Source organism: Nuphar pumila, chromosome 7 (genome assembly GCF_984573655.1).
Source record: "Nuphar pumila chromosome 7, dmNupPumi1.hap1.1, whole genome shotgun sequence".
Classification (NCBI taxonomy): Eukaryota; Viridiplantae; Streptophyta; class Magnoliopsida; order Nymphaeales; family Nymphaeaceae; genus Nuphar; species Nuphar pumila.
The window spans coordinates 58057010-58129098 of NC_143255.1; the positions used below are offsets into that span (position 1 = coordinate 58057010).

A 72089-nucleotide genomic window follows, 5' to 3' on the forward strand; every position below is an offset into this window, starting at 1 on the left:
ATTACCTTATACTACCTTCAGTATTCCTGCCAAAAGGACAAGGCTTTTGCGAAGAAAGAAGAAAATCCAAGTTCTTTTTTGTTGGTCAACCAAAAGGATAAAGAAAAATTCTCAATATGACCGGTAAGGGAAAAATTCAACGATATTGAAAAGCCATAAGTGAACTGATATTGATCATAGCTATGACACATTTCTAAAGACTATTCTTCTAGCAATAAGGCAGTGGAAATATCCTGAGCGATAAAAAAGAATTCACTCAATCTCAATTTCAATATCTCTCTAATCAATTAAGCTACAATCAACTATCTGCAAAAGGGATCTCTTAATCATCGTCAAGTTGAAGATTGATGGATGAGTTAGACCCCCGGGGACAAAGGAGACTCGGATTATCTCCAAGTTGAAGGAGTATGTGATGTGTCTTTCCAGAAAAAGTTTAAATCATCACTAAGTTGAAAGCTGATGCGATGAACCTCCCGACAATCCCTAAAAGATATTTGATCACTGTTATCACAAAGATATTTTCAATCCAATGAGACAATTTTATCAATATAATCCTTGGGACTAAAGAAGACTCGAATCATCTCTGAGTTGAAGAAGTATGTGATGTGCTCTTCCAGGGAAAATCAAAACATTGCCAAGATGAAGGCTGATGTGATGAAATTCTTGCCAAATCTTAAGAGAACTTACTTTTCATGTCTCAAAAGAGCGCAAAAGATTATCAAGAGACTTCAATCAAAGAGACAATATCATTAATATAATTATTGAGACTAAAGAAAATTTGAATCATCTCTGAGTTTGAAGGAGCATGTGACGTGTCCTTCTAGGAAAAATCAGAACATAGCCGAGTTGAAGGCTGATGTTATGAAATTCTCACCAAATCTCAGGAAAACTTATTCTCTATGTCTCAAAAGAGTGTAAAAAGATCATCATGGGTAAGTCTCAAATATCAAACTGCCAGATTTGCCAAGAATCTTCTTTACTTATGTGAAATTCTTTTATCAATGTCTTTATATCCATTGTTTTCATGATACTGAGAACAAATTCATTTCTCTTCATATTAAGGAAATGATGGATTCCTTGAAGAAACTCAACAACAATAATTTGAATTTGATTTTGGATTCTACGGAGTTAGCCCAGTTGGAGGTAATACTCTTGGTAGAAGAAGGAATATCTTTCAAACAAATGTGCTTATTTTCAATTATCTTGAATCAACTATAATTTTTATCTTATTGACAATCTTTTTAAGTTATCCCAACATGAAACGAGAGCTTGATGCCTATTTTGATATATCTTGGCATTGTTATTATCCCTTTTTAGGACTTTGTGATCATTGCAAAATTTTTTCTCTTGATTCTCTTTTTTCCTTCTCTTTGCCTTTCTAGCCTCTATTCCCTTTTTGAAGGGGAATAGAAGATAGAAAAGAAGAGAGAATAGAAAAGAAAGAAGAGAGAGGAACTCTTTTGCGAAGGTCTCACTTGACCTTAATTTTTGAAAATATTTTGAAATTTACTCGCCTTCGTTTTTGAAATTTGTGAGAAAATAGAGAGACGGGATTCGCTCGTCGGTACGAGGTTCGACTGTTCCTGGCGCTTTTACCAGGGGTAATTGAACCAAGGATCAAACTTATGCCTTTTGCTTTTTCCTAAATATTACCTAAGAATTTATTCTAAGTCTAAAATGCACAAATAATCATGTTTGTGTAGTGCAAAATGCAAAGATGTATGCTTTTGAGAAAAAGAATTCAGAATTTTTTGGGATTTTTCCAAGTGATTTTGAAATAAATTTGAAAATATTGTGAAGAGATGGTTTTTGAAAGTTGAGTTTGACTTAAAAAAGTTGAATTTTTGGATATAAACTCAAAGTTTAGAATCAACTTGGGTTTTGAGAATGACAACTCAAAATTCTGAAGTTGGAATCATATCTGAGATTAAAAAGACTTGAAATGACTTTAAGTTTGTTTTTGAAGAAGAAAGATTCAATATTGAAGATAAAGAATTGAAATAGAATTTTAAAGATGAGAATGGAATTTGAAATGGAGATTGAATCTAGAATTTTGGAATCAAATTTACACTTTGAAATTTTGAAAGGTGAAATTGGAAATCTAGATGAATTTTGAAAATGGAACTGAGTCCTGGATTTAAGGTTTTGAGATCAGAGGAATTTGGAAATAAAATGGATTTAAGAAGTCCAAAATAGAATTTTGGATTTTAAGAAATCCAGATGAGATTTAAAAATAGAATTGGTTTTGAAATATGGAATTCAAGGTAGAATTTAGATTGAAAATCCGGATCTAGGAATGATTTTTCGAAAATGGGATTGGATTTGAGAAATCCAAATGGACTTTGAAAATAGAATTGGATTTTGGAAATCCGGATGGAACTTGGAATTGGATCTGAGAGATCCTAGATCGATTTTTGAAATTGGAAAGAAGGATAGAGAATAAAACTTGATTTTTAAACTTGAATTTTGAAATCAGGAGATGAATCTGGAAATTTCAAAGTTGAATTGAACTTTGAAATTTGATTTTGAATATTAAATCGAATTTGAAATTGAATCTTGATCCTGAAAATGAATTTGGAATTTCAAAGTTGAATTGAAAAAAAAAATTGATTTAAATTGAAAATTGAATTTTGAATCTAGAAATGAATTTGAATTTTCAAAGTTGAATTGGACTTTGAAATTGAATTTCGAAATAAGATAGAATTGAGAATAGAAAGATGAATTTGAATTTACACATAAGAATTGGTGATTTGATTTGAGAAATGAGAAACATTTTTTGAAAATGTATCTCAAAATCACTTGGATTTTGAAGATGAATTGAAATAATTTGAAAGAATGATGCAATTTCATCCTAAATGATGAATGAATTAAAAAGAATTTGAAATTGTTTTTTTTTTTAAAAGCATATTTCATTCTTTAGGTGAATTGAAATAAGATTGAAGATATAATACATTCCTGACTATGGTCATAAAATATATTATAAAATAATCTGTATTTAAATTCAGATGAAGAATAAAACGCATTTTGGTGCCTTTATAGAGTTTAAAATAAAATTAACTCTCAATATATCCTAACTATGGCCATTGATATATATTTTAAGTTAATTTGAAGTTAAACTCTGATAAAGGAAGAAAATTTAAAAAAATATGATGATTTTTGAAGGAGACCTAGTGTGGATCTAATGTTATTCCATAAAAGATAAAAACCCTAAGCATTGTCTACATTTTGACTATGGCCATCAATGTGGGTCATTTGCTTAGGATTAAATACCTCTTGTTAGAATGGTGCTCGTGCCATTCGTGTTCCCATTCATGAATTTTTGGAATAAAATAAAGAATTGATATGAAAATAAGCATTTCTAGAGAATATGCATACTTATACATTCTAATCTAATACAGGAAATATAAATTCTCATTATAATCTAGCTATTACATCAGTTAATGGAATTGGAATTACATTAATCTCAAAAGGGAAAATAACACTCTTTATACATTTCCTGCAAAAATCAGAGTTAGTGCAAAACAAGGTTGCAAATATGAGGCAAAATCTAGATACATGCTCATGTTTAATAGAAAATGCATAAACATATTCATCTAAATGTATACAGGGACACATTTATCTAACTGAAGATGAAGGTGAACCAAAAAATAGAGATGAGGGTGTAGAAGCAATAAGGGATGAAGGTTAGGTGGGAAAGGAGGTGTTGTGAGCTATAACAACCGTGAGCTACTGTGAAGAGCTCACAACAAGGTGAAGGCTGGTGCGTGAGAGCAGCAAGGTGATGCTGGGGCTGGACAGCAAAGGTGGAACATGGTAAGATGGATGTTGTGAGATGAATACAATACAACAAGGAGCATAGACGTAGATGCCTGTGTGTATTAGGAGATGTAGGGGAAGGAAGGGAGTGCTATATGACAGGTGATTGAATAACTATTGCAGCCTAATAAGGTTTGGTGGTTTACAGATGACAATGCAAGGGTGTAAACAGGTACAGGAATGCCTGCGGCAAGGAGCTTTTAGCGGGTGTTTGATAAAGTGCATTTGCAGCGAAAGCTTACAGTGGGTATTATGCTGTGGTGGTGAAGATGGTATGACAGTGCAGTGGGGTCTATATAGGAAATATCATGGGTGTGATGCAGTGAAGAAGGGTGTAACAGGGTGCAGGTGGTTGAATGAAGTGGATATAGCTGGAAGCCTATAGGAAAGGTGTGACAAATGATAGCAGAGACTGAGTGTTTGGAGCTGGTAGTGAAGGAAGGTGAGGAAGGGTAGGTTTTGAGGGAGTTGCAGAATATTAAGTGCAGAAACATGTAGGTGAGGTTGTGGTAAGGTGGGATGAAGGGAAAATGAAGATGGTGCTGGGGTATATGTAACAATGGAGGGTTGGATATGATTTCCAGAATCAAGCCATCTGAAAATTTCCTGAAGACATTGATCTGGGTTTAATAGGCAATATTCTGCAACAAATGAGACAACAACTCTTGCAGCAACATCTCTTTCATCCCAAAGATTTAGTAACAACGGTAGGGATCCTTCTGATGGTTGATTTGTCAACAGCCCTATTAGGATACTGGGAAATATGTGATTGGATGACATTGACCAGGTTGGAAATTCTTGAATCATCAAGAATAGATCCTGCTGCAGATTAAGAAAGCAAATTCTGTGTCACAACCTTCTAAATTATGAAAAGTCTATCACTTTTATGGCATTTGCTGGTCCTTTATGGCAAAAGGTATGATAGTACATATCAGGAACTAGAGGAATTGATAAGAGTAACCACATAGCCCAATGCTTTCTTTCATATGCATACTCAAAGGACCCTCTAATGTAATTCTGACACACCTTATTTAACTAGAAGCTTGACTAACAGATACAAATTTTGAGGTGTGAACAACTTGACTCGTACATCCTGTACAGGGGAGCTGAAATTAAAAGGCAACAGCTAGTGACTTATGTTGTTATCCATAACAAACCTAGATGAAATAGACGAGCTTGTAAAAAAAAAACTAGTTCCAGCATGTGGGTATGGTGGGCATGTGCTGGGTGCCGTGACAGGGGATAGGATAGGTGTAGCAGCTGTAGGGGCTGCTACGTGTGTTGACAGTGGTGTAATGGGCTGTGGAATGATGCAGCTGTGTGGATTAGATAACTGTAGTGGTTACAACAAAGTGCGTGAGAAGGTGGAGGAACAGTGCAGTTTACAGGAAGGGACTATCAGGTAGCAGGGGGGTTGTGCATTGTATAGTAGGTGTATGCTGTGAGATGAAAGGGTTTGGGAATGAGATGTGAACACAACAAGTAATGGATGATGGGGTGGTGCAGAGGTGAATATGTGCAGACAATGTGTTAACAAGTGCACAAGTAACAGGAGATGAAGGATTGTGAAAGATATTACGAGTATTAGGTGCAGAGTGGGTGTATGCTTGACAAAGGAAGATGAAGTGGTGGCTGTGTGTGTTGACAAATGTTACGGATGTGCAAGACATAAGATGCACAAGTGATTCTAACAAATATTTATCATGACCACCACTGGTTAGTGCATGAAATAAAACAATAGCATTGAGCAGTACAATAAAGTGGTAATATAACTTAAAAGAATTACCAAATGGGAAGAATACCTGACAACATTTTGATGGCCTCTAGGATTAATCCAGTGAAGGATCGTGATGATATCATCACATCCAAATTCTAAAGTTATCTCCAGCAGATCATTCCGATTTTCTTTGTTCAAAAGCAAGAATATGGTAGTTCTCCATTAATTCCAGAATGCTTTACCAGCAAAATCAGACTTTGCAAAGAATTGCTAACTTTTACCTCCTTCAAAGGAGAAGCATTCTTGATTCAACATTATCTCCAAAACAAAATGACAATCAAAAGCAACATCAAAACAACATCTAACCCCTAGGCTCTTGCGAAATTTTCTTGAAATTATCTCTGATCTGTCTTACTGAAACAATAAAATACCTTTAGGGATATGTTTGACAGATATGCTCTTTTGGTTTATTTAACAAAGACCACCCACTTTAAGCCCAATTTTGGCTTTTCAATTATTCACAGACAACCCTTTACAACCTGATGATAGTTTGCGAATTCTGACATGATTCCCATAGAATCGGAGTTCTGGGGTTTTTGTGTATTAACAAGCCAACATCACCGGATCTACATGAACTTAAAATGCATGCAGGCATATAAAGCAAAACGTAATATACAACTGATTCAAAATAATCGAGAATGGGGATACTCGACTTGTTTCCCACAATATTTGGCATGAGGGCTACAGTAAATACAGAGAATGCAATGGGAATGACTAATGACATGGTAAAGGTGCAAAACAGGAAATCAGACAGGGTAATGGGACATATGCTTATAAGGAACCCAACGACTTCCTCTGCTATCAGGAAAAGGAAAGCAAATTGGGATAAACTACAAATGAACTTGAAAAAGTCCTCAATAGGAAGATTATTATAAACCTTTGATTGGATGGGTAAAGTCTGAAGCCAAACCGACTCCCCCAGAAGGAACTCAATGTAAAGCCCAGATCGTTTATAGTCATAAAGAGAATGAAAATGTGCCTGCAATGCTAGATCGTTATTGAAGATGCAGACATGAGCATGATACAAGCAAATCATGCGAATGTACATGAAGAAAATAGATGCCACAAATTTAACGGAAGTTAAAATGAAATAAAAATAAAAGGAGAAGGGTAGATCAGTGCCAATAGACTCCTGTTGTATTTAATAAAACGATTACAGTAATGAAGATTAAAAGGGATGGGGAAATACAGGGCTTATCGAACATCAAAGTTCATTGACAAGGTAAAAAAAAACTAGACATGCAGAATTCCAGAGATTTCTCGGTAACGCTAGGTCTTCAACATAGAGATTCCTGATACATTATACAAACGGGACCCGATGCTGCTAAAATTGAACTAATGGGATTGAGTAAAACAGTAATAACATTAAATCTCATAACGGAGGGCATAAACAGAGATCAACTAAGGGTTCAGATAAGCTACAGAAGATCATCGGATTCAAAATAGCATAAACACACATTTAGATTTATGTGAACTGAAGAAAATCAAGATAAATCACAAACAAAAGAAAATGAAAGAAAAGAAAGACAGAAAAAAGGGAAAATGAATTGCAGAAACAAAAGAAAAATGTTGGAATACAATGATTCTGTTGATGTTGCACTACTGTGGATCGATTTGCTATAAACAGATCGATATCACAGGGGTGCTTGAATTAGGGAGTGAATAAAAGAAATTTCAAGGAAGGTCAGAAAAGAAAAAAAACCAGGGAGGAAAAAAATACTAACCGTGAATTGACGGAAGATCCGATTGCAGAAGAATATAGTTGATCTTTCGATGCTCTCTGCAATCGTGGCCTAATGCTTCGATTGGGAGGGAAGAGGCGCTTCTGTGTAATGTTGCAGGGGCTGACCACCTTCAGATGATTGGGGAAGAAGAAAGGAAGATAAGTAAGAGGAAGAAACAGAAGAAGAAGAAAAGGGGAGAAGAAGGAGGAGGAATTGCGTGAAGGAGAAAAGCACATGGAGGGGTGAAGAAGCGGTGGGGAGGAAGAGGCGATCGACCTCTGTTTTATAACAGAAGGCCGTTAGGCCTTCTTCAAGATCGACCCTTAATTTCTTTAAAATTTCAAAATAGGGGCCCATTTACAAGATTTTTTTAGAAAAGGGTAGAAGGGCTATTTTCTTTTGAAATTTTTTATGTTTTTGACAAAAAATCTAAGATACGAGAAATTTAAGAGGAATTTTAAGGAAAACAATATCCGAATGAGGCTTTTTGAAGTATTTTTACAAAACTTTTATTTTGAGATATAAGGATTTTTAAAATGAGGTTTTTGAGAAAAGTAGGGCTAATTTTTGAAGTTGGGTTTCAAAAATGGATCTGGGTCCGAAAATTTTGATGAAGCATTAGAATTTGGATTTCGAATTGAGTTTGGACCCTGAATTGAGAAAACCCTTTAAGAAAATATGAAGAAATTGATTTTTTTGATTTTTTGGAACAATAAGAGATCCAGGATCAGAATTGGACCCAGATATCCGATTTGGGTCAGAAATAAGAATTGAATCTGGATTTCAGTGAATCCGAGAAATGAATGGATTTTTATCAAAAGTTGACCCGATTATTCAGAAGATGTGAGTTAGGGGAAAAAAGAGAATTTTTGGATTTTTCAGAAAATTTGAGGTGTTCACAGACTTGATAACAAAAGTTTTCAAGATCCTTCCCTTCTTGTTTTAATATGAGTGCCTAGGCTCTCAGATTCACACACTTTCATTGCCTTGAGTCTTCTCTCATTGAGTAGATCAAGCTGTACCAACCTCTGTTGCTGATACTGATCGAGTGACAATTCTAGCAATGATGCGAATTTAAGAGTAGGCTTCTGAATATGAAGAGGTAGTACCACCTCAGTTCCATAAACAAGCTCTGATAGAGTAGCGTTGGTTGGGGTTCGAATGGTGGTTCGATACGCCCAGAGTGCATCATGGATTTTCTCATGCCAATCACGACCTGTCTCGACAGTTCTTTCCAAAATGCGGATCAGGATTTTATTGGTGGCTTTTACCTGACCATTCCCTTGAGGATAGTAGGGAGCTAAAAAATGATGATGAATTCTGAATTTTGAACAAAAGATCATCATTCTCTCATTCTTAAAATGAGTGTCATTATAAAAAATGACATCATGCGATATGCCAAAACGATAAAGGATATTCTTGTGGATGAACCTTCCACTGTACGCAAAGTAACAACTTTAACCTATTTGGTAAAATATTCTGTTGCGACAAGAAAATACTTATGGCCATTGGAAGCAGGAGTAATCGGGCCCAAAACATCGAATGCCCACATAGAGAATGACCATGGAGATACAACTGATTATAAATAGGTAGCTGGCGCATGAATGGAAGGTGCGTGCATCTGGTTTTGGGCGCACTTCTTCACAAAATGGTAGCAATCTTATTGCATGATTTTCCAATAGTACCTTGCTTGAATGATCTGCTTAACAAGGGTTTGGTAGCCAACGTGGTCACCGCAAATGCCTTCATGCGCTTCTCGAATGACTTCCTTGGCTTCATCTTCATCCAAGCATCAAGAATACTCAGCACTAAACCCACGATGATAAAGAATATTGGCAAGAATAAAATATCGAGCAGACATACGTTTAATAGCTTGTTGTTTCTTCTTTGACAATTTTGGTGGAAGCTCACTAGTTTTAATAAAGTTTTTAATATCTTGGTACCAAGGCTTCTTCTTTTGCTCTGCCTGGTTGATTTGCATGACTGGGATGAAGGCAGGTTGATCAAGTTTGTCAATTTCAAAAGAGCGACAAGATTCACCTTCTTTAAAAGACATAATGGAGCCTAGGCTGGCCAAGCCATCAACTATTTGATTGAATTCTCTTTTGACATAGAAAAGCTGAAATTCATCGAAGCTATCAATGAGATCTAGAACAATCTTCTGATAAGAAAGTAGCTTATGATCTTTAACCTACCATTTGGCTTTGACCTGGCTGATGACAAGCAGTGAGTCGCCAAAGGCATGTACTCTCTTGACATTGAAATCTTGCAGAATTCTCAGACCTGTATTAAAGCTTCATACTCGACCATGTTATGAGTGCATTGAAAATCAAGTTTGAGGGAAAAGGGGGTCATTTCCTTCTTAGGCGTGATCAATAGGATTCTGATTCCTATGCCGACCATATTCTTGGAGCCGTCGAAGAATAAACTCCAAACTGGAGGCTGCTGAATATTATGGATGTGCTCGTCAGGGAAATCATCCTCGGCCTTTACATCTTATGCCAAAGGAAAATCGGCTAGTTGGTCGGCAATGGCCTGACCTTTAATTGACTTCTGAGAGACATACTCTAAGTCATACTACATCAACAGAACTTGCCATTTGGCAATCCGTCCACTGAGAAATGGTTGTTCAAGAATGTACTTGAGAGGATTAAGCTTTGATAGAATATTGACTTATGAGGCTAACAAGTAATGCCTTAATTTCTGACACATCCAGACCAGAGCTAGGCATGTCTTCTCTATTTGAGAATATTTATTCTCATAATCGATGAAGGTCTTGCTCACATAGTAGATGGCATGCTCTATCTGACTGTCTTCTTCATACTGTGCCAAGAATCCGCCTTAAGCAGTTTGATTAACTGAGACATATAACAAGAGAGGCTTTTACAATTCTGACAACTTCAGAGCGGGTGGATTGAGGAAATATTTCTTGATGTGTTCAAATGATTGCTGACACTCTGGTACCCATTCGAATTTTACTTCTTTTCTGAGTAGATGATTGAAAGGTTCACACCTCATGGCCAAATTGGATATGAATCGTCAAATTGATTGCATTCGTCCTTGAAAACTACACAGCTCTTTAAGATTGGTCAGAGGTGGCTATCAATGACAGCCTTTGCCTTAGCGGGGTCCACTTCTATCCCCTTTTTGCTGATCATGAAGCCAAGTAGTTTGCCCAACTCTACTTTGAAAACACATTTCTGAGGATTAAGTCTCAACTTGAATATAATAAGTCATTTGAACACTTGGTCGAGAGCCTCAATGTGATATTCTTCCTTAGACTTGACCAGGATATCATCTAGATATGCATCCATAATCTTATGCATCTAATCATAGAAAATGACAGTCATTGCTCGCTGATAGGTTGTCCCAGCGTTCTTAAGTCCAAATGGCATGACTGTGTAGCAAAAGGTGCCCCAAGGCATGGTAAAAGATGTCTTGGACTGGTCACGAGCGAACAACTTGATCTGATTATATCCGAAATGTCCATCCATAAATGAGAACATGACATGACCTGTCGTGCTGTCGATCAGGAGATCGATGTTGGGAAGTGGATAATCATCCTTTGGAGTAGCTTTATTAAGATCATGAAAGTCAATACAAATTCAAACTTTACTATTCTACTTAGGAACTACCATGATATTTGCTAGCCAATCCAGATAATCTATGACTCGAATGAATCTGGCTTTGAGTAAATCCTCAAGTCCTTCCTTGACTTGTTGCTCGATTCGAGGATCTATTTTCCTCAACTTTTGCTTAACCAGTTTAACATCTGGCTTCAGAATGAGGCGATGCTCAACCAATTTGGGATCTAAACCTGGCATATCCTCGTAAGTCCATGCGAACACTTCTTGGTATTGCCTAAGAAATCAATGAGCCTTTCTTTTTCATCTTTGCTCAGACTCGTGCCGATCTTGAGAATCTTTCGGCAATCTTCTGAACCAATATTAATATCTTTGGTCAGATCCTGAACTAGGGATGATGGCTCATCTTGCTTCTGAATCGCTGCGAATTCTGGCAATTCTTGAAGAGATGAATCGAACTCTGTAGATTCTTCTGACTGCTTTGTTGTCTTACTGTCCTCTACTCTTGCCTTGACCTGTTAGATCTTTGTGGGCTTCAAAATGATTGAAGGATTGATGATGAGTTTCTTTATTGATTTGAAAGACATTTTGAAATTCTAAGAAAAGAATAGTATTCAATGAAATTTTCCCATCATAAAATCGATTGCACAAAATAGAGGAAACAATAATAATGAATTTCAAAGACAAATCAAGAGAGAAGAGAATGATGGCATCCAGACAAATGAGAAAAATCAATAGCTTTATTAAAGACTTGAATGAAATGATAACAATAACAGAAATGAAATGGGACATCGTCCCTACAGAATGCAGAAATCAAAGGAATAAAGTGAAAAAGAATGACAACAGATGCTTTTAATGAGTCCCCTTGATGAAGATATTATTCTTATGAGATCTCCTGCCCATAAATCCCAATCCTGCTCTGCGCGGATAATGGTCTGGGACTACTGGCTCTAGCCGACCATTTTCGTTCTTGCCTAGGCACTTGAAAGGCTGATAGTTGTGCTTCAGTAAAAGATCAAATTCTTTTTTGGCTTTTATGAACTGCGGCAATAAAGGATGATATCTGAGACTGTTGTAGTCGAGACGACCTCTGATCTTGAAAAAATGTGGTCCTTGCCATCGGACCATTGTTGCGGTATGCCCGGTTGGTTGTATTTCTTTGAGTTTCAGCATTTCGAGGCTTTCATTGAGGATGACCTCATCGCTTTTCCTTATGCTAGGGATGTTTGTCGTGTAGGTTGGTCAAGGAATCATTGGTTGTGGCAGCCTCTCTTCTGGATCCTCCCCCAAGATTGTGGTGATCATACCACCCTTGGACCACTTTATGCACTAGTGAAGTGTGGATGGCACTGCATTCGCATTATGAATCCATGTGCATCTTAATAAAAGATTGTATGTTGGTGGCACATTAACGACATAGAAAAGGACTGTATGAACAAAGTAGTTGATGAAGATCTCGAGGAAAATCTTTCCTTTTGTTGTCTGCTCATGATTATCAAAGCCATAAACGGTGATGAGATCAGGGAGGTATTCTTCTTCTTTCAATCCCAGAGCCTTAGTAGTTATCTCCGGGCAAATATTGAGGTTGTTGCCTCCATCAACGAGCACATGGGGCACGGTCATTCTTCCGGTCTATACTATAATATACAAGGCATTATTGTGAAATGCATGAGGCTTTGGCAGATCCTCACCCGAAAAGGTAATGAGGCATTGGTCATGGCTTGGTTGACAATCTGAGCCATGTCTTTTAGAGTAGTGCCTCGTTTAACCTTGATTTTCCGAAGTCATCCAGGACTTGCTGGTGCTCAAAAGAAGCATACGCCAACTCGAGGATTGACACATTTGAAAAGGCAGTGATTGGCTTCTAGACCGATTTGGTGTTTTCATTAACTGTCATGCTCTTATCTTGAGTAGTCTTGATGAAGCACTTTGGAAACCCCAAAATTTTTCTGGCAACTTCAGAGGATGCCTTGGCAGGTTCCTTTGAAACATTCAACTTACTGAAAGCTGGGACAAGGTCCATCTTTTGAGCACTGGATTGGGTCTTTTGTAACACCAAGAGCTGGTGTTGAACGTAGAGGTCATCATTGAGACACGATTGAATATGGTCCTGAGGCTAGAATGGCTGCTCAGAAATTGCTATTGTTGAATGCTGAAGGAATGGCTGATTCAAGATAGCCATTTTTTTGTCGTTGCCACCTACAAGGAGATTGTTATCAATATAATCCTGAATGATGTTTTTTAGAATGAAGCAGTTCTTAGTGTCATGTCTCACTGTTCGATAAAACTTACAGAATTTGTCCTTCATTTTCCCCATGACAACAGGTGGATCAACCACCTTTGGGAGTTTAATCATCTCACTGGTAAGCATATATTCAAGCACAGTTTCGAGTGATTGATCTAGTGGGGTGAATTTACGATTATAGCTCTACCCTTCACGTTTTACCTTTTGTTGTGGCTTCAGCTCTCGTTTAATAGCCTACAAAGGTGGTTTATTATTCTGTGGGAATGATTTGCCTTTCTGCTCATTCTTGTTAGGATTTGAGCCTGCATAACTGGATGTCTTTCCCTTATCCTTACGATGATTCTTGCCGCAGGCAGCATCAGTGGAGTGAGTGAAATGCGTCTTCCTTTTTTACTCTTGCTGACTGCTCTTGGCAAGGGTGATGCCCTCGTAGACCCTATTTTTCATTCCCAGATCAAGCCATTTGGCCTGCTCTGTTAACTCAATAAAAGTCCTTGAAGGTGATGTAGAAATAAAACTTCTCAATGGCTGTGAGAAGTTGTTCAAAATAATGTGGAGTGCATGCTCCTCCGAGATTGGATTCCTCATTTTATTGCAGGTATCTCTTCACTTGCGGATGAAGTCCTGGGTCTTCTCGCTGTCCTTCTGTTTAAGATTATAGAGGTGACTTAAAGTCGGTAGTGCCTCAGTATTGAATAGGAATCGCTCTACGAAAAGGTTGACCACCTTATCGAATTCTTTCAACTCAATGGCATTGATATGCTCTGAGTACCATTTAGCAACGGTACTCTCCAAACTGCTGGGAAAACAAAGAAATAGAGCTCAATTGTCCCTTTTAAACTTGGAACACTCAACAAAGAACATGGTGAGATGTGCTTTAGGGTCGCCAGAACCATCGAATTTGATGAACTTCTGGGGGAGATTGTCGAGACTGTCATCCCCGTCTAAACCGTCATAAAATTTTTTACTTGTGAAGACCTTCTTGCTCTTATCACGAGCATGCATATCCCTAACCATTCTGACCATATCTTTGAGCTATGTCTGATCTGGATCATCCACTGACTGATTATTTAGCTTTTTGGCCGACCCTTGCCCCTGAGTCAACTTCTGAAATGCTTGTTGAATCTCAAACTCTTCATTAGTGTCCCCCACTGATTCTGCTTCATCAGAGGTGTCATCGTGCTAAATCTTTTTCTTTGAGATTTTCATATGCTTCTTTACTGTACAACCCTTAACCTTTTTCTTGTTAGGAGCCTTGCCTGAATCGGCCTCCACCTGTTCAGTCAACATCTTGTTTATCATCCTCTGAAACAACGAGTACATATGGGGGTCAATGTCATCATTGGCCTGCTGACTCTGGTTTCAGGCAAATCAAGGAGAAGACATCTCTTGTTCGGATGCAGACGAATAGCTGATTTGCTGAAAGGGTGGGGTTTTCTTGCCGGACCTTGTCTGAACCATACGAAATTGCAAATGCTTTATGCAGAATAAAATGGGCAATTAGGTTTGAAGAATAGTTTTTAGGGTAAAACAAATAAGGGAAAATATCTGATGAGAATTAGGTTGACAATTTGAAAGATATCCCATTATTAGGGATTGGGTCATCGCTGGAATCACGATAATTGTGTTGTTATTCTTTGTAAAGGAAATAAACAACTAAAATATGACTTGTTATCTAGGTGAGGTCGTCAAACCATGATAAAAAGATCAATTGTTGAAGAAGAATTGTAATTTTTTAATAATAGACTTGACAGAGAGGGGGTGGACAAATAATCTGCCACCACTGATGGTAGTCAAGAGATACTCGAGGACCAGGAAAAATAGTAAGAGTGACAAAAGAATCTCAGTTATGCTTGACAGAATAGTATATTTTGGACCACTGAGCCAACTTTAAATCAAACTCTGGCACAATTCCTGACAATAATCGAGCATCAATGCACTTTTGTCTTTATGAGAACTGCCTAATACATCGCTCTGGGTGGTAATAAGCTGAGAAGAAATTTGAATCGCTTGTCATATGCATAGGTGTATCGAGGGAAGGACTCCTGACGGTTGAAGTAGTCCCACACGATTTCTTCTTCATAGAGTTTCTCAATCAAGAATCTGTATCGAGAAGTAGGTAGTGGCTTTTTATTGTTATATCTGAATGAGCTAGCTTGAGTTGGCACATGCCGGAGGAACCAAGACTGTAATGCATAGATGCCCCCTTCTACTAAGATTGAATCTTTGAGCGTGAAGCGGGTCAATCCACGGTATAAGAAGGCAAGTGTGGCCATAACGATTAAGAGACAGTTGGTCTGCTGACTTCCCCATCTTCACAACAGCTGTACTATTCTGATATCAATATAATTATGTCCGTCCTGAAAGAAGGCCAGTTCTAATGTGCACAAGACCATCGCATGTTGAATCCTTTATCGTGTTGCTCAGGATAAAGAATCGACTTCTTTAAAGGTTTCAGACTGTCGGTATAGCTCAAATAGGTCGACACACTGAGTCTCATAGACCTCTACCAGTGGCTAAGATCTGCGTCCAGTCATCCGGGCAAGAGCATCTTGGGGGTCGAGTCCCTTGACATTGATAAAAAAATATTGTTCTAGTGGGTCCTCAGGCTGACCAGCTAGCTCAGGTAAACCCATAATCTTTGAAAAATCGTTCAATAGTAGAGTCATTTCTCTCCACGAGAACCAAAAGGTATAGATACATAGATTTCACCGCTCTGCTAATGCTTGAATCAAATTATCGTTGATGATTTGTTCTTCCACTCATGATGTCAATTTTAATCTGCAGTCACTTAGATGGTCTGAGAACATATGAGAGAAATTCTTGAGCCAAAAATAGTACCACCGGGGAATGAAAGATCCGGTGTTCAGAGTCTGATGATCGGGGAGACCTTGTCACACCTCATAAGAGATATGACCCTCAGGAAAGACTTAATCAAGCTGACTGGATGCCATCAGGATAGGCTAGAAAATAAAGAAGTAAGGACAAGACTTAATGAGTATATATGATTTTTTGAAAAAGTTGCATACAGAACCAAAACTAGGCTGGAAATTCGAGATCCAGAGGAACAAAAAGATAGAAAATTGCCTGGAGTTTTGAGAAAAAGTAGAGAATTTAGGAAAATCATCTAGGGCTTGAGAAAAAAAAAGGGAATGTTTGGTAATACATGAAAATAAATAGAAAATAGTGGATTTTAAAAATCGTCCAGTATTTTTAAAAAAATTATGGAAAAATATAGGGAAACAAAAGGAATAAAGTAAAATAACTAAAAATGCATTCAATCACATCCTGCATAGTCAAATATGTGCATACAACAATCCCTAAAAGTTGACTCTAGATGCATAAATTTTGAAATAGTTGTAGAACCTTAACCCTAACTCTAAAGCTTAGATCATCTGTGTCCAATCATGCCATGCCGATATACTCAAGTCGAGGCTTGATGTACGTGGCATAAAAGAATTTCTCTGATTCTAGGCTCATGTTTTCCAACATCCTTGAGCACCTGCTGATATACTTTGGACTATGACCCTCGCTACGTGGCAGGAGGGGATCAACCCAAATAGGTGGCTCAGTTGTGAGGCTTTTTCTCAAACTATGGTTTTGGAAGAAAGTCCAGCAACGTGGTGGCCAGGTAAAAGTAGGTGGTTTTTTTTAAATATGATCAGCATGCAAGAAAACAGAAGGCTCTAATGACCTAAATAAGTAGAACTTTGAAAAATTTGAGAAGCAAACATTGTTTTCAATCAGATTCTAGATTGATGAGGATTGCATTTGACCTAAGTCGAAGTGAGCATGAATAATACCTCCTCAATCGGTCCTACCAAAAAATGCCCAAGTCTGCATGCAATCCACGTTAGTTGGGTTTGATTCTAGGCTCCAAGGTTCACATGAAATAAAGTTGACATTGTAGAACACAATTTTGACAAGATGAATAAAGCAAAGCACAAGATTGACCAGACGATGATAGGTCCCATCACGGTCTCCAAACCTGTTATCATTGCAAAATTTTACTTTCGCAAGTCAAACTTACCTTTGAAAAAGATTTTGAAAATAACTTGTCTCTGTTTTAAAATGCAGGAAAATTCTGAAGAATGGGACTCGTCTGTCGGTACGAAGTTCAACCGTTTCTGGCACCATAACCAGGGGTAATCAAACCAAGGATCAACCATGTACTTTGCTTTGCTCAACTTGTCTAAATCGACGTCCTATTTTCTAAATGCACAAAGAATCAAGCATGTGCTATGAATTTCAGAAAATTGCAGGTTGAAAAACATGATGTTTGCTTGGAATAATTAGAAAATACTTGGAAGAAGGAGATACTTTGAAAATCGTGAATTGCATTTGGAAAACATTTTTGAAGAAAGGAAAAATCAATTTCTAAAGAAATCCTGAGGTTTTGAGAAAATCAATTTTGAAGAAATTCAAATAACTTTGCGAAAAATGATTTTTGTTGAGATTGAATTAGAAAACATCAAAAGGTATGAGCGTGTGGCCCTGTGAAACCCTTTTCATGATGCATTCTAAACCTAAGTGATGCATGAAATGCAGTCTTGTAAAAGATATTTTCTAAAGAAATTTTGAGAAAATCCTCTGAAAAAGGAAGTTTATGTGCCTTATAGAATTTCAATATAGCAAATCAGCCTATTCCTGACTATGACCACAGATATGGATTGAATATAACCCATTTGATTTTAAAAGGAGAAAAATATTTAGAAAACCTTAAAATATGCAATGGTTTTTTAAGATAGACTAAGAGTGTAGGCCAATTGTGGCTTATAAAAAGATGATAAATCTGAGTTTTGTTCGTATTCTGACTATGGCCACAAATACGAAACCCACCGAGTTTATCAACTCCTTAGAAGCTAGTGCACATGTCATTCGTGTAGACCATGATAAATTTTAATATGCATGAATCATAATCTATCACACATTAACATTATTAAAAAAAATAAACTATATGCAATGCAACCCTAATTTAAGCATAAAATTAACTTCTTATTCCAAGGTTTATAATTTACATCAATAATAAATTGAAATAAAGAAGTGAAAACAAAGAAAATATATCTTTGAGTGTCCCTGCAAAACTAACAAACTTGTTAGTGGAGATATGCTCGCTTTCTGGGATTTATCTAGTAATATCTAAAAATTACTGGATTCATCTGAATATAAGCCTTTTTCCATGCTCCCCTGAGATAAACATAATAAAAGATGATGTAAAATTGAATAAATAATAAAAATAAATACCTTTAAAATTTGGATTTTTGAGAAAAATGACCAAAATGCCTCTCAAAATAAGACTATGGCCTTGAAATCAGGGTTTTTAGAAAAGATTTTTGTAAAACTTTTGATTTAAGGATTAAACAGATTCAAATCAACACCAAATAGGGTATGAAGCACCCTAGCATGATTATAAACATGATCAAACCCTAAAAATATAAAACCTTTCCTAAAAAAATTGGAATATCATGAAAATTATAAATTTTGCCTGTGTTTCAGTTGAATCGGGACTCCGCGGGCATCCTATTTTTGTGATTTAATCAAATAATATATCAAATGACCTTAAAAATTAATAAAAATTGACATGGGTACTACTGATAACCCTAAAATTAAAATAGAATCAAAGAATAGGATTTTTGGTATTATTTTGATATGCAAATTAAATAAAAATATGAAATACGCAATTTTGCCCACGGGCACGTACTTATCACAGTGTCAGACTTGAATCAGGGATCAAACCACCATAGAAATTCATATAAATTTATAGAGAGATACTAAATAGATAAACAATATTTTTCTTTTTACATATCGGAAAAATAATCTCTGGTTAGGGAGATATCGTTCCGACAATATACGCTTGATTCTGGCTTATACGTAACGAGTTGAAATAAATATATCTGGTTTTGGGTATAGGAAAATATATCAAACCGTGTTAAAAAATTATAAAATTTTAGAAAATGACAGTAAACATGTAGATGAAGATACTCCTTTTTAAAGATCATCGATCGGATCTTCGGTTAGGGAGATACGATCTACGCAAGTCAATCTAGGGTTTAGACAATGCATAATGGGCTCTGTAAAACTGATTCTGATTTCTGACAGAGGAAAAATAACAAATAGATATATTAAAATCTAAAAATTTTACATAGAATAATAGACATGATAGCTAACACACTGTAACTTACGGATTGTCGATTGGATCTCCAATGAGGGAGATATTGCCTCGACAAGTTGTTCTCAAATCTACATAGCGATTTCATGGTTCAAAAAGTATAGTTCGGTTTTAGATTTTTTTGACAAGGTTACAAAACATAAAATAATCCGATTTTTGTATAGAAAATCACTGACAAACTCATAGATTGACCCTAAAAAAATTATATTTTTTTTACAAAAAATTATATTTTTTTTACAAAAAATCAAACATGAAATAATGTCCTTCCCGCATGCCCAGGATTGAAATTAACAGATTATCGACAATGCATAAATAACCTATTCTAAACATGAAAAATAATAAAGGGAAAACTATAAATAATATAAAAAATTTGGATTTGATGCTTGATCACATAAAATAAACATTAATATGATGAAATAAAATAAAAAAAATCAGGGAAAACATGATTGGAATTTGATTTAGTCTCTAAAAGAGGGATTCGACCATCGAATAGTCGAATCTCGATCTTTTTCGGGTGTTTAACATAATAAACTCACCAACAATGATTTTAATGGATTAAAAATGTGGAGATCATCCTCACGCAGCATTAGATTGCTTTCTTGAATCATCTTCATGGTTCTTCAACGGGAACGAGGCTCAAATCCCACATTAATGGGTCGGCAATGACTAAATCATGGAATAAAATGATAAAAAACTAAAGAAAATAATAAAAATAATGGAAGGAGTTCTTACCTTAGGCTGATGCACCAATGGAGGAAGGCTGTTGGAGGAGAGGATCACGAATTTGCGAGAGGGAGATAGACAAAAACCAGATGGGTTGATTCCCTTTAATGCCCCTTTTTATACAATTTTTAAAACTCTTGAGATTAGGTTTAATTAAGAGCAATTTGATTTTTCTAAAACTCTATTCAACCAAGGGGGGCGATTTTCCTTAATTAGATTGACTTTTCAACCTTACTAATTAAGCCTAATTAACCTAATTGAATCCCTATTGAATTAAAATCCTTTCAAATGGGGCGCCACCTACTGTGGGCCCACATTTGGTTTTTAAAACTTTTAATTTGGAAGTTAAAAACACTAAAGTAAAAATGAATTTTTAAAATCGATTTTGACTCTTTTAAACTTCTAACCTAATTAGGACACTGACTAATCCTAAGCTAACCCAAAATACTTTCAAATGTGGCAACACCTAAGTGGGCCCCATTTGATTTTTAGAAAATGATTTTGAAACCTGAAAATAAAGGGTTAAAAATAAGTTTTTTCAAAAGGGGATGGAAAATGAACTTTGAAATCGAATGTTTTGAATCAACCAGAGTTCTGACTGAATCAAAACTCTTCCAGATGGGCACCCACTGCATGGGCCTCGCATTAGGGTTTTGAAAAAGTTGAAATAAAGATCGGAAAGGGTTTTGAAACAGAGTTGAAATCACCAGATGAGAATCATAAGCTTTGAAAATAGAGTCCTAAACTAACTGAAACTCTGGACTAGAGTCCCCAAATTTTGAAACTCTTGAAATTTGGGTTTTTAAAAAAAATGAAGAGGTTTTGAAAGATCTTTTCAGAAATTGGTGAAAATGAATAAAATACGAGACCATGGTCAGAGTCCTAATCAACTAGGACTCTAGGATAGAGTCCCAGAATTTTGAAACTCTTAGAAATGGATCAATTTTTGAAAAACAAGTAAAATAACAGTAAAAGAAGGAAATTAGAGTAGAGTTCTAGACCGATTGAAACTCTGGGGTAGAGTCCTAAAATTTTGAAACTGTATAATAAAGTCCTGAAATTTGATTGTTTGAAAGATAAATAAAGAAGTTTTGAAAGATTTTCTCAGAAAATAAAGTCGGAGTTAGAGTCCTAATCCAACTGGAACTCTGGAACAGAGTCCTAATTCGACTAAAACTCTAAAATTCTGATTTCTTTCGAAAGATTTTGAAGGATTTTCCTAAAGACAGGTAAAAATGATAATGAAAGATAAAGTCCTGATTAAACTGAAACTCTAAAATAGAGTCGTAATTCAACTAAAAACTTTAAAATTTTGGCCAAAATGAAATATTTTGACGGGTTTTGTTGAAAACAAGTGAAAATAGAGATGAAAGACAGAGCCTAGTCCGACTGAAACTCTGTGATAGAGTCCTAGTTCGACTGAAACTCCAAGATTTTTATCTTTTTGAAAGTCAGACGAGAAGGTTTTTGAAAACAAGTGAAAAACAAGGATAGAGGATGAAATCGGGATAGAGTCCTAATCCGACTAAAACTCTGGGATAGAGTCATAGTTTAACTGAAACTCTAAAATTTTGGCCAAAATAAAAGATTTTGAAAGGTTTTCTTGAAAAGAGATACAAATAGAAGTGAAAGATAGAGTTATGATCCGACTAAAACTCTGAAAAAGAGTCCTAGTCCGACTGGGACTCTGAGATTTTTGCCAAAATGAAAGGAATTGACAAGGGATAAGACTTCTTCTAGTTTAAAATCAAAATAAAATTTTGATGAGGTTTAAAAAGGTAAAAAGATAGAGTCCTAATCTGACTAGGACTCTGAAAAATTGAGAAATCCAGATAAAAGAAGTGATCCAAAAGCTTCACCACCTAGATGGGTCTCATCTAAGAATTGAGATCAGTTAAAATTGAGTTTAAAATGAATCCAAATCGCTTTCTAAGGAAAATATTTTTGAAATATAAGATCCTAGGGGGTTGACAAAAGGCAAATATTGATCTAAAAACCCAGATTATTGAAATTAATTTCGAAATAGGGTTTTAAAATCGAATATGGATTTAAAGATTTTGAAAAACCAAAGTGTTGGATCTCGAACATGACATGCAATGATGTGCAATGTAATGAGATGTCATAAAATGATATGCGAAATGATATGAAATGAGATATAAAATGCAAACCCTGGATGAGGGATTTAAAGTCCCGGACCCCTGGCAGAGACAAAGAATTGAACATTTTTGTTCAAAGCCAAAAATTGATGATTCAAATTCATCCAAAATAGAGAGTAAATCTTGATTATAGGATGAAATATTTGGATTTTGATGTAAAACTTGGGCTCTGGCTCGGGTGTCGACCAGTTCTCTGAAAGATTTAGAGAATGGGCCCTAGTGGCAAAAGAAGTGGATTAATGAATGAAGGTGAAAATTTGGGATGTTTACAATACAGGAAAAGTTTTTGAGCCAAGAATGGTACCACTAGAGAATGAAAGGTCCGGTGTTCAGAATCCGATGATCAGGGAGACCTTGCCGCACCTCATAAGAGATATGGCTCTTAGGAAAGACTGAATCAATTTGACTGGATGCCATCAGAATTGACTAGAAAAATAGAAAAGGAAACATGGCAAAACTTGGAAAAACCACATGATTTTTTGAAAGTTGCAGACAGGATCAGAACAAGGCTGAAACTCAAGATCCAGGTGAACAGAAGGATTGAAAATTGCCTGGAGTTTTGAGGAAAAATAGAGGATTTACAAAAATCATCTAGGGTTTTATGAAATCATTGTAAAAAGAAAATGCAGGAAAATACATGAAAAATAAGGGGTTTTGAAAATCGTCCAGGATTTTCAGAAAAAATTATGGAAAAATATAAGAAAATAAAAGGAATAAAGGAAAATAACTAAAAATGCATTTAATCACGTCCTGCACAATCAAGTATGCGCATACAATATTTCCTAAAAAACTGACTCTAGATACACAAAATTTTAAAATAGCTGTAGGACCCTAATCCCAACTCTAAGGCTTAGATCATCTGTGTCCAATCATGCTATGCCGATATACTCGAGTCAAGGCTCGATGTACATGGCATAAAAAGAATTTCTCCAGTTCTAGGTCCATATTTTCCATCATCCTTGAGCGTCTGCCGATATAGTTTGGACTACGGCACTTGGTACGTGGCAAGGGGATCAGCCCAAATAGGTGGCCCAATTGTGAGTCTTTGTCCCGAACTATGGTTCTGGAAGAAAGCCCAACAACGTGGTGGCCAGGTAAAAGTAGGTGGGGTTGTTTTTGAAATATGATCAGCATGCAAGAAAATAGAAGGCTCTAATGACCTAAAGAAGTAGATTTTTGAAAAAATTATGAAAAGCAAACATTGTTTTCAATCAGATCCTATATTGAGGAGGATTGTATTTGACCTAGGTCTAAGTGAGCATGAATAATGTCTCCTCAATCGGTCCTACCAAAACATGCCTAAGTCTATATGCAATCCATGTCAGCTGGGTTTGATTCTAGGCTCCTAGGTTCACATGAAATAAAGTTGACATTGTAGAACACGATTTTGATAAGTTGAATAGAGCAAAACACTAGATTGATTAAGCGAAGACATGTCCCATCTCGGTCGCCAAACCTGTTATCATTGCAAAATTTTATTTTTTTAAGTCAAACTGACATTTGAAAGAGATTTTGAAAACAACTCACCTTTGTTTTAAAATGCAAAAAATTTTTGAGGAATGAGACTCGCCTGTCGGTACGAGGTTCAACCGTTCCTAGCACCATAACCAGAGGTAATCAAACCGAGTATCAATCATGTGCTTTGCTTTGCTTAACTGTCTAAATCGATGTTCTATTTCCTAAATACACAAAGAATCAAGCATGTGCTATAACTTAGAAATTTTTTTGACTGAAAACATGATGTATGCTTGGAATATTTTGAAATATTTGGAAAAAGAACACCTTGAAAATCATGAGTCACATTTGAGAAGTATTTTTGGAGAAAAGAAAATTGATTTATGAAGAAAAGGGGATCTTTTTGAGAAAATTAAATTCTGAAGAAACTTTGGAGATTTTTGAGAAAATCAATTTTTCTGAGTTTTGAACTCTTGAATTGATCAAAAGGATGGGCGTGTAACCATGTGAAAAACTAGGGATGGCAAAATCTGACACAGCCCGCCAACCCGCTTCTTAGCCGGGTTCGGTTTTGGCTTAAACGGGTTTGTGTCATAAACGGGTCGACCCACCTAACCCGTTTAATAAACGGGTCGGGTTCGTGTTAGGGGTATGCCAACCAGCCAACCCGGCCGACCCGTTTAATAAATGAGTTAGGTGGGCGGGTCAACCCAGTTACCCGAACCTGACCCAGCAACCCGTTTACCCGAACCCGACCTGCCAACCCGTTTACCAAACCCGACACGTTTATTAAACGAGTTAATCGTGTTGTGTCGGGTTACCCATTTAATAAATGGGTCAGGGTTCGTGTTTGCCACAGCCGACTCGTTTAATAAACTGGTCGGGTTTGTGTTGAGGTATGCTGACCTGCCAACCTGCCGACCTGACCCGATTGCCACCCCCAATGAAAAACTATTCATGATGCAATCTAACATAGATGATGCATGAATGTAGTTTGAGAAAATATTTTCTGAAGAATTTTGAGAAAAAACATTTGTAAAAGGGATTTGTGCCTTATAGAATTTAGATGAAATATATTCGCCATGTATCCCTCACTATGGCCACGAATACGTATTGAATATAGTTCATTTGATTCTAAAAGGAAAAATACTTGGAAAAACTTTCAAAATATGCAATGTTTTCTAAAGATAGCCTAAGAGTGGAGGTCGTTTGTGACTTAAAAGAAGATGATAAATCTGGATATTGTTCGTATTCTGACTATGGCCACAAATACAAACTCAATCGAGTGTATTAACTCTTTAGAAGCGAGTGCACATGCCATTCATGTTAACTATTGTGGATTTAAATATGCATGAATCATCATCCATCACACATTAACATTATTAAAAAAAAATTTATATGCAATACAACCTTAATCTAAGCAGAAAAGAAATTTCTTATTCCAATATTTATATCAATAATTGAAGGAAATAAACTCTTGAGTGTCCCTGCAAAATTAGCAAACTTGTTAGTTAGTGGAAATATATCAACTTTTCAGGATTTATCCAACAATATTTGAAATTGAGAGATTTATCCAGATATAAGTCTTTTTTCATGCTTTTCTTAAATAAACATAATAAATGATGATGCAAAATTGAATAAATAATAAAAATAAATAACTTTAAAATTTAGAATTTTGAGAAAAATAGCCAAAATACCCTTAAGAATTGACCTTTATTGCAAAACAGGGTTTCTTAGAAAATATTTTTGTAAAAAGATTAATCCGGGGATCAAAGAGATTCAAAACAATGCAAAATCGGGTGTAGGGCACCCTAATATGATTATGAACATGACTAAACCCTAAAAATATAAAGCTTTTCATGAAAAATCTGAAATATTAGAAAAATAATCAACTTTTGCCCGTATTTCAGTTGGATCAGGACTCTGCGGGCATCCTATTTTTTATGAAATAAGCAAATAATGCATCAAATGAATTTCAAAATTTGTAAAAATTGACACGGACACTTATAATAACCCTAAAATTAAAATGCAATCGAAAAAATATGTTTTTGGTATTATTTAAATATAAAAACTAAATAAAGAAAGGAAAATATATAATTTTGCCCGTGGGCACGTACTTTTCACAGTGTCAGACCCGAATCGGGTATCAAACAATAATAAAAACCTGTAAACTCTCACATGGAGAAATTAGACAGATGAACAAAAATAACACTTTTTAAAGATAAAAAAAGCATCTACAATTAGGGAGATACAATTCTGGCAAGTTGTACCTAATTCCGGCTTATATATAACAATGTGAAATAGACAGATCCGGTTTTGGGTGAAAGGAAATATAGCAAACAGGCTTCAAAATTTATGAAATTTTATAGAGATATACTATAGATTCTGATAAAAACAATTCATTTTACGGATCATCGATCAAATCTTTGGTTAGGAAGAAATCTTTCTGGCAAGTTGGCGTTAATTTTAAATAATGATTGACTATTGCAGAAATACAGATTCGATTCTTAACCAAAATAAAATAGAAATCTACCATAGAAATTTGCAAAATTTTTACAGGATAAACTAGACACTCTGACAAATACACTGCTATTTATGGATCATCAATCTGATCTTGGATGAGAGAGATATGCTTCTGACAAGATGACTTTGGATTTTCATAGCGTTTTCCTTACTCAGAAAGTAGGTTTCGGTTTGGATTTTTGAAAACAGGGTTACAGTCCTAAAAAAAAACTATTTTTTTATGGGAAATCGTGGACATATGCATGATTCTACTCTAAAAAATTCAGATTTAAATAATAAGTATAAGCATACAAAACATCATCATTATCAGGCGGCCAAAATTATAAATAACGAATCTAAAACTCTAGAACAAAATAACATGAATTATTCATGCTAAAAATATAAAAAAATGTATAAATAATGCAATGAATCATGATTTGATTCTTGAACAACTAAAATAAATATGAATATAATAAAATAAACAAAAATATTAGGGAAGCATGGTTAGAAATTTAATTTAGCTATTAAAAGAGGGATTCGACCTATTGAAAGGTCGAATCTCAATCTTTTTTGGGCATTTAACACAATAATCGATTTTATAACAAATTCAATGGAGCAAAAATGTGAAAATAATCATGGATGATCAGTGGATCATCATCTTGAATCATGGAGCATGGGGCTTGAACAAAAAAAAATGAAAAGAACTCATGCATAGAGGGGCGGCAATGGTGAAAATAAATAAAAAATAGAAAAGAAGAAGAAGTAAACTTGCCTTGATTGCACCAATAGAGGAGGGTTGAGAGAGAGGAGAGAGAGAGTCACGAATTTGAGAGAAGGAGAGGATGAGAGAGCATGTTGGTCAACCCCCATATCCTTCTTTATATAGATTTTTTTAGGGCTTAATTAAAGAGTTTTGTTTCTTTGAAATTCTTCTTAATTAAACCAATTAAGGGGGGCGGTTTTTTAAGATGAGTTTCAACCTAACTAAATCACTAATTAACCTAATTGAGTCCTAATTAACTTAAAACAATCTCAAATGTGGTGTCACCTACTGTGGGCCCCATTTAGTTTTTTCAGAAAACGATTTTAAAACTTGAAAATAAAGGGGTTAGAAATAAGGTTTTCAAAAAGAGTTTTGAACAAAAGATAAAAATCAAAGTTCTAAATCAACTAGAGTCCTAGATGAATTGAAAATCCCTCAAATGTAGCGCCAGGTGTGTGGGCCCCACATTTGGATTTTGAAAAGATTTAAAATGATGATTAAAAAGGGTTTTTAAAACAAGGTTAGAAATCACCAAATAAAAATTAAAGGTGTTAACAAAGTCCTAAACTAACTAAAACTCCAGACTAGAGTCCTAAACCGACTGAAAGTCTTGGATAAAATCCTAAAACTTTGAAATTTGGTTTTTTGAAAGACGAATGAAGAGGTTTTTGAAAGATTTTCTCAGAAATAAAGTTAGGGTTCGAGTCTTAATCCAACTGAAACTCTGAAACAGAGTCCTGATCCGACTAAAACTCTAAAATTTTAGTTTCTTTTGAAAGATTTTCTTGAAAACAGGTAAAAGTAAAAGTAAAAGTAAAAGTAAAAGATAGAGTCCTAACCCGATTGAAACTCCAAAATAGAGTCCTAGTCCGACTGAAACTCTAAGATTTTTGCCAAAATGAAAGAAATGGGCAATGGGTAAGGCCACTTCTGATTTAAAACCAATAAAATAAAAGTTTGAAAAAGTTTAAAAGGTAAAAAATAGAGTCCTAATCTGACTAAAACTCTAAAATAACTAAAATTTGAGAAATTTAAGTGAAGGAAGTGATCCAGAAGCGACACCACCTAGATGGGTCCCATCCGAGAATTGAGATCAGTTAAAAATTGAGTTTAAAATGAATCCAGATTACTTTCTAAGGAAAATATTTTAAAATAAAGAAATATAAGATCTTGGGGGTTGACAGATGGCAAATGTCAATTTAAAACCCAGGTATTTGAAATTAATTTTAAAATAAGGTTTTAAAACCGAATCTGGATTTGATATTTCAAAAAACCAGAGTGCTGGATCTTGAGAATGACCTGCAATGTGATGCGATGCGATGCGATGAAATGACTTAAAATGATAAAAATGATATGAAATGATAAGAAATGATATGAAATGATAATAAATGATATACAAAATACAGACCTTAGATGAGGGATTTGAAGTCCCGAACCCCTGGCAGAGACAAAGAATTGAACATTTCTGTTTGAGGATGAAAATTGATAATTGGATTCAGATCCGACATTAGATCCGATCCAAATGTGAATTGAATCTCGAATATATCTAAATTTTTTAGGAAAAGAACTGATCCGAGCTCCGATTGGTGGTTGTACCAACTGGGGGAATGGCAAAATGATATTTCAGACAAAATGATTTGAGAAATGATTTTGCCCCTGCAGGGCATAAAGTGACACTGGAGAATGAGGTTTGAACTGGTTTCGACTAGTTTAAACTGAATCCTAGGGTTTCTGAACTCAGGTGAACTAACAAGATACTGACTCAACAAAACTTCTATGCTGGATGATCGAGAAATGGTACAATTCTCAAAGAAATGATGAGAAATGCACACTAGAGTGAAGTGGACTACATAAATGCATTGGGTTTGAGCTAGAATAAAGATCAATAATACTGAGATTAACTAAATATGAAGCTCAAACACCAGCTCAACTAACTAGATTTAGCTCAATTTCAGCTGAAATAAGCTGAAATGGGCCAAAATAAACTCCAACACCATGGATCGTAGATTTAAACTGAAATCAAGCTACTTGAACTCCTGGTGAGCTCAGGTTAGACTCAGGGAGATAGGGTCAACTTGAATCAATTGACTCGGGAACAATTGATTACAATTCGAGCTAGAATTGAGCTCATTTATGAGAAAATGAACCAGTTTTAGCCTAAATGGTCATAAATAAATAGGATTCGTTCATCGTGAACTCAGGTGAGCTAGAAATGACATATATTCTAATTGTTCTAAACTTAAAGATGAGCTTGGTCGACTCTGACTGGCAGAAATCTAAGATGACCTAGGAGTAAAATGGTAAATTTTTGAGTAAAAAGGGGTAGTAAAATGATACCTAAACTGAAATCGGCCTAGGGCTAGACTCCTAAGGGGACCGACATCTGCTGGAAAGGGGTATATGAGGATGAATGAGAAAAATTTGGGGTGTTTACAGTGCATAAGGATCGTTCACCAGTCTAACGAAACCTTGGGCAACATTTACTTGCTCCTGAACGAATTCAAGATTGAGTGGTGCTGCCGGATACTCAAAAACCAAGTGTGTAGGGCTAGCTAACACATAGATCACACACTTTTCATACTGGGTTTAGCGAAGCTAGGTTGGCTAGTAATTAATCAACTTTCTTGGTCAACTGGTCCACTTTGGTTTGCAACTCATGTCCGGACCAAATTTCGAAAATCTCTCCCTTCTTAGGACCACTAAAAACAGGTATGACCCTATCAAGTCATGAGGACAGGGCATGATGCATGACATTTTTGTTCAATGTATCGAATAGGGCCCATGTCTCATCCTCGCTCTTGAGTATGAATGTGCCCCCACACGAAGAATCAACCATTTGTCTATGCTTCTCTGTCAGGCCATCGTAAAAGTACTACATCAATTGTCAATGAGTCACCTGGTAGTGGGTGCACTTGCTGAGAAAATCTTTCATCCTCTCCCAAGTCTCGTAAAATTATTCTCCCTCAATCTGAGAAAAGCTAGTGATGAATTTTTTATACTGGTTTGTCTTACCAATTGGGAAATACTTCTTGAGAAACTCATGTTGCATGCGTTCCTAAGTGGTAATTTGAACTGTATCTAAGGCCTTCAGCCAACGCTTGGCTTTGTCCTTGAGAGAGAACGAGAACTATATCAACCTCAATACGTCATCCCTAAAATTATTGATCCGCATTATAGAGCAGATCTCAAGATGACGGTAGGGGTCTTCGTTGCTTAAGCCATAGAAAGATTATAGCATTTGTATAATGTTGGTCTTTATCTCGAATTGGTTTGCTCCTACATCAGGTCTAGCGATATAGGAGGCGGGAGTATATTCATTTGGAATGAAATACTCCCTCAAAGGACGGGTCAGTTGTTGATCCTGAGCCATGGGGCCAGATCGATGGGCTTTCCTAATGAGGGATTAGGGGTCCTCGATTATCTCTGTAAGCTCGGGGTCAAGCAAACATAGCCCTTGCATGCACCTCAGGGTAGACCAGTGCAACAACCGTCCTATGTAAAAGGCTTTCTACCTACCTAACGTGGAGTGCGGCCAAACCACAACAAACCACAAAGCTAGTAAAAATAAAAATAAAACTAGAAAGCAGAAAATAAATGAACACCACACACTTGTATCCAACAGATATTTTGCGAAAAGTAAGCTATGAGCACGATACCAATCATGCACAGTCACCTCCTAAGGGTAGCCTAATCGGTGGGTCGTGCAAGAACAATAAGCTGGTCTCTAGGGTGTGCAAACACGTGGTTCTAAACCTAAATGTTAAAAAAAAACTAAACAATCCTAAATAATCAGCAGTAAATGAAACTAAGCAGTCCTAAACAAAGAACAAAAAGTAAACTAGCAACCTAAATAAACGTGAATACTCAGTGGCAATAAAGTGATTACTCATATTTAATCGTTGTTCCCCGACAACGATGCCAAAATTTTTTGTGAGTTTTAAAAAATGTTTTTTAAAACAATATTTTTATGTAAAAACAATGTGAAAGTCAGACACCAAAGAATAAAAACCAGCTTGCATGAGTGGTGGAGTCCGAGCCTATCTCAGGGAACGGGAAAACACTTTGTATTCAAGCAAACAATTAATTACTCTTTATTGTAAAAAAAATAATAATTATATAAATAACTAAGAGAGTGTGGCCCTCTGCGGAGGGCTAAAACAAATAAAATAATAGTGCCTTATTACAAACTCAATTAATGAAATAAAATAAATCATAAGCTAGAAAGAAGAGAAAAGTCTTCAGTGCTTCGAGTCTTTAGTCTCCTTGATGTTTTGCTTTTCTTATTTACATATCACTTTGTGGTCTTTCTGAGGAGCTCTCTGAAGGGCCTTTTGAGAGGACCTTTTAAGGACCTCATAGAGCTCTTCGGGGGTACTTTCGATGGCTCACCACACGTCCAAACACTTTCTTGCAAAAATCAAAAGACAAAACACAAAAACTCACATGAATCTAATGTTAGTTTAAGATAAAAATCACAAAAACATGAATTAGGCTAACATGAAATAAACAAACTACTTGTAACTAACCACTACACTAAAAGACAAAATAGAAAAACTAACTAACTAATAATCAAAAACTAATTTGTGACAAACTATAAAAAAAAAACTAATAACAAATACTAGATGCACTATGCATGTAGGCTAATAACAAAAGCTGGGAATGCAATAACAGCTAACCTACTAGTATATCTAATTACTTACATCAAATTAAAACTAGGAATAAAAAATAGAAACCAACTAGTATATGTTAAACTAACTGGCTGGATTACAAGATGACCTTAAAACTAACTAAATTAATGTAAATATGTAAATCTAAATCTGTATATTGAATGAAAACTGGAATTAACTGCAAACACTTACGATTAATCTAAGCAAAGAGGATTAATATTGACGTGCTAAAGAATACACCATGAATAAACTAAAAAAAGAAAAAAACTATTAATGAAATAAGCTTGATAAAGAATGAATATATGAGGGAAACAATTACTTGAGCGACTGGTATAAGATTGTCAATGAAAGTAACCTAATGAAATAATGCATAGAATAAGGTACACCTAAAGAATTAACCTGTTGATGAAAGAACGCATAGTTAAAACGACTAAGTGAATAAAAAAAATTTAACCAAACAAGACGTCAATACACGACCACTAATATTGAACGCAGACTTTGAATCTAAATCTAATGAAATAACAAAACAAGAAATAACACTAGGGTCCTATGACTTTTCAACCTCGTTCAGCATACTCGTCAATCACGCATGCGAACTAAGATAAAATTAGCGCTGATCAGCAAAAGAAAAAAAATGCAAACAAACACCACTATTAAAACAGACTTTATAAAACCTAAACCGACCCTATGTGAAGAATCTTTTTTTTTTTTTCTAAACTTCATGCATGAAATTGAGGATCAGCGCAGATCGTGGCCAGAATAACGTCAAACACGCACAGTGTGTTTGATGTTGTTCTTGGGTTAATGAGGCTAGTGTTTTCACACACATAGCAGGTTGTGATCAACCGACGGATAGTGATCCTGCATGACATGTTGTTCTATATATGCATGAGCTTTAGAATCTATGAAGATAAACAAAAATTATTAAACAGCAACTACAAACAAAAAAAAACATTAATATCTCATCTAATAACTAGAAAGATCAAAATCAAACACGAGAACTCTATGTTACGGAGATGGAGGAGAAGACACAAACCATACGATTTGCATCTGATGGAGGGGTTGAGAAGAAGAAGATAGTTTTTTCTTTAACCAGCGCGCACCTCCATCAAGTAAGGCAAGAAGAACCAACGAATCCGAGGAAGAAAAGAAGAAAAAAAGAAAACGGGAGAGAACCCATTAGGAACGAAGAGTAGGAGAAAGAGAAGAGAAGAGGGAGAAGAGACCTACATTTTCTCAGAAGAAAAAAATAGCCTCCATGGATGGAAAAAGACTATTTATAATACAAATATTAGATTTACACGATTTCTATGGAAGTCCATAAAATTTTCAAAAATTTTAAAACAAGTCTTTCTCAAAAACATATTTTTCAAAAGTGGTTTCTTCTGAATTAATTAAAATTAGTAACTACTTTCTTAGTCTAATTAAACTACAAATTAAAAACTCCTAAATTAAATAAAACACTGAAAAATGCAGGGCAAACTTTGAAATTAGTGATTTTATGATAATTTTCATTTCAATGCAGTTTCTTAAAATTAATAATAAAAATAAGTTTTTAATGTATTTTTTCTATGAATCATACATAAAATAAGATGAATAAAATATAAAATATATGCATGATCAAATTACATTAGTAAAGATAAGACATTTTTTGAATGTGAAATGAAGCTTTATCGTCTATTTGCTTTTAACTCTCATAAGATGTGAGTCTATTATTGTCTTTTCTCATCGGGGGCATATATTTAGAGATATCTAAGGTGCATACCTATCGAGTATAAATCACGTTCTTTTCATATTTTTTAGATTTGTTTTTGTAAATTAACATGGGATTGTGACATGTAAGATTTTTAAGGGACTAAAAAATCAACGGCTACAAGGCATTAATTTTTTATTTTAAAGAATGCAAAGCACTAAAATTTTACAAGTCAACGGCTACAAAGCATTTCCAGCTCAATAGGCCTGTGCATTGAGAAGTAAAACAAAATAATAACACCACAGCCGCAACTGGTCACTTGTAGGAAGGCCCGCATGGAGTTCCCATTGATTGATCAAGTTTCTCTAGTGGGAACGGAACAACGCTCATCCCTACGCGTGACCCACCTACTACCAAATGAATTGAGTGCACTGCACCCACTTATCCAGAGATAAAACGGGATATCTTGGGATTCCAGAGGTAAAACACGTGATTGAGAATGGCAGAGACTGAGTCGTCCAATTTAAGTGTCTTAAAATGAGCAGCTCCACACCCATCACAGTCAACCAACCCTTCTCTCTACGCGTGCCCCAACTACTACTACTACTGGTAAATGTAATGGAAAGAGTATCTCAGGTGCAATGTGGATTGCACTGTGTACCTGATTACAACAGATGGTGGGCGATCAGGTTCAGCAGCACATCAAAAGTGTGCAATCACGTCCCACCTGATCTGCCCTTAACTTATCTGGAAGATAAAACAGGATAATTTGGGATATTACGGTATGCACCACACTCAACTGACCTACTAATCCGCAAATGTGGGTCCGGCACGAGCGATGGTCCATCCTTCACCACCAAACTACGCTCTCACCTACTCAGATGCGAAGGGGTGGCAAAATCTGACACGACCCGCCAACCCGCTTCTTAGGCGGGTTTGGGTTTGGCTTAAACGGGTTCGTGTTGTAAACGGGTTGACCCGCCTAACCTGTTTATTAAACGGGTCGGGTTCGTGTTACGGGTATGCCAACCCGGCTGACCCGTTTAATAAACGGGTTAGGCGGGCGGGTCAACCTGTTTACCCGAACCCAACCTGTTTACCCGACCCGCCCGCTAACACGAACCCGACCCGCCAACCCATTTACCCGACCCTGTCCCGCCCACCAACCCGTTTACCCGACCCAACTCATTTATTAAACGGGTTAACCGTGTCGTGTCGGGTTATCCGTTTAATAAATGGGTCGGGTTCGTATTTGCCACAGCCGACCCGTTTAATAAACGGGTCGAGTTTGTGTTGAAGTATGCTGACCCGACGACACGACCCGCCAACCCGACCCGATTGCCACCCCTACATGAGATGCGACCCTCACGAAGGGAGAAAGAACCATGCCACATACATGAATCGTCCGGAATGACGGCTAAATACATCCATGCGCACTATTCGGTTGACCCATACGTATCGTTTCAAAAGAACCAATGACCGGCTGAGGTCCCGTGGCTGACCCGGCGCAGCGGTGATAAATGAAGACTGGCTTCGTTCGTTGGGGAGGGGGAACTCGACTGCTTCACCTTTGGGTTGGACTTAGAGAGAGAGAAAGAGAGAGTCTCAGAGGGAGAGAATGGTGGGAGGAGGGAGCAGGATTTTGGTGATCGGGGGCACCGGTTACATCGGCCGATTCATCGTGAAAGCGAGCGCCGCGTCGGGCCACCCGACGTTTGCCCTCGTGAGGGACACCAACCCCTCCGACCCCGCCAAGGCCCAACTCCTCCAGTCATTCCACTCCTCCGGCGTCACCCTCCTTCATGTGCCACCACCTTCCCTCTCTCTCTCGTTTTTTTTTTGGGTGGGGGGGAGGGTGTCTGAAATGTATCTGCACCAGCTTTCTTAACCCAAGGGTCCCTCTCTCTCTCGTTTTTTTTTCCAGCTAGCTTCCCCTTGGGTTAAGAAAGCTGATGCAGAGACATTTCAGACACCCTCTCCCCCCCCCCCCCCCCCCCCTTACTAATCCAAACTGATGATCCTGAAGTCTTTGGGAGTGCATTCTTCTATGTTTTTTTTTATTGGGTGCTCCTTGTTCTGTGAATGTTGCAGGGTTCTATCGATGATCATGAAAGTTTGATCAAGGCCATCAAGCAGGTTGATGTTGTCATTTCAGCAGTTGGAACTACACAGATCGCAGAACAGGTCAAGATTATCGCTGCTATCAAAGAATCCGGCGGAAACGTCAAGGTAACCATCTTCATCTTTTTCTTTGGATTGAAACCAACTTTCTCTATTTTTTCTTCCCCTTGCAATTTTTCTATATTTTGATCCTTGAATTGTGTACCGGGCGCATTTATACATTTTCTCCTGTAAAAAACGATGAAGGCAATCTTGTTATTTTGCGCAAGGAGGAAGAGATCGGAAAAAAAAGGAAAATGTTCATCTAGGAGAGGAGACATTGATAACTGGAAGCTTTCATGATGATTTTGCATCTGTACCAAAATCCTGAAGTTTCTTGCATTTCAGAATGGCCCCGTTGAATTCCTTCTTTCGGATGCTTTGCTTGGGTTGTCCCTTTTCATTTTTTTTAATCCCAACACTTTGGGCTGTTAACGTTTTAGCTGTTGGGACGGCCAGATGTAGGCTTTAGTTTGCTTCAGCACAATGGGGCCATCGGTAAGTAGACAGAACAAATCTTTGTGAATAACGTACTCAAGGACGATGAAAACTGGGAATTGATATTCTTTGACACCATAAAGAACGAAGCAACTAGTTTATATACGTAAGCAATACTTTGCCCATGAAAACAGGGGAATCGATGTTCTTTGTCACGATGATATAGCAAAGAGAATTTGTTAAACATTACCTGAGTAAAACACTTCTCCAAACTACTGATAGGCTTTAAAACCCTTGAATTTACCCTTGTCAACGAAAGAATTCTCATTAGAAAGACAAAATTTGTCATCATGATTGATTTTATTATCCTTCTCGACTCTTTTTGTATAAATGCTCTTTAGATGGTGCTAATTAAAAGCAAGCCAAACAAACCTGGTGGCCTTTTTTTTTTCCTTGCAGAGGTTCTTCCCTTCAGAGTTTGGAAACGATGTTGATCGAGTTCATGCAGTAGAACCTGCGAAAAGCGCCTTCGCTGCAAAAGCAAAGATCAGGCGAACCATTGAGGCAGAAGGCATTCCCTACACCTATGTCTCTTCCAACTTCTTTGCTGGATACTTCCTCCCTAGCCTGTCTCAACCAGGGGGACTAACCTCCCCACCAAGAGACAAGGTCATCATCCTAGCAGATGGGAACGCCAAAGCTATATTCAACAAAGAGGATGACATTGGTACCTACACCATCAAGGCTGTGGATGACCCGAGAACCCTGAACAAGATCCTTTACTTGAGGCCACTTGCCAACATCTACTCCTTCAATGAGCTGGTCTCGCTTTGGGAGAAGAAGATCGGGAAGACGCTCGAGAGGGTCTACGTACCAGAGGACCAAATTCTCAAGAACATTGAAGGTAAGAACCAGCAATTCTGCTCTTCCAACAATGCTACACTTTAAGATATAAATTATGCAGTTTTCTTCTTCAACGGGCTGTGGTTTTGCAGAATCGCCATTTCCAATTAATATTGTTCTAGCAATCGGCCACAGTGTCTTCGTGAAAGGTGACCATACAAACTTTGAGATAGAGGAGTCTTTTGGAGTGGAAGCGTCTGAGCTCTACCCTGATGTCAAGTACACGACTGTGGACGGGTACCTTGATCAATTCGTCTAAGCTTTTTCATGAAAGAGAATACGTTGCTCAGTTGTCTATGAGATACCTTTTCCTGTCTTATGTTTGTGGAAGCTCTTGGCTTTTGTGAAGCTTCATTTCTCTTTGGTCTTTGTTTTGCACCCCCGTGACGCTGGCTTAGTGTTCTCCCGGCACACCTGATAAAGAATAATGCAAATATATCAATTGCAAATGTAAAAGCTTTGTACCTTTATTGTACTTTCTAAAATCTAGGATTAGTTGTGGTTGATAGAACTTTTTCTAGGGAGAGAAGGGATGCACTACCACACACAATGCAGGTATGCTGAGCGAGGACACGCACAAGAACTTTGGCTTAGGTTGGCGATTGATCTTTAGACGTAATGTGAGAAGGACCTACGTCATTTGATTGGAATCTTGAGAGTGAATCAGAACGGTGAGTTTCCTCTTGTTTGATTCCCGCCCCCCCCCCCCCCCCACCCCCTTCCCTCATGCATGAATGCAACAGAAATTCAAACATATATTATACTTCTGAAGCACCATTTATGAAAAATATGTAAAGGCCTTGGAGGCTCAATGAACTTGATGTATAAAGCAAGTCTGCTTCCTATTAGGTGGCCCAAAGCAACGACCAACTGGTCTTCATCCTTCCAAGATATGAATTGAGTAGGAGACCTCAATGATTTTCAAAATATTTAAAAACCTATATCTACTAAAATAACAGGAATCAATTAAACAAAAAAAATTATTTTATTAAAAGGTTTTTACGCTTGTCTTCTGACACATTTTGCATGTGGGAGGTTGTTAAAACCAGGAGAGGAAGCTTTCATAAATTTAATTTACCTAACCCAAAGAGGAGTAAGCAGTGTTTTGTAAAACCAATGTTTCAAGGTGAGGACCATTGAGACCAATGAATCAAGTGAAAATATTTGGATATGAATATATGCTTGTCAAATAAGAAAAACAACCACAATGTTCATTTGTCAAATTAGACGATGAGAAAATCTTTATAGGATGGAAAGTTGCGAACCAGCTATTTGTGGGGGTGATGGCGCTAATTTCAAATACTGTGAGCGGTGCTGAACACTGTGGAAGGTGAGACCAGACATCGTGCACAATGACTCCGTGGGAGGTGGCTAATAAACTTAGAGATTGATCAGCTGCAGGATCAATTTGCCAAGCAGAGCTCCGAACTGATGGAGCTGTGCCACCTAGCGAAGGTGGCCTTCCCCTCCCATCACTTTTTGGTCCTTTGCCCTGGACAGCAAGTTAGAAGTGGCCCTAAAAACTTTAGCGGAAAAGGTCCTTTTCAAGTTCTGTTTCAACAGTCCAATGTTCATCCCTTTAGGGTGTGTTTTGATTGCTTGTCCAAGATCGGACGGAATATCAGAACATAATAGATAACATTCAGTGTTTGTTTCAACTGGACATGAATTTGTGTTTTTTGTGTTATCTGTTTGATTTTTATGATGCACAACTAGCTTAGACACAGATAATAGATATGGATATCAAATTGGATCTAAAAACCAAAAAAATATTTAAAATTTAGGTAATTTGAGAAAAAAATGATAGTATAAAAAATGTTTAAATTTTGGACAATCTGAGAAAAAATAATTTATATTATATATAAAACCATGAATAAATCATAAAACCCTAAAATACAAGAAAATAAATCATAAGTAAACCAAAAACCCTAAACTACAAGTAAAAAAACCATAAAATCAAAAAACAATAAATAAATCATAAAATTAAATATAAAAAACTCTAATTCAAACCTTAATAAAAAAACCATAATTAAATGCAAGAAAGACCCTAATCAAATTAGTCCTAATTAAAAAAATTTGATTCAAAGCCCTAATCAAATAAAAAAATTAATCAAATAAAAGACACCCTAATCAAATTAAATATCAAAAACCTTAATTAAAGATATTTGATTCATTCTAATAAAAAAATCAAAGAAAAAACCTAATCAAATTAAATATCAAAAATCTTAATTAAAGATATTTGATTCAAAACCCTAATCAATGAAATTCAAAGAAAAAAAAAAGCCTCAATCAAATAAAATGACTACCACCATCCATATTCCCAACATAACAATAGGGATGAATGGTGTTTCACTGTTCCACAAACTCACAATCGATACATCCAGTGTTCGATGAGCATGGCGTCCAGCACAGTGTGCAGAATGTCATCGAACACACCTTCAAGATCTGTTTGAACATGTGTTCTATCTGTTCTGTTCAAGCTTGGACAAAACCCTTAGGGGTGTTTGTTATACCCCCACCAAAGAGAAGTTACTTTCAGCTGAAAGGGATGTTCAGGAGGGAAAGTGCTTCTCCACTAGGATGTGTAAAGCCATCTTGATGGAAAGGATGCTTTTTTACCCTTATTATTTGACCTCGCCATACATTTCTCTCGAAATGTTTATTTTACTCCTCTTAGGAAAGAGGTCTTGTTTCATAGAAAGGGCATGAAACAAACACCTGCAACCTCACCACGGGCTCACAGGCGGAGTATGGGACAGACTGCATTATGTACAAGCTAATATTTACTCTAATACCCTAACCATAGACCTAACACTCGTATGTACAAGCTAATATTTACTCTGAATTCCTAACCATAGACCTAACACTCGTAGAAGGAAGCTCATGCACCTTGGGCACACACGCACACACTGTCACAGATATCTATATCTATATATATATATATATAGAGAGAGAGAGAGAGAGAGGGGGGGGGGGGGCATAAGAGCAAAAATAAAATGCCGACAAATATCTCTAGTTATTCATGTTCTCAAAGCAGTGCAAGTGCTCGAATATGAGCTTCAATAGCCTAAAAACTACGTCAAATTTGTCAGCACCACGAGTCACACAACCTCCACATAATTGCTGATCGATAACATCTCTAATGTAGCATATTCAGCTAGTGACCATGTTCCGTTTCCCAATCCTGCATTCCTATCGTTGGCATGCCATGTACAAAATGGCATTCGAGATTTGAATGCCGGTCATAGGGTTTCAAACCACTCTAAGCCAACAAACAGGATCAGGCGTTCATGCTCATCTTCTGTCTTTTGTTTCCTTTATTCCTTTTCCCAGCAGAGCCTCTTGCAGACCCTTTACCTTTAGAGCCCCTAGCAGACTTCACTTTAACACCCTTGCCCTTCTTCCCAGGCCTGCCCGTCCCATGAGTCCTTTTGTCCTTCTTCATGCGTCGATCAACCAGTACATTCCCTTTACCAGGCTTCACTTGGACACCCTTCTTTGCAACCACATACTTCTTCTCAGGCTTCTTGGGCACTGCCTTCTTATACAGCTTATCAATCATCTTCCGTTTTGACCTTTCCGAGATGTCGGTCTGATCAGTTATGGTGAAAGCCTTGCGGCGTGCCTTCTCCAGTTGCTTCATTGCAGCCTTCTTCTTCCGTGCTTTGGCCTCTGCCACTTTCTTCGAAGGGCGTGCATCAATCTCTCGGAAGCGTGCTTTCATGGCAGCAATCTCTTCCTTGGTTACTGGTTTTATGGGTTGGGAGTGCCTTTTCTCATCTTCAGCGAACCATTCAGGCAAGCCTTCATCATCGAACATGTATCTTCCATAGGCATCATCTAGTATCTGCTCCCGCTGCTTCTTTCTCAACATTTTCTTTGCATAAGCTAATATTTCAGCCTTGGAATCGCTGTCATATTCTGATTCATCTTCTGAAGATGAGTCGTCACTAGAATCAGTAGGCTCAGCAGGGACAATTTCAAAATCCTCCTGTTGATTGACCTTGGAACCAACAGGATCAGATGGTGCGGGTTGTGCATCAGCAACATTGGCCTTTCTTGTGGCAGAAGGCCCCTGTAGTATCTTTTCATCCAACTCATCCTCATTGTTATTGCCTGCAAGAATCTCCTCAGGGGCTGCTGTGAAGACATCCTGACTGAACCACTGTTCGGTAATCTGCTCTTGGGTTGGTTCTGCATCTTCATGAAGTGGCATCACTAAAGGATTTGCTTCGTCGTCAGCATCCTCTTTGTCAAAATCATCAGGACTGACAAGGTTATCCTCACCAGCCTGAGCAAGAACCAATAGGCCCAACAATTCAGAAAGATGCATTAACTAAACAACCAGACACAAACAAGCCATTAACATCATACTCCATGAACATAACCCAGCGGTACGATAGTCAAATCTCACACCACAAATCTAAGTTTTCTGTTCATTATGGAAAAAGCCCTGCATCAAATCCTTCAAACAGAAGGACCAGTAAGCATTTGGTATCCAGTGGCTCAAAAAGTAGTAGACTAGCACTAGCATAAGAATTTAGATTCCTAATTGTAAGCGACAAACCTCTAACCTACCTCTTGCTCCAACTCAGTCTTCCAATATGTAAAAAATATGCAACCAATTCAAGATAACAAACATATAGAGGGGCACATAACAAGAATCAAAACCTAAAATGTGACTATGAGATTTTGCATCTTCACTCAAAGCAAGGGTTGGAGGCTGGATGCCATTTATCACCGAGAAAGTATTGTATTTGCAAAGGATTCTTCCAATAATTGAATAAAGCATTTATATGTTTATCAAACTGCAAGACAAAAAGCTCAAGATAATATTTCCAAGTCATACCTTCCATAGTTCATCTTTGGCACCGGAAAACGCCTCCTTTGCGCGCCTCCTTCTCTTGGCCTTTCCCTCAGTTTTAGACACAAAATTTTCATATAATTGATCAAGACAGTCCTCAAGCTGCTTGTCATACCTAAGAGCAGAAGCAAAAAGAGCTTACATTAATGTCAACAGGTATATCATGCCCAAAATGAGCAAAAGTTCCAGTCCATCCTGATGTAAAAACTGCTGATACAGGACACTAGACAACAACTCAGCTCATCCTCATGCAACCATACTCCTAATGAATCAATGGCCAGGCATCATAGCCCCGCCCAATTATAACTTGATACATAAAGGGTGAAGTCTTTCCACAACTGAGCATTAGGGGAGGACTACACTGGGCCTCGCGATGCAGTCTGGTTGGAAGTGAGCCCACCAGGCCTGTGGAAAAACCAGGCTGGAGCCTGGCTTATCTCCACCAGGATAATTAACACTAGAAGAGCAAAAACCCAGAACTAACCGTTGATGCTCCTCATCAGAATCAAGATCACTAGAACTCCCATCGTCTAAAGCTGCATTATTATCCTCACTTCCGCTTTCTCTTGCATCACCAGTCTCATCATCAAGGTCTGTGGAATCAACAACTTGCAGGCCCTTCTTCCCCTGAAGCATAAAAAATAAAGAAAAATAACAAAATTATGGATCCTTTCCATCCTTTTTGATAATCATTCTAACATGATGCCCGGATATCAGCAAGACGTATTCTAAAAGGACCAAATAAGGAGAGATAAAGACAAACAAAACTATCATGTCCTGAAACATAAAAAAAATCAAAACCACAATGATGAAATTTTAGGTAAGACTTTAACCATGAACAGATGGATTTCAGAGGGATATGGGCCACATCACCAAGCTCAACTTTTATTTAGTAGGCATCACAAGCATATATTATAAGGCACGAGCAGTGTTGTTAAAAACGCGCCTCAAGGCGCAAAAAGCACGCCTCGCCTCAAGGCAAGGGCCTTTGTGCCTTGAGGCGCAGTTATAAAACGTAAAAGCATGCAGGCGTACGCCTCATGCACCTTGAGGCATGCGCCTTGAGGTGAGGCATGCACGTCTTATTTTGTTGGTCAAATGAGGGTCAAAGCTCTCATTTGACCAACATTAACATGTCACCCCCGACCCTAATAAGGGTTGGGAGCCCTAATTTCCCTAATTTCTCTCTCGCATCCCCTCTCTCCCTCTCTCTCGTCTCTCGCAGCCCCTCTCTCTCTCTCTCTCGTCTCTCACACTCTCCCTTCTCGGCCTCCTCCTTCTCGCCGGAAGTAGCCGCGACGCCGGCAACCCTTGCCAGACACAAGGTAACCCCGACCCCTCTCTTCAATCTCTCCAGCAGACACGAAAAACTTTTAATGCAATACATGTCCTCAATCATCTTAGAGATGTTCTTCTTTTCTCCTTTTTTTCTGTTAACAATGATAGCACACGTGGCTCAGGTGACAATACTCAGCCTACAGCAGTAGGCAGAATTTAAAACTTGCTAAAAGGCCTGTGGAACTGCTGCTTCACACCCGAGGAAAACCTGGGTTTAAATGGTCGCTTTTGTACAGTAAAGCAGACTTTGTCACAGGCATATACAGTGGTAAGCAGACTTTGTCCCCATTGGTGTTTCTTGGCCTAAAATCTAGCCTGCGGAGAAAACATATACAGTGGTAAGCAGAAACCACATAAAGAGGCTTGAAGGCTTCAATATCGTGACCAAATTGCCAAAAGAAGATGGCTGGTTTTCAGAGCCAACATTCATTTTAAATCAACAACCAACAAGATCCGAGATGTCTGCTAGCATTCTCCTTGTTAATATGCACCAAAGGCATTTTTCTTTTTGGCTAGGCCACAAGAACCCCCCCCCCTTTCCAAATCACCGACTGCACATTTGCAGCTCTCCACTTGGTAAAACCCTTGAGGTCCCCCTTGCCCACCGAGCAGTACACCCAATTTCGACCTTGAGGCAAAGGATGCCCCCTGCAAAGCTGAAGCTGGGTGCACACCCAGGTGGGCAAGGGGGGACCCAGGGTTTTATGCTAACGTTGAAAGAACACAGTTAATAAGGCGGTTTTTCCCAGTTATTAAAAAAATCATAAATATAAAAAAAAACAGTGGTATATGGTATTATGTTGGCAAGTTTTTATATTTCCCACCAAAACTTTGATAATTTTTATAGTTTTTTTAAGTTTAAAAAAAAATTGAGGCTTACGCTTTGCGCCTCGAGGCTTACGCCTCGCCTCAGATTTTGGTGGAGCGCCTCACTACGCCTCAACGCTTTTCACAACATTGGGCACGAGGGAATGACACATAGCAATGTATACACACATATTACACCAGCATAAATCGTTGTGATGCTCATGTAGAAACAAGAAAAAAGATTTTGGCCCATCATCAAGTACATACAGATATGAAGATCAACAAAATCACATAGCCTATGCAAGCACCCAAATATGAAATATTCATAAAAAGGCCTGGTCACCATCTTTATTTATAACTTTCAGGCAAAGAAACTTTAATATGCATTGAAATTCCACAACCAAATATTTACCGCCTATATTTCAGCAATGATTCTCAGCCCTGGACAACATGGTAAATGTCCATATGGAAGTATTATCGTTTTCCTCTATATATCTAAGATGACCCATGTAAAATGATCACAAGATGTGATGGAGAGGAGGAAACTTCTTCCTCATAGCATTTCATAGCATGGCCATTTGTCCAACTGTGATAAAAGATATAGTATTCACATCCAATGCATTATATTTTGTAAAACTAAATGCATTATCAGCATTGATTTGTCTTTTATGTGTGCATTCATGTGTGCACATGCATGTCTGAAATTTCTTCCCCTTGTTTTTTCTTCAAGTCAAACACATGAAGAGAGAAAAAGATGAGATTTCAAATTTCTGATACAGTTAGAAAAGTAATTTATACCAGAATTAGAACCACTTTATTCTGAAAAGAGCAACATACATATCTTGTCTTACTAACTACAACAAGTATAACAATAAGAACTATATAACAATAAAAAACTATCTATCTAGAAAAGAATGGCAGAAAAAACACAATAGAGCTAATATGGAATACAAAAAAAGACTGATTGGATAGTTTTGCACAAGCACATGATGACCATAATTTGCTAAGAGTCGACAACTTTCCAAACATTAACAGTGCAAGTGCAGCTAGATATCAAGAGAAAAACTAACCTTGATTGAAGACAGAGAAAACAGCTCCATATCAGTATAATCGTCTGCAGTTACATCTATCTGCATTCCTGTGGCCTTACGGGCCTTGGCCTATAGAATAAAAGATAAATAAAAATAATAATTGCCATCACAAAAGCTGATCAACAACATAGTATTCTCCATGATTTAGTTAAAGAAGAGAAACCTTTGCCCGCCGCTTTGCAAGCAGTTTCTTTGCTCTTTTCTTTTTGTGTTCCATTAGAAGAGTCAATTCCTCCATTTCATTGAGCATACGATCATCATCATCATCAACCTTATTCCCATGATCTCCATCAGAAGGTTTCGGTACAAAGTTCTGTGTTGGAGACAAGGCCTTTCTTATGTTCATCCGCCATCTGCAAAACAAACGTTGGTCTTGATAGACTGAAATTTCAACAGGAGATAAACCTTCATATCGCTACCAGATTCAACAACCAACCAAGCCAAAACAAGACAAGCCACTCCTGTGCAGGGCTTTACAGAAGCCAAGCCCAGCTCTTGGCTGCTCAAGATGGATTGTAAAACCCTGTGCCACGCTTCGACTTGAGTTAAGCACAAGATATTTTTTGTATTTATTGAATTTAGTGCAGAAGAATTAAACACTTAGAGGCTAGTCATACTTCAATAGCTGCTTAAAGTCTTGCTTTCCCAGAACACGCAGATCATCGCAGAGCACTTTGATCTGGAACAGGAAAAAAATATCAACTGGGAAGAGAGAGAGAGAGAGAAAGAGAGAACCAGAAAAAGTACCTCTTCTGTTGTTAAAACGTGATCCTTAGTCGATGCACAAGCAGAATCATCGAAAGATATAGATGTAACAGATCCAAGAATCTCAAGAGGTGTTTCTGACCATACAAAATCTGAAGCCAGACAAACCTTTCGTAATGTTGTATTATCATCCTCATACCTACAGGAAAGATTAGCAGTTTATCAAGAAACCAATAGATGTCAGCATAATGTCCTAAACTACCAATAAAAAGTTGAGTCAGAAAATCAAAGAAAGATGTCAACATCTCATTAAGCTGCACTGAATGGTATAACCGTATAAGTTATAACATGTTAATTTTTCTACCAATTATTTTAATTAAAATAAGATATATTGTTTCCTTTAAGTAGATTTACACCAAAAGAAATTGGATATCAAATTACAAGTATATTAATTAGTTAAAGCTTGTTGTAAAATGTGCTTACCCTTCACGATTTCTTTTTTGCTTTGTCCCTCTAAGAACATCCACCACCTACCATCCAAAACAAAAAAATAAATAAATAAATAAAGGAAATGACAAGATCCTTGAACTGATCCAGTTGTTGGCAGAATGGATTACCTTGGGACGTTCTAGAGCACCTTGGAACAGATATTTCACATCAAGCAGGCGTGGATCAATCTTTGCAGGAGCCTTATACTTCAGACCCACAACATAAATTTCAGCAGATGATGATCGACTAGCATCAGGTTTGGTCACTTCAACTTTCTCAAACAGCTACAAATCAAATTCCAAAAATCAGGACTAGTGCCACAAGAAAAGACAACCCTGGATAAGATTGTTTGGAGAAAGACCTGCTTGAGGCAGTACAAAATGGCATTGTAGTCCTGTGATCGAAAAACCTACACCAGAATAGATTTTCTATTATTAGAAAGGCAATAAAAGTTCAAATGAAAAGGAAGACCGAGGTCCCCACCCACCAACCCCCCACCCCAAGGCACACGCACATGCAGCAGTTATGCACATCCACAAAACCAATCCTGTTACAGTTAGTAATGTTAGTCACATGACAACATCAGAAAGGAATTTTCTAGGTAAAATTTAAAATAAGTGGTTTTATGAGGAAAATATTGGAGAACTTTAAAAACTAAATAACATAGATGTAAAAACTAAAAAAAAAACATATAACAGAATTTTCTCAGAAAATATTACAATATTAATGGAATATTTAAATGTTAGAGTTTCTTACAACATGTTATATTTTACAGATGTAATCTTTTCTAATAAAAAACTTTAAAAATATGATAAGTTTAAAACATCATTATATTTGTGACTACTTGTACACACACATGCCAAGGTCACCAGATCTGAACAAGAAGCTAGATATTTTAAAATTCATAAGAAGCAGGAAGCAAGGAATCAATTTAAAAGCGAAGTAGGAACAAAAAAGTAAGTGATATGGGATCAAATGGGAAGCCAGTACTAATTGAACCAGAAAAAAATAAAAACTAAAATAAAAATTACTATTCTTAAATTTCATGATTTTGTAGTGTAATAATTAAATTTTTTTCAAAATCTGAAAATGATGGTTACCAATTTAGATAATGTATAATGGGAAGTGAGTAGGAAGTGTGAAAGGAAGCACATGAAAAACGTGAAAAGAAGCATGAGTGAAGTGCATAGGAAGCATGTAGGGAAGCAGGGAAGAAATGTGTGGAAAACATAGAAAAAATGTGAGAGAATAGAGAATCTCATCAAGTTTTGGAATCGAGGAATATTGTGCTTCCGAAGTGAGTTTCTAGGAAGAGCACTTCCCACCTATTTAAGAAGCTTCCAGTAACTATGACACACACACACACCTATGTTCTATGGAAAGGCTACAAAAGAAATGTCCCAGGAGAAACTAAATGCCAACAGCTTGCAGTTGGAAGCTCATGCAATTTACAAGAAATAGTGTTAACTATGGTCCTATTCTAGCTAGATGGACATATAATCACCAGTAAAATACATCACATAGTCTACATATAACCCTTGAATGCCCACTATGGAAATTAAAAACTCAATATCTACATGTTTTTAGCTTGTGCCCTGGCTTAAAGTAAACATAGCTTTTGTTGACAGCCTAAGTGAATTAGTTATCACAAGTTACAGCTGATATGTTGGATGTTGAAATAAGAACTCTCTTTGAAGCATTTAGCCATTTTCCATGGTTACCCAATGCTGCTCTATGGGCAGCAAACAGCAACCTGCAAACCAGCATTTCAGATGTACCTGAACCATTATGGTTCACATCATTAAACCAGCTTATAAAGGTCTTTGGATCTTGGACATCCATGACCCATAATCATTAAGCTGATGATTATGCATCCTATGGGCCCATAGCACCAAGTGTAGCTACAAATTGACTGTACACAGAAGTAAAAGTCTCCATATAATATGTGCACTCCCCCTTAATATTTTGCTTATTGCATGTCCAAGCAAACTGGTGGAAACATTACAATACAGAATGAATAACTTTGTGTATGCAGCCTCAGAAAGCAAAAGGGTATACCTTTAAGGATCTAATATATCAGCTACAACTGCCAAGAAAGAACACCAAAGCGTTTATAATTTAAAAGCCAGTTTCCCTAAAAAAACGTCAATAGAAAAGAATTTGGAACAGAACATACCCTAGTTAAAATGGATGTCCAACTATTTACTGGCAGAAATTGTTGGTGCATGGCTCTGAAAACTCCAACGCAAAAAGCATTAAACATATTACTTCCGATGTCAAAATCCCCATGTTCCTAGATCCAAACACTATGTATTGGGTGTCGGTGACCCCAACTACTACCCTGATGTCCTTTAGATCCAGACTTTCTGGGTATTGGCCATCAGTGACACCAACTATCATCCCGATTTTCCTCAGATCCAACACTTAGAAGTATTCGGTATTAGTGACACCAAATACCAGACTTGCATGCCTGGTTTCTTCCTCTCTATGGATATTGGCTACCAAGCAGCCTGATCTGACTCGACTTGCCTAGCACACAAACAGTGAATGAGCCTCGAACTGTACAAGAAGTTGACTTCTTTTTTTTGAGAACGAGAAGTAGAAATGTTAAGATTTGATCTAGAACCAGAAAAGGATTCTTTGAGTATTATTGCTATACATGGTTTATTGGCATAAAATCATGTTTTCAAACGAGAATCAGTACGTTGACCAAAATCCCTGATTTTGAAAAATAACTTAGCCACTGAAAGGCCTCACATACATGGGTGGCATCAGACCCTAACACATGTAACCTCCATGGAGTTGGGTCAGAATCTTCAATTTATCCATTTGTAAAATTAGGTCTATCACCTGGACTATCAATCAATCTCTCAAAAACAATTTAAAAGAAAACAATCAACCAATTCACCATTCTCTGCATGTTTGAACAAAAGGGTTTCAAAAAAAAAATTCCCTCCGTTCACGAGAACTCTAGCAAATTTTCACATTTTCCTATTGGCAGTTACAATATTTCTTTTTATTTCACACATTCTACAATCACGATGCAATTTATTAAAAGAAAAAGACAAAATAAAGGAGAACAGAGAAAACCCCAATTTTTAAAACCCACAAAGGGCTATAAAAAACGAATTCAAGTAAGAAGATGAAGAATAAGAGGAAAGAAAAAATAAGTTACCTTGGTTACGAAGGTGCCCCTAGGCGACAGGAACTCGACGGCAAGCTTAACGGCATCGATAACCAGTGCGGCCTGGCTGGTGGCCTCTTGCGCCCATGCACCGCCGACGTTGGGAGAGCCATCGTGGAGGACGACGTCAAACATGATGCGGCCGCTCTCGCCGAGCTTCTTGCGTATCTCGGTCCTGCATTTGGTGGTGGTGATGTCGGCCTCGAAGGAAAGGGCGCCGCGCATGGGCTTGATGGGGAAGAGGTCGACGCCGAGGACGAAGCTTCCGACGGGCATGTGCTTGACAGCAACCTGCATCCAGCTTCCGGGGGCGGCGCACAGGTCCAGCAGGGACCTGGCCGAGGGGAGGAACCGGAACTTGGCGTCCAATTGAACGATCTTGAAGGCGGCACGCGATCGGTAGCCCTCCTCCTTCGCTTGGTAGTAGTACCTGTCCAAACGATGCTTTCCCTTCGCCTTCCCCATCTTCCCACCTCACCGCCAAGCAGAGAGAGAGAGAGAAGGGGGGGAGTTTAGTTTTAGGGTTTTAAAGCGGCAAGGCAACAGGCCGACCGCCAAGCTGGGCTCGGATCTGGGTTGGATCACTATTGTTTCGGACCCTATCTGCTATAAGATAAGAGTCTGGATCTGAGGTTAGTGAGGTGTGGGGCCCCAAAACTGCCAGTGCATATGCACTGTGGAGCTCAGATTATGTTGGATCTGAAAAAAGACGATGACCCTGTGTGTGTGTGAGAGTGTGTCTAATGAGTTGAACGAGATTTGAGATGGATCATATTTGGTTGGATTTTGGATTCAAATCCAGGATGTTATTTTCGGATATGAATCTTAATGTGTATTCATAGTGGAGAACTTATATGAGACTTTTGCTGGATAGGGATTTGGATCCAATTCAGTTTGATACAAATTCATAACTTGACCAAATCCAAATCCAAATCTAAATCCATTACTATTGGATCCTAATGGCATAGCTGGATGGTTAGATGACATTGTCATGACCATAGTCACAAAGGTTCATCATGACCATAGTCACAAAGGTTCATCTCTGCAGCTTGGGCAGTATAATATCTCGGGAGATTTTGAATTTTTTTTTTATTTCAGAAAAAATATAAAGAAATTATTGTTTTTTTAAAAGGTATTATAAATAAATACCTAATAAAAATAAGATTTAGTTATAAGATCACGGAATACATTACAAAAAGAGTACGGTAAGAGGAGAGGGATCGAGCACCTTGGTAGATGGGTTTATAGGACGTTAGCATTATTTAGGCAGTAAAAGGGGACAAAAATTTGGTGTCATAACGAAGAGGAGGGGAAATAAGATCCCCTCTTGTCTCTATTTAAAGAGGCTTCCCCTTTTTCTTCTCAATTGAAGAAGGGGCAGTCAAGTGGGTGGCATCTATGTCAGTGGTTTTTTTTTACTGGGTTTAAAAGTGTTTGAGGTCAACCTTTTGGAATAGGATATAAAGTGTTTGAGGTCAACCTTTTGGAATAGGATATATGCATCGAGTGTAAGAATGTGTGGTATGTGTTCGCTTGATCGATAACGTGTGATGGTAGCATGGCATGTGATAGGCATCGGTATCGTCGTTAGTGCATCGTTGTATGGCGACACAGACGTGAAGCATTATTCGATTAAGCAGTACCAACTGTTCAGAAGATGTTGCCTTTGAAGATTTTGTCAAGGATCTCTCAATTTGCAAGATTGTCTCATGCATAGCGGTTGGAAGTACGAAAGTGTGTGGGAGTTAGGGCTAATTTCCCAAGAAATCACCTTAGGTGATTCCAACCGAATTTGGTGACTCAGGGCTAGGCGAGTGAATGCCTAAGCACCGATAAATGAGTTTTAGTGGTGTTCTTCATTATGGTGTTCAATCATCAATTGGTTTTCGAGCTGGGGGCCGAAAGGTCGTGTTTCTTCAGTGGCAAAGTTTTGCTATGTTATGCACAAGGAGTTGCAATACGCTTCATGGCACGCAAGAATAAGGCAAAGTTTGTGTTTTTTTCGAAAGTGATAGCTAGTATAGAACAACTATGCACTAAGTAGCATGGACTACATGGAATGCGCATTTAGAAATACGCTTGATCAGCTTTCGTTAGGCAACTGCGCACGGGGTGGTGTGCAGGGTCAATAAAAATGATTTAGCACATGAAAACATGTTGGTACGCGGCCTTTGGCCGTTAGGCTAGCTAGCTTGGTACATCGCGGGTTTGCAAAGCATTATATGCTTGTGACAAAGCGATAGAAAGGCTTGCGGCGGTAAAGAAGGATTGTCGTGTTGCACTGGCTTATTGAAAGAAGTAAGCTTGTGACAAATTTGTATCAAAGCAGAAAGATTCATGGAGACTTTGTTCTTTATCGTGTGTGACACTGTAGAGGACAACGATGATTTATCTTGATTACATAATTTTGCACAGCTGAAATGTGGCTGACTAAGCACAAAAGCAAGATATTGGCAGGATGGTGTGGGACATCTTATCAATGATAAGCAGAAGTGTAAAGTTGTTGTTCAGTTGACTAAGGGAACGTAGATAAGCTAAAGATTCTTACCAGTATTGCGTTAGGCTCACAGGTGGAGCGTGATGTTTGTATTATGCATGCAGAGAATGCATGTCGGATTCGACTGAATGGATTTACACATTTAGGTTTGGGAGACTTAATTAAACTTCTAGATACTCTCCCAAGATTGTGGGTTAGCGGAGTACTCACGTTGAGCAGAAGGCTCATTATTTTTTATGCAGAGCATCCTAAAGATCCGAGCTTTGAAGATGAATTGGATCCAAATCCAATTCTCAAGATGTGATCCAGGATGTGAACCATGGCAGATCCAGTCGAGCAGGACCATCTGGGTTCAATTTAATCTTCGCATACCCAGATCCATTTTAATATTGTGCTACAATATCTGAGATATTTTGTATCTTTCTCAGAGATTATAATTTTCTATTTCGATTTCATTTTGTCATGTTACAAAATCGCATTAAATTTGTTTTTATTTTTATTTTTATTTTTATTTTTTTAGGTGCCAGATTCTATGGATCCGGATAGTTCTTGTGTCCTGTAGGATTCTTTTATGGCACTAGAGGGTGTATGGGGAACGCGGGTAGTTTTTATTTTTTTGTAATTGTATTTTTCTAATGTGTTTTATGCAGGATCCAGTTTGCTGCATATTTTGGATCTGGATCTGGATCTCGATCCATTTTAATGGAGCCTAGTTGGCACCATTGGGTGTAAAACCCATAATTTTTAAGGATTATTAATAAATAAAGAACTATTTTTTTTATCTCTAAATTAGAAATGTGTTTCTAGCTTTTGAATTTTATTTATTTATTTATTACATATTCATTTGTTCATTCAAGCCAATCACGGTATAATTTGCATTTATAGAACTATTCTGGGCTATAAATCACTATATATATATATTATATTTAAATATATTTTTGATGAAGTTTGTAAATTACTGAAGTGTGTTTGTGTGTTATTTGGCTCTTAGTAATGATTTATAGGGTAATTTACTATTTTTGGCTAATCTTGTTATAATTGACATTTTTTGAGTTTTGGGCATTTGCGATCGCACACGAAATGTTCATTGTATTGCTTGGGTAGAGGTCTTTGCGGACTTTGAAACTCCTTGGTCTTTTGAGTTTTGATTCATTGTTCTTCACATTATTAAGGTAAGATACCTTAACTGAATTTGTAGCGAGCATGTTTAGACATTAATTGTGTAAGCATGGTGTTGTTGCACTGAATATTTAAATGAATTGCAAATATAAGTTATGCTCACATACTTCACTTAGTTATGGATATATAGGACTCTTGTGATTGTAATTCAGAGATCATGCTTGTCATGATTGTAGTTAGCGGAATATGGAGTGTGTTTGCTGCAGGTACACCTACGTGTGGATTTAAATGCACGTGCACTTATGAATATATAATATATATGCAATGTGTGTCATCATACTTTAGTTTGTGCTTACTATCTTGCTTTGTGCGTTTGTATGAATTTGATACATGGTGCACATATAACTACTATGGATATGTATAAGTCGTGTTTGATGCATACTGTGAATGTTATATATATTGTCTTGTCATATGATAGACTCATTTATTCTTGTATAGAAGAATGCATGCGAATGTTCTAAATTGTTTTGAACTTATATGTCTTGTTTGCTTGAGAAATATATGTGTATGATGTATGGTAGGATGGTCAATGAGATTTTGACCAACCCTTACACAATTATATCTAAGGTGATATATCGATTCATGTAATAAAAAATGCATATGACTTTTATCGTGTGTGCAAATCCCGAACTACGTAGGAGTTATGTATGTTGAGGCTTAATTGCTTCGTATTATGAAATGTACATGTTCACGTATGCATGCATAGAACTCATATTTTGTTTACGCATGCTTCGAGGTTCAATTTATGAAGTGCAATATTCTTTGTGGCGATGATATGATGCGTAAGATAATATGCTTATATATGATATGATTTAACTGCCACGTAAAATGAAATTATGAATGCATGTGATAAATGTTTAAGTTCAATAGTGAACTTTGGTTCACGAAGCCTTATTGGTTAAATGTGTAATTTTATAATTTTAATGCTATATGAAGTGATGTATGATGTGATGCTTTGATTGTATACATGCTTATGCCCGTGTTGATGGCTATCGACCCTAAGAGTGGTCAATTGTATTGATGCATGTATCACAATAGTTTTCAATGGATATGGTACCCATTGAGGAATTGTTCTCAAAGGATTCTTTGTGAGGGTGTGCATGACCAGATCAGGTAATCCGGCTAGAGCGGTAAGTCTCTGTGAAGAAGTGCATTGTCTAAGAGCGAGTAGCCCGCGAAGACGGTATATTCCTGTGAGGAAGTGCATTGTCCAAGACCAGGCAGACCATCCGTCTAGGGCGGTAACTCCTTGTGAGGTTGTACATTTCCCAGACCAGGTGATCCGGCGTGGATTTTGTAAATCTTTATTATGAATAAATGAAATGTTATGATGATTTGTGATGATCTTCTAAGTTGATTGAGATAGCCAGTTATGAATCTATAGATTTAGTTTTTTTATTATAGCATGATTATATATTGAACTCAGATATGATAATCAGATCCTTATTGATTTTAGATCTTGATATGAGGTTATGATTGTGATGCTTATGTTAGTGTATAGGTGAATGACACATCACGCCTACAAATGACTAGTTTTGACTTATTAGGTGAATGATACATTACGCCTACATAGTTTCATTTCAAATGACTGCATTATGATTGTCTGAGTAAATATATCACACCTATGTATCATGATTGATGTGTATCATAAATATCTAACTAAATTACTTATAAGATATGTGTGCATGTTTCACGTTGGAATGATCAAATGTGATTTGACTTATTGTTTATAAGAATTATGAATGCATATGAAAATGATCTGAATGTCTTAGATGTATATATATATATATATATTTATGTGATGACTTGTATGACTTGAATACATATAGATTATGCTTTATTACATGAGTTAAGGTTGAATAAAATATTAAGTGATGAAATGCTTTTAAATGCTTTATGTTTGAATGCTTGAAATGAATTACTCATAGGACGTTGTTCCCTTGTCTATCACTTGACGATAGATGAATAATATATCTTTACCTTTAAATGCTTGATATGTTTTCTTTAAGTTTGAGTTTGGGTTGCTTTACCAGACTTTAGCAAGTCTGACCCCGTTTTATGGGGAACAAGTAATGCAGGTAAAGTACGATGAGTAGTTGGAGCGAAGGGCTGGTCGAGCTGCATCCTCGAGGGTCCACTCTTACCTTGCGATCTTGGTATTCATGATATTTTGGTTTTAAGTACTTGATCATGTAAAAACTGAAGTATTATTTTCATACTCTGATTTGAAATGAAATTAAAACTCTTTATATTTCAATCTTATATTGTATGTGGTTTGAAATGTGTATATCCCATACATTTTGATTTGATTGTTATCTTTAGTGTAACCGCGCCCAAAGTCTTAACCATTTTTAAAAATCGTTCCTGCATTATAAGATCTAATTTACTTATACTTATAAAAAAAATGGTCTCAAAATTTCAATATTTGAACTATAATTAAGGTAAAAAAATTTGGGGGCATTACATTGTGAGTGGATCATCTTAACCTTCATTCAAATCCAGCCTTGACTATTCCAAGTCAATATGGCTGTTAGACCTCTTAATGGTCCTTAACTAAAATTAGCTTAGTCAAAATCGTGGGTTGTGCTATGCTCGAGAAGGCCATTTTTCTCTTTAATGTGGCTCTTCTCCAAGCTTATTAATCAAGGGAGGTCGACCAAGGGAAGGGGGCTTTTCGTTCTAGAAATTTCAAAAAAAATTTGATGGAGAAAAAGTGCTTGAAGGGTAAATATAGTCTCAGTATTTTGATCGTATCTCTCTAAATACATGTTCAAATTGCATGATCTTTAGCTTGTCGGAAAGCTAATATCTTGTCCTACAAGTTTGTTGTTTATCATTTTGCATGATTTAGTTTAGTTAAACTGCTAAAATCCCTGGTAAGTTTCTTGCTGACAACATCAAGCCCTTTTGCTGATGGAAAGCTCGAGTTTGTGAGTTTTTTTTTAGAATCCCTTTGGTGAAGATCGACCTTGACGTGTTGCTATATAAGAACTTGGGTTTGTCATTGCTGGGTATTCAAGCTACAATTTTTGGTATTTCAGTTCGGTGTCGGTTGCTTCCCAACGACATCCCATGGTCATCTTCATCCGGATAAAAAAATCACTGGTTCATTTGTGTTTGTCTTTGCTTCATTATCAATTTTCCTACTTTTTTTGTTGACTGTTGCTAGTAGTTGCAAGTCAATTATTTGCTGAATGTTTGGAATGAATGTTCTACAATATTTATGTTGTTAAGTGATTCTACTGTTCATAAAAATATCCAGTTCGATTTGTTTTCACATAACTCAGTTTCCTGTCAAAACCCGAATTTCGAGTTATCAAGAATAACTTCAAAGAAATGATTGTATCGGCCTCGATACTAGTCAATTTATGGAGTTCTTTAGCTTTCCAAAAAGCTAAGATGATCATCTACAACTTTGCAGTTGAGTCCATTGCGTGAATCGGCTATATGCATCCTTGAAAAGTGCTGATAAGATTTCAGACTAACAGGAATTCACTGTCACCTATTTGTTTCAGAACACACATGATGGTGATCGGTATTTTTTAATTATCTTGATATTCTCTGCATGAAAATTCAATTTGTTTGATTTTGTGGAAAGCTAGAACCTAGATCTAAAACTTTTGTGTTTAAAGTCGTAGCTGAATCCTTGTTTATGTATCTCAAAAATATCAATTTTTTTACTGATGTCGAATAGTTGGAAATTTAATTCATTAGTCAATATCTCATATCATTTTTCCAGAGTTCAAAAATTCGTAGAGACTTATAAAGAACTCAGAAAAATCTAAATCTTAGTTTGTTGGAAAGGTCTGGATCTGACATACGTTTTATCAACTGGTGGTTTTTGGAAACTCCACTGTCTGAAGGGTCAAAAACCTCTTTGAACAGACTATCCATAGAGTCTAGAAGTTTGTCATAGATTTGTCTGTCCATCCCAGTCCTGAGTCCGTGGAACGAAAACCTATGATTCGAATCCAGTGATTTTGGATTCGTTGGAAAGGTGTGTGAATCATGCACAAGTTCCTTTAAGACCACTTCTATCAAAACAGAGTACATAGGTCTCGAAAACCCTATTTTTCTGAGTCCTATTTGGACTCATCTTCGTGAAAGCTTCTGTGAGTGTTAAGATCCGTTTGGATCTTGGATCATGGATCAGTGTTCACTAATTCCACATCATTTTGGTATCAGAGCGAGAGTTGTCGGATTTCTTAATCCGATATGATTCCTGGTGTTGTAGAAGGTCAATTTTTTTTTTTAGGATCCATGCGCCATGTTTGGGCGAACCGAATATAGGAGTCAAAACGAGTATATCCCTGAAAAGGATATTCGCGACCTTAGGGATAAAACTCAAACCTTTAAGCATAAAATCGATGATCTTCATCGTAAAATAGAAGATTTTACCAAGGAGCGGGAGAAGCCGTTCGAGTGAAGTTAATGTCTTTTTCAAGGAATGCGTAGAGCACTTTTTTATGACTCTGATGATGAATTTGAGTCAGAACAGGATAAGAAAATAAGGTTTTTTCAAAGTCAATTGCTCGCTGAACAAACTCAGATGACAAGAATAAAATCTAGATTTTGTGAACTAGAATTAGAGGAAGAGCTTCGTTACAGATCGGATCTTGTTTGATCCTTGAGGGCGTATGGGTGGTCTGACTCTGTTCGTGGGTCTGACCCACATCAGTACTCATATGTGGGTAGAAAGATGGATCCGCCTAGGAGATCCAGTCAGGAGTCTAGTACTCCAAATCTAAAGGTTCATTATGTGAAATTTTTACAGAGGGAATCGAGGCAGAGCCCTTGTACACTTGTCTCATCGTTTAGTCCACGACCCAACCCCACCTTATTTAAATATGATAATTCTAGGGTTATGTTTGAGGAAATCTCGTATGTGAGTTGCGAGGACGAAGAAAGTTATGTTTCTTCTGACTTAGGATCTCAACAATTCGAAGAAGTCATATTGAAAAATGAGGATTGGGATAGCGAAGAAGAGTCTCAGTGTAAAGAAATTAATCACACTCTTGTTATTTTCACAAAGGAGCTTCCTAAAGAGCCTTTTCGTGAAATGATTGATGGATTGATATTCGATGAGGAAATCGAGAAGGAACCCTCACCTAAAATTGAGAATATTCTTATGTGCAAAATTCTTAATGAGCCAATTTTTGAGAAAATGTATAAGGAGATGTCCCATATTTCTTTATTTTGAAGACCAGTCTGGGGTCAATCTTGATGATCTGATCTTCGAGAAATTTCATGAGCACATAGAAGAAATGGTTTTCTTTCAAAATATGACTGACATTATTGTCAATAATGACCTCTCAATCCTTATTAGTGAATTCATCTTCGATAAGAATGTCAAAATTGAAAATCCCTATCATAGTATTGAAAATTCAATCTGTTACAACAAAGAAGTTGTACACGTTACTTCAAGTACAAGATTTTGATGATGAAGAACTGGAACAACTAAATTTCAGCTAAGGCAATAAAGAAAGATGAAAAGAATTGAAGAATTCGTTAAAAAATCTGTGAAGACAAGTGTGCAAATGTAAATCTCTTTAAAAGTCTTAGATTCTTATAAGAGGCTTACTTTGGTTGCATATCTTACTTGCATTTCACCTAAAAATACTTAGGAAAAACTTTTCTAAAAGAACTTTTAACGAAAATCTTTTTAGAAAGCTCTTTACTGACATTTTCAGGTTTATCAATCAACCAATAGACTCATCAGTTGACTAATTTTTTTGCACCAATTTTTCAAAGCAAAACGTCAACTTTCGGATTAGTCGACTAATTGACTCTTAGTCGATCGGACAGAATGTTCGATTTCTGAAAAACTTTAGCAGAGTCGATTGAAAGTTTTTTTTAGTCTACTGATGATTTTCATTAGTCGACTAACTTTTCTTTAGTTGACTAAGTTTCAAAAAACCAGAATTCAAAACTATTCCGCTAGACACAGTAGTCGACTAACTTTAACTGTCAGTTTGCTAATATTTGATTTCAGTCGACTAATAACTATTCCAGTCGACTAATATAGTTGTTTTCTAAAACTTTTTAAAGGTGCATCTTTTTAATTTTTTAAATGATTTGGATGTTCAAAATTGACTGTTTTGACACCCTTTTGTACTTCCAACATATGAAATTCCACAACTATAAATTAAAGTGTGGTCTACACTCAAATCAATCGAATTGAATCAAATTACATTGATTTGAAAGATCAAATTTCTTGTTTTTTACTCCTATTCATTCAAGTATTTGTTTTCTCACTCACTGAGTATTTTCACTCTAGTTTTTTACTTCAATTCTTTTTGTGAGTTAATGAAATTGTGAGTTGAGTATTTCAGCAACCTTAAAAGCGTATTTCACTTTATTTGCATTCATAAGAAAGGCTCGTAGGTGGTTTGTAAGTTGATTATTTCTTTTTTCTGTAAAAGAAAAAAGATCTCCTTGGTTTAAAGGAGGTGGTTGCTTTCAATAGAGTTGTTGCTGAAAGTGGGATCAGTTTTGGTCTGTTTGTTCTTGTGGTGACACAAGTGTGATAATAGAAATTTCAAGCGAGTTTTGCTTGGAGACTGGATGTAGGTCTCGAAGACTAAACCATGATAAAATTCTTGTGTTCTTTGTATGTGATTGCTTTGCAGTATTCAAATTTCTTAAAAAATTAAAGACGAAGATTAAAAGCACTATTCACCCCCTCTAGTGCTCGTTGCATCGATCCTACAACACTTTCATTTGGTATCAACGCAAGGTTTGCTATCTTTTGATCTTATCATCATCTAGCATGGCAACAACATCGTCTTCTCAGCACAAAGAAGGATGTTCCTCAGTTCGTCCTCCTCTCTTTGACGAAACAAACTATGGCTATTGGAAAGTAAGAATGACAATATTCCTACAATCTATGAATCTTAAAATTTGGAGTCTTTTTGAAAAAGTATCAAGCACCATCAACTAATTTTAGCCTATGTACCGATGAAGCAAAGAAGACTGTTTCACTCAACGCCAAAGCTATGAATGTGCTATATTGTGCCATTGATAAAGTAGAGTTCAATCATATCTCTCAATGTTTTACTGCAAATCAAATTTGGCATACTCTTCTCGTGACTCATGAAGGTACATCAAAGGTAAAAGAATCTAAAATTACCTCTTTAGTTCATGAATTTGAGTTATTTAAAATAAAACAAATTAAGTTAATTTCTGACATGATAACTAGAATGATCGATATTACTAATACTCTTAAATCCCTTGGAAAAGAACATTCACAAGTGGATTTAGTTAAAAAATTCCAGAGGTGTTTAACTCCTGAATGAGAGAAAAATACCATAGCAATAGAGGAAGCCAATGATTTAAACACCTTTTTTCTTGAAGATTTAATTGGTAATTTGATGGCATATGAAGTTCAACTTCAAGATAGACAAGAAGAAGAACCAAAGAAGAAATCTCTTGCATTCAAAGCCACTCCAGACTCTAAAGATTCAGATTCAGATTCAGATATTATCCTTATCACTAGGCAATTCAAAAGATTCATAAAAAAGGAAAAATTTCAAAGAAAGGCAAAGAAAATTGAACCATTAAATCCCGATGAAGTCAAGTGTTTTAACTGCAAAAAAGCTAGACATATCAAAAGAGATTATCCACTTCTCAAAATCAAGCCTAAGGACCAATTCAAGAAGAAAAAGGCATTTCAAGCAAGTTAGGATGAAAGTGTCTTTTCTTCCGATGAAGAATCAAATGAAGAAGTCACCAACATGTGCTTTATAGCACAAGAAAACTCGGTAAGTCAATTTGATTATGATGACTTATTAGAAGCTTTTAATGATTTATATGCTAAATTTAAGAATCTAAGTTCTAAAAACAAAGAGTTGAAAACAGAAAATTTGACTCTTGACTCGAAGAACAATTTATTACTTCAAGAGATAGAAGATCTCAAGAAGAAAAACTTTTCTCAAGCATCTAAGATAAAAAAAATTTAAATTAGAACCAATGCCTTACAAGAAGAGATAACTAGTTTGAAAGAAAAATCAAATGATCTTCTCTCTATAGTGACTAAGTTCACTAATGGTCAAAAAAATCTAGAAAGACTTCTTGGTTCCCAAAGATTCTCGATTAACAAAACTGGATTGGGATATAATTTCTTTGATACTCAAAATAGACCAAACTATGTGGTAAAGAATTAAAGTCAAAATTCTCAATCATTGGTTCAGAGAACTCAGTTTTCTAGACATGTATATTATGGTAGAAACATATCACATCATGGTACTTCCAATGCATATAAGCCTAAACATGATTATCCATCTTATCATTCTAGAAATGCTAAATCATTTTATAATAGAAAGAGTAATTATTCTCAAAGGAAATCAAAATCCAAATGGATTTGGGTTCCTAAGACTAACTTTCATGGACCCAAAAATAAAAAGGGGTCAAATGCTTTGTCTTCCAATTTTGTTGTAGGTATACAAAATAAAGAACAAGTGGATCTTGGATAGCAGTTGTTCCAAACATATGACTGAAAGGCCGAAGTTATTTTCAACCCTTCAAAGTAAGGATGGAAAAACCACCACCTTTGCTGACAATAGTAAGGGAAAGCTATGCAGGAAGAGTGTGAAATGAGCTTGATGGGCGAATTGAACTACTTCCTTGGACTTCAAATAAAGCAAACTGAAGAAGGAATCTTCATCAACCAAGCCAAGTATACAAAAGAACTTCTTAAAAGATTTAGCATGGACTCATCTAAATCAAGAAGAAATCCTATGAGCACAACTACCTCTCTTAACAAAGATGAAAATAGTAAAACTGTAGATACTAAGCTCTACAAAGGTATGATTGGATTTCTATTATACTTAACTGGTAGTCGACCTGATATAATGTTTAGTGTTTATATGTGTGCTAGATTTCAAGCTAATCTGAAGGAATCTCACTTAATTATTGTAAAACAAATTCTTTGATACTTAAAAGCTACTTCAAATTTTAGATGGTTTTACCCAAATCATCTTCATTCGATTTAGTCTTATATAGTGATGCAGATTTTGCTGGAAGCAAATTTGATTGCAAGAGTACTAGTGAAACTTGTCACTTCTTAGGACATTCCTTAGTCTCTTGGTTTAGTAAAAAGCAAAATTCAGTATCACTCTCAACTACTGAAGCGGAATATATAGCGGTTAGTTTAGCATGTTCACAAGTACTATAGATGAAACAAACCTTAAGAGATTTTGATTTGAATTACTCCACAACAATAATTTATTGTGATAACACTAGTGCTATAAATCTTTTAAAAAATCCTGTTCAGCACTCAAGAACTAAGTATATTGAAGTGAGACATCATTTTTTACGAGATCATGTTTTAAAATGTGATATTTTTTTAAATTTTATACCCACAAATGGACAACACGCCGACATCTTTACTAAACCACTCAAAATAAAGATTTTATGAGAATTAGAAGAGAACTAGGCATTTGCTCATTATTAGACTTATAATTTGTTTTTGAAATCTTTGTTTTACTTGAAAATTTTCAAAACTGAACTTTTCAGTCGACTGATATTTGACGATTAGTCGACCAATAGTTGGTTATTCTTTTTGGGTTGTAATATTTTGAATTTGTATTCGCATTTTGTTTATGTTATGACTCCACCTATTCCCTTTGATCATGACAAAGGGGGAGAAGAACAAAAATATGTGATATATGGGAGAAGAAAAACAATATGCATGTGCATAATGTGTGAAATATAGCAAACAATATGCATACGTGATATATATGCTAACTTCTTATGTTTTGATAGCATATTGATAGGGGGAGTAAGTTTTCTATTTGTTTATCAATGCTCTATCTATGACTAGTTTGTCATCATAAAAAAGAGGGAGATTGTTACGACAAAGAAGTTGTACATGACACTTCAAGTACAAGATTTTGATAATGAATAACTGGAACAACTAAATTTCAGCTAAGGCAATGAAGAAAGATGAAAAGAATTAAAGAATCTGTGAAGACAAGTGTGCAAATGTAAATCTCTTTAAAAGTCCTAGATTCTTGTAAGAGCCTTACTTTGGTTGCATATCTTACTTGCATTTCACCTAAAAATACTTAGGAAAAACTTTTCTAACAGAACCCTTAACGAAAATCTTTTTAGAAAGCTCTTTACTCACATTTTCAGGTTTATCAATCGACCAATAGACTCATCAGTCGACTAATTTTTTTGCACCAATTTTTCAAAGCAAAACGTCAACTTTCTGATTAGTCGACTAATCGACTCTTAGTTGACCGGACAGAATGTTCGATTTCTGAAAAATTTTAGCAGAGTCGACTGAAAGTTTTTTTCAGTCTATTAATGATTTTCATCAGTCAAATAACTTAGTCGACTAAGTTTCAAAAAAACAGAATTCAAAACTATTCAGCTAGACACAGTAGTCGACTGACTTTAACTGTTAGTCTGCTAATATTTGATTTCAGTCAACTAATAACTATTCTAGTCGACTAATATAGCCATTTTCTGAAACTTTTTAAAGGTGTATCTTTTCAATTTTTTAAATGATTTGACTATTCAAAACTGACTATTTTGACACCCTTTCATACCTCCAACGTATGGAATTCCATAACTATAAATTAGAGTGTGATCTACATTCAAATTAATCGAATTGAATCGAATTGAAAGATCGAATTTCTTGTTTTTCACTCATATTCATTCAAGTATTTGTTTTCTCACTCAATGAGTATTTTTACTTTAGTTTTTCACTCCAATTCTTTTTGTGAGTTGGGTATTTCAGCAACCTTAGAAGCCTATTTCACTTCATTTGCATTCATAAGAACGTGGTTTGTAAATTGATTATTTCTTTTTTCTGTAAAAGGAAAAAGGTCTTCTTGGTTTAAAGAATGTGTTTTCTTTCAGCAGTGTTGTTGCTGAAAGTGGGACCGGTTTTGAGTTGTTTGTTCTTATGGTGACACAAGTGTGATAGTGGAAATTTCAAGCGGATTTTGCATATGGATTGGATGTAGGTCTGGAAGACTAAATCGGGATAAAATTCTTGTATTCTTTGTGTGTGATTGCTTTGCAGGATTCAAATTTCTTAAAAATTCAAAGACGAAGATTAAAAGCACTATTCACTCCCCCCTCTAGTACTCGTTGCATCGATCCTACAACACTTTCACGATTGAGATGTGTGATAAGGAGCTTTTAGGAATTGGAATTTTAGAAGTTCCAAATGAAATGTCTCTTATTGAGTTGTTCAAAAATTCTGAGACGAATACATTGGAAATGTCAAACATGAAAACTCTAGATCTTTTTTGTGACCATCAGGATTTTATTGATAATCATGCTTCTATATCTTTGATAAATTTAGATAGTAATTTTGCTCTATTATTATATTATGTTGCTTATTTTCAAAATGAATTGTCTTATGATTGCAAAACTGTGTGTGGAGTTTGATATTGTGATTAGCATAATACATAGACAAATTTTATCTATGACTGATCTTAATTTTATTGCAATCGTTAGAGGCCTAATACATGGTCAAATTTTTAAATATCAAGTCCTGAAAAATTTTGTGTTTCAATCTAATTCGCTTGAATTAGTTTGTTCAAGGAATGTTAATTTGCATGTTTTTAGTCAAACCATAAATAATTGTGAAAATCCATGTGAATATTTGAGTAAAAACCCAAGTATGTTTGCCTTGCATGATAAAAATGTTAATGTATTAATATCTGATAGTAATTTATAATATTTGCCGAGCATGCACAATGGTTTAAGTATATATCTGATGTTCTCTACATTATATAGTACATTTATTTTTCCTATGGACAGACTCTGCATTGATTATATTTTGAATGTTTGCAGGGATTATGGAGCTTCACATGAGAAGAACAAGGCTCCGAGGATGAAGCCTTTCGACCCAGGAGCGAATGATGCAGAGCATCCTAAAGATCTGAGCTTTAAAGACGAATTGGATCCAAATCTAATTCCCAAGATTCGATCCAAAATGCGAATCATCGCAGATCCAATCGAGCAGGACCATCTGGGACCAATTAGATCTCCGCGTACCCAGATCCATTTTAATATCATGCTACAATATCTGAGATATTTTGTATCTTTCTCAGAGATTATAATTTTCTGTTTCGATTCCATTTTGTCATGTTACAGAATCACATTAAATTTTTTATTTTTTATTTTTTTAGGTACTGAATTCTATGGATTCAGATAGTTCTGGTGTTCTATAGGATTCTTTTATAGCACTAGAGGGTGTATGGGGAATGCGGGTAGTTTTTATTTTTTTATAATTGTATTTTTCTAATGCGTTTTGTGCAGAATCCGGTTCGCTGCATGTTTTGGATCTGGATCCGGATCTCAATTCATTTCAATGGAGCCTTAGTTGGTGCCATTGGGAGTGGACCATCTTAGCCTTCATTCAAATCTAGCCTTGACTATTCCAAGTCAATATGGTTGTTGGACCTCTTAATGGTCCTTAGCCAAAATTAGCTTAGTCAAAATCGTGGGTTGTGCTATGCTTGGGAAGGCCATTTTCCTCTTTAATGTGACTCTTCTCCAAGCTTATTAATCAAGGGAGGTCGACCAAGGGAAGGGGGCTTTTTGTTCCGAAAATTTTGAAATTTTCTTGGTGGAGAAGAAGTGTTTGAAGGGTAAAGATAGTCTCAGTATTTTGACTGTATCTCCTTAGATACCAGTCCAAATTGCATGATCTTTAACTTGTTGGAAGGCTAATATCTTGTCCTACAAGTTTGTTGTTTACTATTTTACGTGATTCAGCTCAGTTAAGCAGCTAAAATCTTTGGTAAGTTTCCTACTAACAACATCAAGCCCTTTTGCTGGTGGAAAGCTCAAGTTTGTGAGTTTTTTTTTTTTTAGAATCCCTTTGGTGAAGATCGACCTTGATGTGTTGCTGTGTAAGCACTTGGGTTTGTCATTGTTGGATGTTCAAGCTGCAGTTCATGGTATTTTAGTTCGGTGTCAGTTGCTTCCCAACGACATCTCATGGTCATCTTCATCTGGATAAAAAAATCGCTAGTTCATTTGTGTTTGTCTTTGCTTTATTATAAATTTTCCTACATTTTCTTATTGACTGTTGCTAGTAGTTACAAGTCAATTATTTGCTGAATGTTTAGAATGAATGTTCTGAAATATTGATGTTGTTAAGTGATTCTACTGTTCACAAAAATATCCAGTTGGATTTGTTTTTACATAACTCGGTTTCCTGTCAAAACCCAAATTCTTGAATTCCGAGTTGTCAAGAATGACTCTAAAGAAATGATCATATCGGCCTCAATACTGGTCAGTTTCTGGCATTCTTTAGCTTCCCAGAAATCTAAGACAATCATTTACAACTTTATAGTTGAGACCATTGCATGAATCAACCATCTGTATCTTTGAAAAGTGTTGATAAGATTTCAGACTGATAGGAGTTCACTGTCACCTATTTGGTTCAGTACACACATGGTGGTGATCAATATTTTTTAATTATCTTGAGATTCCCTACATGAAAATTCAATTTTTTTGATTATGTGGAAAGGTAAAACCTAGATCTAAAACTTTCGTGTTCAGAGTTCTAGCTGAATCCTCATTTATGTATCTCAAAAATATCAATCTTTTTACTGCTATCAAATAGTTAGAAATTTAATTCATTAGTCAATATTATAGGGACTCATAGAAAACTCAAAAAAATCCAAATTTTAGTTCGTTGAAAAGGTCTGAATCTGACCTATGTTTTCTCAGTTGGTGGTTTTCACAAACTCCACTGTCTGAATGGTCAAAAACTCCTTCGAATAGACTGTCCATGGAGTCCAGAAGTCTGCCATAGATTTGTCTATCCATCTCAGTTCCGAGTTCGTGGAACAAAAATCTATGATCTGAATCTAGTAATTTTGGATTTGTTGGAAAGGTGTGTGAATCGTGCACAACTTCCCTTTGGATTGCCTCTGTCAAAACAGAGTGCATGGGTCCCTAAAACCCTATTTTTCTGAGTCATCTTCGTGAAAGCTTCCGCGCATGTTAAGATCTGTTTGGATCTTGGATTATGGATCGGTGTTCACCGAGTCCACATCAGTTTTGGTCCATTGAGTTGAGAAATTCTCAATGGATTGTGTGTACAGAAAAAGTTGATGTTCGTGGCTCATTGGTTCCTGCAAAAATGTTTTGCTGACTCTGAGAGAGAGAGTCACAACATGCTGGCTTCGAGAGTGAAGTTCCAATGTTGGGCCAAAGGTACCCATGTGAGGATGAGTGCCTAGAAAGACGCTTTAAAGGACCACTTTGGGTTGATATGCAAGAAGGTGTCCCCCACTTGAGGACTAGTTTGGATCATTGGAAAACTGCAAGTTGGTTCTTAAGAGAGTTGATATCCCTATGGCTCACATTGTGGTTGTCTTTCTCTGTGAAGACCATGAAGGTATTGGACTTGCCTTTGCTGAGGTTGAAAGGCACCCTAGCCATAAGCATGAAGATGATAAATTTGTTGTGCGAGCGAGGATGACCCGTTTGTATTTGAGGCTGCAATGAGGTTTCACGAGTAGAGAATGCTTGATGTTGATAAAGCAAAATATCGTTGTTTAAGTGATTAAAGATGTATTAAAGGTATAGGACTTGATGTGTTAAAGGTTATGGCGATGGTGAATGTAATCCAGAATAAGTTGAGTAGGCTAAAGAAAAGAGTAAAACAAAGATAAGTACAAAGGAAAACTCATATATCAATGAAGACTGCGTTCTTACCTACACTAGCATTGTCGAGGACGACAATGGTTTTGGGTGAGGGAGAATGTCCCAGGCCGATCTTTCAAAATAGGATATATGCAGTGCGGAGCTCTATTAAGTAAAAAATGCATTGAGTGTAGGAACACGCGGTATGCATTTACTTGATCAGTGACATGCAGTGGTAGCATGGCATGCTATAGGCATCGATATCGTCGTTAGTGCATCGTTGTGTGATGGCACAGATGTGGAGCATTGTTCGATTAAGCAGTACTAGCGGATCAAAGGATGTTGCCTTTGAAAAATTGGTTAAAGACCTCTCGGCTTGCAAGATTGTCTCATGCATAGCGGTTGGACGCATGGGGTGCGTGTGGGTTAGGACTAATTCCTCCAAGAATCACCTTAGGTGGTCCCAACCGAGTATGCTGACTCGGGGCTAGGTGAGTGAATGCCTAGACGCTGGCGAATGAGTTTGGGTAGTGCTCTTTGCTATGGTGTTCAATTATCAACTGGTCTTCGGGCTAGGGGCTGAAAGGTCTTATTCTTTTAGTGGCGAGGTTTTGTTATGTTATGCGCATGGAGCTGCAATACGCTTTTTAGCATGCAAGGCTAAGGCAAAGTTTGTGCCTCTTTCAAAAGTGATAGCTGGTATGGGATGACTATGCACTAAGCAACATGAACTACATAAAATGCATATTTGGAAATGTGCTTGATTAGCTTCCGCTAGACAGTTGTGCACGGAGTGGTGCGCAGGGCCACTGAAAATGATTTAGCACATAGAATCATGTTGGTACAAATCTTTGGTCGTTAGGCTGGCCAACTTGAGCAGCTTGGCGCGTTGTGGGTTTGCGAAGCATTCTATGCCTGTGACAGAGCGATAGAAAGGCTTACGGCGGTAAAGAAAGATCGTCGCACCATACTGACTTATTGGAAAAAGTAAGCTCGTGACAAAAAGTGCCCTTGCTTTAAATAAAAAGTTTTTGATATTTGGGTTGTAATATTATCGTGAGCATGTTAATGGGAGGGTAGGCACATGACCTGTTGAAATCTCTTAAGAGGGATATGGGTCTGGGTGGGCATTATGCCTGACCCAAAGGAAGTCGACAGCTCCCCTTTTGTTCTCCAATCTCCCCTCCCTCATACCCTTCGTGAGAGCGTGCGAGTCTCTCTCTCTCTGGTAGCAAAGGCCCACAAGGGCCCAAACCTGCCCTTGACCCTCCCTGCAACCTCACACTGCAGCTGCAGAGTAGTGCAAACCCACAACATAAGACAAGGTCCTCTCTCTCTCGTTCTTGGATGTTTTAATTAATACTTTTTAATTAATGCTTTTATTATATTTTTTCAATTCGAAAATGAAATTATGATTGTTGTTTGTTAGCATTAGAATTTAGTTTTTTTATTTACTTTTTCTTAAATAGTTGTATTTCAATAATTTTTGGGTTTTGTTATTTTTTGTTTCAATTAGCTTATGTATTAAAACTATGAATGATGTTTGCTAGGATTGAGCTTTCTAATTAGTTTTTTTAAATAGCATAAATATTTAATTATGTTTTAGAGTTTTTTATGTTTTTTAGAATAACATTTAGATTTTTATTTTATTTTTTAACAAGATGAATATTTAATTTAAGTATTTTTGTATTTTTTAATTAACATTATACATGATCCACATGCTTGATTTTAGTTACGGATTTGGGAGTTTCATTTTTTTTTAAAATTAGCTTATATATGAAAACTATGAATGATGTTTGCTAGGATTGAGGTTTTTATTTAATTTTTTTTAAATAGCATGAATATTTAATTAAGTTTTAGAGTTTTTTATATTTTTTTGGAATAACATTTAGGTTTTTGTTTTGTTTTAAAATAAGATGAATATTTAATTTAGGTATTTATATGTTTTTTAATTAACATCATACATGATCCATATGCTTGATTTTAGTTAGAAATTAATTTGGGGTTTTTTTTATTTTTTGTTTTAATTAGTTTATGCATGAAAACTATTGATGATGTTTACCAAGATTGAGGTTTTCTTTTAGTTTTTTTAAATAACATGAATATTTTATTAGATGTTAAAGTTTTTTATGTTTTTTCTGAATAGCATTTAGATTTTTATTTTGTTTTTAAATAAAATGAATATCTAATTTAGGTATTTTTTTATTTTTAATTAACATTAAACATGATTCTACATGTTTGATTAGCATAATTGCATAACTAGATTTAAGATTTTGATTTTGTATTTGTTTAAATGGCATGAATTTTGGATTATGCTTTTAGGTTAATATATATTTTTTCTTTTTAACTAGAATTAATTATTAAGAACTTCAAATTTTAGGATTTTTTGTTTCAATTAGCATAGATGATCATTTTAATGTTTTTCTATTAGATTTATTATCTTTTGTTTACAGGATTAGTGCTTTCATTTATTAACTTTGTGATAAAAATAAATTGGTGAAAAATATAAAATTTATTAAATATGTTTGATGTTCCTCATCGTTTTGAGTGACTTGTACTTTTTTATTATTATTTATAAAACATTTATAATAATTTTTATAGATTTTTTGAAAAATTAACTAATTCATTGATTATTTATTTGTAGGGTGTTTGTGTTCCTTTGTCATGTCTTGTTGAATTCATTTCAAGATTGAAACTTGAGCTTAGTCACAACATTATTCATGAAAGGTACTTTCTTTATATTAAAGAAAGTTAAATTTTAGAGTATACATGCATGTTATTACGATACTATGCAGATCTTAAATAATTTTATTTATTACCAAAAACATATTTAGTTTCAACTAAGATTCTAATTATGAACGTGACACTATGTAGTTTCTCAAATTTATTTTTCACTTTCTAGTATAGTTTATTGTCATAAAAATTTTTTTCCTCTTTTGTTATGCATTTATACCCATCCTAGCTTAAATTCCTAGCTCCACCATTGTGGCGAGATATTTAAGGTAGGCTAGAATTTGAAAATCTCAACTATATTTGTGATTAAGATCATAACGGATTGACTTGGCTTTGAATCCCATGGGGTTACACCTGTCCTTTAGAGAAAAGGGTCCATTACCATTGTGGGTGAGGATTGAACTTTTTTTTTCTATAAAGCACAAAAAAACCACCCTCAAAATCAGAAACCTAGTCCCATTAGCTAAGCCTACCATACTTACAGTCAATGTTTTGACAATGTAAACCAATGGTGCACCCTTCGCCCCCAGGGTGTCACCAAGCTTCGATCGAGCAAGAGTTTATCATGTGCCCTCAATAATATTGCAATGGGTTGATTCTCAATTAAACCCTGACCACCCATCTAATAGCGAATGCCCCTTCCACTGCGCCAAACCCAACTTTACTACACATGATTTTGTTGGGTCCGCAACCGAGTTGGGACCAACTGTCGGTTTTACCATGATCCAACCTATATCCTAGCAATGTGCACCCCTAGTTTTTTTTATGGCAGACCGCTACCTGTATATTAGAAAAAAATATATTTACAACCATTCACAACTGTACACTTAGTCATTGCTCGAGAGAGGATGCCAATCAGGTGGCTTATCATTTCAAATTTTATCAGAATTAGTGGAAGCAACATGAGCTAAACAACTTGTCATTTCATTGAAAGCTTTGGGACAAAAAAGAAACTGGCAGCGTTTGAAGGAGAGAAGCATTATAGGAAATGAAAGGGGGAACCTGAGCAGGTCGAGTTCAGCCCTTAACACTTTGAATTAGCGCATTAAGCTGATCTCAATGAGAGCAGTCAGACTCGATTATGACAGCAACATCAGCTTTAAGATTTTCTCCCACCAATTCTAATCCCTCGACGAACGATGTGATCTTATGTGTAGGGTGAACCCCACTCCCCAACATATAAAATGAATGAGGTTGAACATGTTGAGCTTCATCTATCCAAGTGGGGGACTGGTTCATCCATCAAGGTTGCACCAAGCATTCGCCATTGGGTAGGACGATTGCTTAATTCAACATGAACTATGTCGGACTGGATAGTGGAAGTTGATCTACGATTTTCGTCAAAAATCTGTGAATATTCCCAAGATCCCAAGCTCTCCATAGCAGAATTTGGAAGCTCAAAAGCCAGCTGGTGGGTACTTGCTTATCTATTAACATCTAGGATGACCATTTGTGTAGTTCTTTATCCATTGCAAGACTCAAAGCACGACATGTAACACCCTAAAATTTTAACCTAAAAAACAAGAGATTTTTTTATAATTTGAAAATCATAGCAAAAATCATTTACGAACAAAATTGGATACAGAGATTGGGCGGGTTATAAATCTATCAAGCCATTCACCCAACTAAATTGAGTTTAACAATCACATAATTAATTCAATTTAGTCTCATAGTTTAAAAACATCTGACTCATAAATGTTCAAATGACAAATAAATGTTCAAATCCAAAACTATAACACTTGCTTTTTCAGAGAAAAAAAATTGGACCCAAGTTGGATCCAGACCAAACTCGGATCCAGACCCAA

At 36.5% G+C, this 72089-nt stretch overlaps 2 protein-coding genes across 2 annotated transcripts; one reads left to right on the top strand and one right to left on the bottom strand.

Moving 5' to 3' along the window:
• Positions 1–34808: 34808 nt before the first annotated feature.
• On the top strand, positions 34809–37231 carry LOC149832330 (phenylcoumaran benzylic ether reductase Betv6-like). Its single transcript, XM_090014454.1, has 4 exons — positions 34809–35078; positions 35366–35503; positions 36332–36776; positions 36868–37231. The coding sequence occupies exons 1-4, from the start codon at positions 34893–34895 to the stop codon at positions 37032–37034; spliced, it is 936 nt and encodes a 311-aa protein (XP_089870580.1). The 5' UTR covers positions 34809–34892; the 3' UTR covers positions 37035–37231.
• A 2541-nt stretch (positions 37232–39772) lies between these two features.
• Positions 39773–49756, bottom strand: LOC149832331 (FtsJ-like methyltransferase family protein). The gene is made up of 11 exons (XM_090014455.1): positions 49245–49756; positions 46431–46478; positions 46198–46353; positions 46064–46110; positions 45623–45779; positions 45493–45554; positions 45039–45228; positions 44855–44944; positions 42124–42266; positions 41625–41754; positions 39773–41066 (listed from the first exon to the last, which is right to left on the bottom strand). The coding sequence occupies exons 1-11, from the start codon at positions 49716–49718 to the stop codon at positions 40056–40058; spliced, it is 2508 nt and encodes an 835-aa protein (XP_089870581.1). The 5' UTR covers positions 49719–49756; the 3' UTR covers positions 39773–40055.
• Between the last annotated feature and the right edge of the window lie 22333 nt (positions 49757–72089).

What these genes read in the sequence shown, in the direction of transcription:
- LOC149832331 (XM_090014455.1), bottom strand. Translation starts at nt 49,718, where the DNA reads ATGGGGAAGGCGAAGGGAAAGCATCGTTTGGACAGGTACTACTACCAA. An exon ending in TTGCAAAGCGGCGGGCAAAG is followed by an intron (nt 44,945 to 45,038) that starts GTTTCTCTTCTT and finishes TTTATTCTATAG; the next exon opens with GCCAAGGCCCGTAAGGCCAC. An exon ending in CCAAAGATGAACTATGGAAG is followed by an intron (nt 41,067 to 41,624) that starts GTATGACTTGGA and finishes GTTCTTGCTCAG; the next exon opens with GCTGGTGAGGATAACCTTGT.
- LOC149832330 (XM_090014454.1), top strand. Translation starts at nt 34,893, where the DNA reads ATGGTGGGAGGAGGGAGCAGGATTTTGGTGATCGGGGGCACCGGTTAC. An exon ending in CCGGCGTCACCCTCCTTCAT is followed by an intron (nt 35,079 to 35,365) that starts GTGCCACCACCT and finishes TGAATGTTGCAG; the next exon opens with GGTTCTATCGATGATCATGA. An exon ending in AATTCTCAAGAACATTGAAG is followed by an intron (nt 36,777 to 36,867) that starts GTAAGAACCAGC and finishes GTGGTTTTGCAG; the next exon opens with AATCGCCATTTCCAATTAAT.